This window comes from Thalia democratica, chromosome 1 (assembly GCF_965202585.1).
Source record: "Thalia democratica chromosome 1, ktThaDemo2.hap1.1, whole genome shotgun sequence".
Lineage (NCBI taxonomy): Eukaryota > Metazoa > Chordata > Thaliacea > Salpida > Salpidae > Thalia > Thalia democratica.
The window spans coordinates 54,394,150-54,455,097 of NC_139165.1; the positions used below are offsets into that span (position 1 = coordinate 54,394,150).

General features: G+C 24.9%; 2 protein-coding genes across 2 annotated transcripts; one reads left to right on the forward strand and one right to left on the reverse strand.

Annotated features, from left to right (window-relative positions):
* Positions 1-40,402: 40,402 nt before the first annotated feature.
* Positions 40,403-43,461, forward strand: LOC145846722 (uncharacterized). The gene is made up of 7 exons (XM_082953360.1): positions 40,403-40,520; positions 41,066-41,185; positions 41,287-41,356; positions 41,663-41,746; positions 41,958-42,124; positions 42,823-42,936; positions 43,077-43,461. Exons 1-7 carry the CDS (start codon positions 40,455-40,457, stop codon positions 43,302-43,304), a joined length of 849 nt encoding a protein of 282 aa, XP_082809486.1. The 5' UTR covers positions 40,403-40,454; the 3' UTR covers positions 43,305-43,461.
* Positions 43,462-48,774: 5,313 nt separating this feature from the next.
* Positions 48,775-60,546, reverse strand: LOC145833945 (calsyntenin-1-like). Its single transcript, XM_082941226.1, has 18 exons — positions 60,410-60,546; positions 59,809-59,937; positions 59,332-59,554; positions 58,960-59,162; positions 58,274-58,423; positions 56,707-56,889; positions 56,546-56,592; positions 56,032-56,227; positions 55,581-55,726; positions 53,951-54,122; positions 53,449-53,612; positions 52,791-52,921; positions 52,529-52,731; positions 52,225-52,368; positions 51,728-51,870; positions 50,766-50,952; positions 50,225-50,622; positions 48,775-49,352 (listed from the first exon to the last, which is right to left on the reverse strand). Exons 1-18 carry the CDS (start codon positions 60,465-60,467, stop codon positions 49,101-49,103), a joined length of 3,129 nt encoding a protein of 1,042 aa, XP_082797352.1. The 5' UTR covers positions 60,468-60,546; the 3' UTR covers positions 48,775-49,100.
* Positions 60,547-60,948: the final 402 nt, after the last annotated feature.

The following is a 60,948-nucleotide window of genomic DNA, read 5'->3' on the forward strand; positions in this document are numbered from 1 at the left end:
AGTAGAACAGCTAGCCACAAGGTTTACAAATTTAGGTGTTATATCCATTAAAAATCTGAAATCAAGTTCTTGAACAAAATACACTAGAAAATTACAAAATATTGAAAACTGGATCAGCTCAAACTCATTCAAAATCTAAAAGAAAACTAGCCTGAGTTTTTATAAAAAACTAAACTAGCCTGAGGCAGTCCAAGATTTTCTAAAATTCCCAAAAACTTCCAAACTAGCAGGGTTGCCACTGTTTAAGTCAATAAAACTAGCTAGAGTAAGTATAAACAAGCCTGAGTCAGAATGAGGTTTTTAAAAACTGAAAAAATTACTTTAATTTAATTATCAGTAGAACAGCTAGCAAAGGTTGACAATTTGGTCGTAAAGTTGTGGACTGATTGTGGTACACTTAACTTATTAGTACTACCCATCATAATTAAATCCTAACTTATTTAGTTAATATCTAACAAATACTAAATTCTAACTGAGACTACTTTCTATAATCAGACACGAAAGTTTTGAGTGATGAATCTTTTATATAAAACACAACAAGAAATACTAGCATATACAAAATTATTAATTACTTTGGTAACACTTTAAAAACTGGAAGCTATTTAAATCTATATCAAAAGACTTAAAACAATAAACTAAAAATTAAATAAAACTTTTAGTAAAGAAGAAACTGTAAAATTTTTAATTAACTATTAAACTACAAACCTGGCTTAAATATTTAAACAATTAAACACCAGTTGAATATTCACTTTTAAAACAAAAAACTACTTACAATAAGCATTCACAAAAAAGTTCAAGATATTTTTTTGCTTCAAGCTGCACACCAAACTAACTAACTGCTTACATATAAACTGCCTGTCATGTTCTGATGTTTTGTTGCATCAGTATTTAGTTTGAAAAATTTCGTCATATGATTCTCATTGGCTCGTACATTCAACCGTATTAATTCTAAATTTTCTCTGAGCTCAACTTTAAACAATAAATAATGCAAGTATTCATTCCAAAGTTTTCAATTTTACAACATATGTAAAGAGTTGCATTTCTGAAATGTTTATTTCATAGTTTAAATGTAAACAAATGTAAATTAGTCACGTGTACAAAATGAGCCAATCACGGTAGGTTTCTAATTTTAACTGACGAAAATGACTCTTATTAATTTACACAGGGTTTGTTTTTGAAAAAATACTTTTTAGTATGCTCTTTTTTACTAACTAGATCCGGGTCCGGCCGGATCCTAATAGAGATCCGGCCGGACCTGGATCCGGACTTTTTTTTCAAATTAGAATCCGGCCGGAACCGGACCCGGACTTTTTTTTCAAATTAGAGTCCTGCCGGATTTGGATATCAGACAAAAATGGCAACATCCGGCCTGACCCGGACCCGGATAGTGAGTCCGGTACACCACTAATTGTTATAGCTTTTATTTCTGAGATATTTTTAAGTAGAAAAATGAAAAAAATGTTGGTTTAAAAGCTTTAAAAGTCTTAAAACGTTTAAAAATTATTAAATTTGTGATTACTAGTTATTGCTTTTTAGTCATTTATAATCATTTGCAGCTAATTAAAATTCAAGTAAAAATAACCATTTGAACGGCAAAAAAGCGCTCAAAAAGTTTGGTCTGAGGAACTTTTGTACAAAAAAACCTCTCAGTGTTTGAGTCATAATCCACGATTACAGTTTAATGTCTTGTCTATGATAAGTTTAAGTAGTCGGAGTATAAAACAATTATCTATTAAATATAGGTTATAAGGAAAAATCATGCTTATAAAGTAAAGTTAAAACTACTGTACTTAAAAAAGACATAGAAGTTTTTTATAATCAAGGATTCAATAAATACTTGATATTGATTTATCAGACAGTAAAATAGTTTTAATTAGTTTAGAAAACTATTGGTTAACAAACTTAATTTGTAATGAAACAAAATAATTGAAAAAATTTTCTATATTAAAAAAAAAGTTTTTTATTATTAAAAAAAATTATCCGTTAAATTATAAAGTTTATACTTTAAAAAAAGTAATTTTACATACATTTAAAATTGTAAAGTCATATAACAAATACTTAAAAATTGCAAGAAGTCAGAGTTAAACCTATGTTTTAAAAGCATTTGTTATTATTATCAAAAACTTCTTTTTTTAATGCGGCTTTTTTTTGTCTTACTTTATAATCTGTAAAAAATAATTTACTGAATAATTTATAATTTTTCTGTTTCGTTCGTAGTACTTTTACATATCAGTTATACCAAGAGCAGTCTCACAAAACTTAACAAACACATATATTTATACATTCTAAACTAACTCATTAAAAAACGAAATAAAATTTTACACTTATATTAAAATTAACCTAAGATTAAATAAGGATCTGTATAGTCTAAAAAAGTGTTCATACGTGAAATAAAGGTATTTGAATAGAAAAATATTTAACAAAATAATAAAGTTAAACAAATAAGATATTAGATTAATCCATTAAAGTTTTATGTAAATTTAAAGTATTTTTTATAGCTGTTATAAAATAATTAACGAACTAAAAATTAAGTTTAAAAGACGTTCTAATTGTTCTTCAACTCTAACTTTAGTTCAACCTTGGAGTATTTTAGTTTAAATTTTTACACAGTTGTAAAAAAAAGTTAAGCAAAAACTTGTTAGATTTTTTTTATGACTTTATTTTAGATTAATGTTCATTTTGTTTTGTTTTTAAAGGACGTTAACTTTTTTATCTTAATGTCTTAGGAATGTAAATTGTACATATGAAGAATAAAAAGAAAATAAACTGTAACTTATTCATTTAAAAAAGTACTTATAGACAATTTTATTATTATTTTACTTCTTTTTTGACTCTGGTCATAGTATTTGTATATTTGTTAAATAAAATTTTGCCTGATGTTTAAAATTAAAATTTGAAAGTGAAAATTTAAGGTACAAGGTTAGACCTAAAATGTTTGTGCATTAAAGAGTATTGACTTTATATGACCGGAAAAAACTAAATTACAAAACTTTAATTTCAAATACTTGGAAAAAACTTTAGCACTATTATTAATAAAAAAATAAATTCTCTAAAAATATTTTTTATGATAAAAAGCATATGTTAAAGTAAGTAAAATATACCTACAGTGTATGCAACTTTCTACTTTATTGTTTAAACATTTAGATTATTTATTATTATATATTTATTCTTTCAAGAATTTATTTTACAAACTAAGTTTCGGTCAAAGACCTCGTCTGTGCTTAATAAATGATGTTTATTTAAGCCTAATTGTTCAAAATATACACTTGATCGTTTGCTAACAAAAGATCCCAGTGAAACAAGTTCCCTGGAATATAAACAAAAACAAATTTATTTTATTGTATTTTAGTTTACTTTACTTAGTTTAGACTTATTAATTGATAATATTATATAGTTTTATAACAGTCTGATTTAACTTTAAGTAGTTTACCTATTATTAACTATTAACCTGTAAAAATCTGTAAAAATTATTTTATTTTGATTTTAATGAAAACATGTATACACTACTACTTTATTCTATGCTTCTATTATTACATTAATGTAATTATTTTTTACAGAACCCAGTTAAAGTGTGTTGATTCGTTAAAACACAGAAACATATGTTGGTACAATAAAGGAAGATTACTGTATAATTTTTTTTTTATTGGTTTATTTAAGCCATAATATTATTTTTATATCAAAATATATAGTTTGTTGTTTTAATTAAAACAGAAACTTCTTAGAACAAAACTTTAACTAGTACAATTTTATTTTAAATAGCTTTAAAATTAGTTTAACTCTTTAAAATTACTTTTTAATTTAACTTTTTTTAAACTTAACAAGTGAATTTACTTTTTAAAGTTGATTCTCATTTATTATTCATGTCTGCTTAACTCTCTCGTTTTTATGCGCATTTCTTTAAAATGTCCAGAATTTGTCTCACACATATGGTTAGTTCGTTAGATCAAAAACTTGTATAATAAATTCTTAACTAACTATTTTTTAAATCTACTTCAATGTTATAAAAATTGCAAAAACTATTTTTTACTTTTATAAAAAACTCAAGATAATTTTTATTTATGCAAGTTCAAAAAATCTGTAATTTTTTTCTACAGGTATTTTGAGAACTACTTATAAAAAAAGTTAATATTTTCTACAAATATGTTCTTATTAAAATAAAAAAAGTAATAAAACAACATAATGATTCCTACTAATACGTCAAATAATGATGATGAGTTATTCGGAGTTGATCTATCTCACTTGAGTTCTGAAGAAAAAGCAGTTATACTTCAAGTGGCAGCAAGGGCAAAGCTTCTTGAAAGTAACGTTCCTCTACTAGCTGAAGATAATTATCAAAACATCAAGTAACGTTTTGTTTTTTTTTTGCAGGTTATTTACTCAAATTAATTAAAATATTAAAAGTAGTGTACTTCAATGAAAAAAAGTATTTTTAGACAAAATATACTGCAACTTATTGAGACTATTTACTTAAACTTTATAGCCTCGTATGTTCTACATCAATAAACTTATAGAAAAAGTAGTGTTGCTTTTTTATTAAAAAAGGTCTATCTATTTTTAAACCGCCAAATACAAAAATATCGTCAGTAGCTTTTAGTTTTTAATTAATTTAAAGTTTATACAGCATTAATATAGTTATTAAACAAGATGGTATGTATAAAATGATAGAGTTGTTGTCCTATTATTGTCCGCAGTTTTTGATTAAAGCTGTGATAAAAAAATTAAAATTAGGAACATCTTTTTATATTAAGTTTCTTATAATATATTAAACAAGCTAGAGTTTTTAAAATAGCTTTAAAGTATTAGACGCTCTGAATCTAAAAGATAGAGGTCTGAAAACTTTAAAAATGAAGTTGATGTACACAACTATAAGTATAAAATCAAAGTCACTACTAAAATATTTGTGAATATTACGGGTATCAACTATTAAGTGACAGCGCAAATCATGTTTTGTATTTTTCTTGAATTTTCCAGTTTATAAAACTTTTTTATTGATGTTGTAAGTATAAGTTAACATTTCATTAAAGAATGTACTTTTATCTTAAAACATAATACTATTGTAACATATGGATCATAGTTGCTATTTAAAATTAAAACACACCTAGAATCACAATTACTCTAGCAAGAAAATTTAAATTAATACATAGAAACATCAGTTAAGTTTTTTTTTTTGTCTACCTTTATGTAGATCATTTTTTGAAGTAAAGCTTTTTTATAGTGTAAGAACTTACGAACTTTTTTTTCTAAAGGCGATAAAACACTAATTTTTTATTTTGTATTTAATTAAAACAAAATTTTATGTATAGACAAGAATTTCTTCTTAGGATCAACTCTGTTGTTTAAAAGTCTTCAGAAGTTTTTTTTTATAAACATATTTATTAAGCTTAACATAAAATTATTATTATAACAAACAGCTTTTAGTTTGTAAAACAGCAAGTACAAACTGTTGAAAGTTTAAAAAGTACTATCCAAAAAACAAGTTTGAATAAAAAAAAAGCAACATTAATTGATTTTAATACAAGCTTTTAGTTTACTTAATAATGTTAAAAATTAATGCTCAAAAATTTTGGTGAAAAAACCTAGTGTATAAAAAGAACTTTAGGTCATCGAGCTACATATCGTCCTAACACCTTTATTGATTCTTGAACGACAAAAAAAAAAGCACTTAAATTGTTTGGTTCTAGGATCTAGTGCAGGAAAAAACCTTTCGATTATCGAGTCGCACGCCACTTGGATACCTTTAAAAGTCTTGTCGAGGACAATAAGTAAAGTAAGAACAAATTAATAATAATCAAAAAAACCTATAATTTTTAAGTTTTTAAATGCTTGCATAAGTGGTGCAGTTTTCCACAGTAAATGCAAAAAAAAAGATTTTATACAATTCAAAAAAAAGTAAACATAAAAAAAGTTATAGTCACTAAAGAAAATGATTGAATTATATGTAAACAAAAAAAAGTAGAAATTTTTGTATGAAGATTTAAAAAAAGACAATAACTACTGTTTTTTTTGAGAGATCATAAACCGTATATAGTCAGATATAATTAAGAAAGCTTAACTAGACAATTTAAGAGCAATGTAAAGGTTGTTTCTGCAAAAAATTGATATTTGTATGACAAGTTTTTTGTCTTGTTATCTTTAGTCTTGGAAACCTTAATTATTTAAAACTTTTAAACACCCTTTTAAAACTCTCATCGTTAATTTAAGCTTTAAATTGTTTTAATAATTTTTAGACTATATATAAAGACTTGTTAACCTGTACTGTTATATTAAACTAAAATAAGTTTATAAATTATCAAATAAAAAACTATCTAGAACAAAGAGTTCTAAGTTGTGCAGTTGTGCACAGATTTTTTCTTAATTTATAAAGAAATTTTGTGATCCATTAATTGTCTTCAAAAAAAGTTTTATTGTATTTCATCATATTTGCTTTATAATTTGTATTTAACACAATTTATAACAACAAATGTAGCCAATTCATAACAACAGTCTTATTTTGAAAAAAAAAATCTAAATTATAAACTTCAGATTTTTTTTTACTCGAGTGTTATCAGTTTTAGAAAACTATAGTCACTGCCTAAGACATAAAAAAATAATAAATAATAAACTTTACCACACGACCATCAGCAACAGTACCCGAGACAACCTACGACCGGTCGGGAAGGACGAAACTGATGGCGCGAAATATCTCAACTTTGTTGATGATGGTCGTAATAAATACTGCTTAAAACATATACTAACAGAAAAATTAAATTAATAAAGGTATATTTTATAAAATCTAGATAAATTTGTCCAAAATAAATTCATAGCGCAATTAATTTTTTACATAAAAAAATAAAGAGACTGAAGGTATTGATTGAACGACAAAAAAAAAACGCTCAAAATATTTGGTCCAAAAACCCGATGCACGAAAAAACCTTTCGGTTATCGATTTGTGCACCACTTGAATTCCTTTTAACATCTTATCAAGGACATTATATAACTTAAAACTTGTTAGCTTAAATTTTTACGTTTTATGTAAACAAAAAATATTTAACATCTGATTCTTACTAAGAAAGGTAATTACTGCAATTTTAAAATGTTTGTGTAAAAAAAGTTCAGTATGTTAACGTGATTTTTTAATACAAATAATCATCTTATTTGAAACAAGAAACAAAATCTGATGAAAATAACAGATTAAAAAGATATATTAGCTTTGATTGTACAAAACATAAATGAAGCCTTTGATATAAACTAGTTAATATTGTTAGGTCTATATATTTTTTCCTTTGAGATTATTGATTAAGATAAGTAAATTGACTTAAAGGTCAACTGTATTTACTAGGTGTTAATTAAGTTTTCACTAAGTGTTACTGTTGTACAGATTAACCTAGCATTAACTTGTTACCTGTACAATTAAGACTAATCTATAAATGTTTACTCTAAAATTAAAACTTTAGTTTCGTTGTATTTTTAGAACTACTCTACAAAAATAGTAACAATAACTGTTTGTATAATTAATTGTAAACCTATACACACAATATTATAATAAAAAAAATTAAAATATATAATTATATCTAGGATACTTTTATTAAATTAAATTACAAAAAAAAAACTTTACTACTAATTTTTATCGGAAGATGTCATATAAATTAATTCTCGTTGTTACCTATTTTGTTTCTTTTCTTTGTTTTAATTTAATATTTATTTAAAAAAAAAAGGAAAGTTATTAAAAAACCGTAAAACTTTTCTCATAATAATAAACATACAATTATGTTACATTAAATAAAGTTATTAAACTTTCCTAACCTAGACTCAGTGTCAAAATTTATAAGCATTTTTCAATTAGTGTAAAGAAACAATATTATTATTTGCATAATTGTTTACCTGTTCCAATATACGCAATATTTGGCGAGATAACGCGAGTAATTTAGAAAACAAAATCATTTTAAGTTACAGAATTAATTAAACCAAAACCAACAAAATTGATCGATTTAAAACAAATTTTTAAAGATCTTTTCTCAAGAAAAGTAGTTATATTGATTAAGGAATAATAAAACAAATATTTTGAAGAATAAGTGTATTTAATGAACGTACATTTTTAGATTTAATTTTGTAAAAGTTATCTTTTTTTCTACAGAAAAATAAAAAAAAACATTTTAATAAAAGTAGAAGTAAATGACAGTTTTAAAACTTATTAACTCTAATATGAAAAAATTATGAATAATAGTAAGAAATATAGAAATATACTTAATAAAAAATTGTTTTTATAATTAAAAAATATTTTTAAGTATTATTTTTTATAATTGTATAAGTTAAAATTTTTCAAAACCCTAAACTTGCAGATCGGAAACGTTAAAAACACCAACGAACTATGAAAAAACTGCAGAGTATGGTTCTACTAACATTTCTGAAGGTAAAATATGTTAGTTGTAAAAAAAACTTAAAGTTGATAAAACTGTTAAAACTTCACATATTTTTTTTAGAAATAAATTGTGAACTTAATTCTGTTAAGCTTTGGAACAAAAAAATCAAACTATTTGATATATTATATTTTTTTCTAATTGCAATTTTAAAGCGTTTAATTTTCGTTTCAGCTTATGATAAAGGAGTTAAAATTTAAGCATTTAGAATTTATAATTTTAGTTAAACTGAAAGCTGTTATTCTGAATTACACAACTAGTTTTACCTGCTTAAAAACCGTGTTGTATTTAAAAAAAAATCTTTAGAGTGTGTATAAATGTTCTTGTACTGGCACGTTAGTTAGTTTATAAAACTGCAATTAGACATACTTAAATTTGTTTAGCTTTTGTCGTATTTAAGCAGGGATCTTTGCGGACCACATACGGCCTGCGAATGGTTAAAGTACGGTCATAGAGCATATTTTTATTACAAAGGGGATGCGTCCTGTGAAAGGTAAAACTCAGCCTCAAAAAAAAACCCTTAAATCTTCTCTATATATTCTGGAGTTTGATATGAAAAGTAAAAAAAGGTCTATGGGATAATTGAAAAGAGTTTCTAATTTATACAAGATATTTCGGGGACTGACTTGAATTTTTTAAACCACAAAATACCTTCCGATCTTATTTGAAACAAACACAAATATAGTGAATAAATTACAGTAAAAAACAAAATAGCATTTTAAAGTTTGATTAAGTTCTATTTGATTTAAAAAAATATATATAGTACACACAGTAAAAACTAAGAAAGTTTACAAGTTTAAAGTTTCAATAATGTTTGATTAAATTAAATTACATTATTAATATAATAATAATATAATATAATAGTTTATATAATATAATATAAACTGATAATAAACAGTAATCTTTATTATCAGTGGTTAAAAAAAAATGATTTGAAATGAAATTACCTTAGTTTAACTTAAATTTTGTTTAATATATGATAAAGTTTATACATTTAGTTTATTAGTTTTTTTTTACTTACTCAAACCAAATGATTTTATTATTAATTCAATAATGTTGAATGTTGTTTGAATATAACGAGTGATCTTTGTTATCAGTGCTTAGAATAAAGTTGACACCAGCTAAAATAATCTAAGTTTAACTTGTTTTTTGTACAATGTATGGTAAAGTTTATACTGTTAGTTTATTAGTTTTTCTTACTAATAAAAAACCAAATGGTTTTTCATTAATTTAAGTTTAACTTAAATACTAAACTTAATTTAAGGTGAAACTTTGTTAGCCTTATTTACGTGTTTTTTTAATTTATCACAAATAGGTAACTTTCAAAAGAAATAGATGTAAATGAAATATAACAAAACAATTAATGTTTAATGTTAAATTTATTTTCATAATTTAAGGTAAACTTTATTTTCACAGTTTGTTATAAACAAAACAGTGTTTCACTCTAATATTAAGATATAAGAGATCATCAGTTGTTAAAATAAATCTTATTCAAATCGAGACTTTCAATTGTTTAAAGTAAATATAAAAAACTTTGAGAACTTTCAAATGTTTAATTTAAAGCCAATTACAATAACTCAAGATATTAAGTATATAAAAACTTAAAAACTGTAATATAACGTAGTAAGGATTACAGTAAGTCCTGGACAAGACGTTAAACTGTATCAAAGTGGTGTACGACTCGATAACCGAAAGGTTTTTTCGTAATCCAGGTCCTTAGACCAATTATTTTGAGCGCTCTTTATTGTTGTTCAATAAGAACAATTGTTAAGCAGCAGAATACAAAAATTCCTAACTTGTTCATAAAAATCAAAAAAATTCTCAGAAGCAAAAGTTTTAACATTTAAAACTTTTCCATGAATGAACAATAAACTATGTTTTTTATAATATTAACTAAGAGAACGCGTAAATAAAAAGCTTATTTTATATTAAAGGCATTTAAACCATTTTTTATTTAAAAATGACTCATAACTTGTTAAGGGAGCCTTAAAAAAGGTAACAATTTTTTTTGTTTAGTCCAGAATATTGTTGATTTATTTTTGAATTTTTTGTATTCGATAACGACTAAACTAGCTTCACAAGTCTGTTAATTATTAATTACGATAATATGCAAGGTTTGCTTTGTTTTACTATTATTGGTAAAAATTATTATACCTGTTACTTAGCTATTGAGCAATACTAAATAACTAAACAGTTTTCGCTTCTATTAAATACGCATAAAACACCCCATATTACGTGAAAACGCCACTTTTGTTCTTAAAGTTTTTTTATAATTTTTGTATTAAATCTACTACTTATAATTTAACAACTATATAGTCAAATAAGTTGCACGATTAGTCAAAAAATAGGGTTTTAATAAGATAGCTAAACTTCAGAAATTTAAAGCTATCTAAAGTTACTCAAAAGTTATGAAATGAAAAAAACTTTAATTCCGATGTTCAACTTCCGGAATTTTGAACTAATACATCTAGACATCAGAAACTATAAATGGCGAATACTTAACTTATCGCCAACATTTTATCTTTAATATTAACCTTGGTTGTTATTATTTATTATGATAAAGAAACACTTGGTTTTATTACACGGACTCTAATAGTTAACTTTTTAATTAAAAATGAAAACAAACATTTATTTGTAGCAAAATTTAATGTTTGAACGTTTTATATCTACTTTGTGAAATTTAATTTTTTTTAAACTTTTCAATGGAGGACGGGTTTACATTGCTTCAAATAATAATACTTAGCCCTAAAATTAGTAATTTTATTTAGTGGAGCTTCAGCGTTTTGTTTTATTCAATTATAACAGCTAATCTTGTTACTTTAAAATGTTTTTAAACTGTTAGATAAGTATAGCTTTAAAAATAAAAAAACTAAATCAAATTGCATTAAGTTTTAGTTTACTTCGCGAAGCTTTAGTATGTTTTATGGTGTAAAGCTTTACTTTGTCAATCTAAATGATATTTTTTAGCTTCCTTCTAACCTTAACTATACTAATATCGAAAAATATCAATTCAAGTTTACTTAGTTACATTTTTTTAATAGCTGTAAAATACTATTGAAGTAAATGTAGTTGGAAAAGTGTTCCGTTGTGTTTGTTAAAAATATAGTCTTAACTGCTGTGAGCATAGTCTTAGCATTTTTACTATTTAATGCAGTTTCAGTCTTGGTAGGAATCTACGACACTTACGTATAAATTTTAAATGAATTTCATAACAATAATTTTTTAAAACTACTTTTGATCAAAAACTAAAACTATACTAGTTAATAGTTATCTTAATGCTTTGCAAGTTTAATTTAAAATTTAACTTATAAATAGGTCCGTGAGCATAAAAAATTAAAACTTTAGTTTAGCATTAATTTAAAGATTATATTTTTATAAGCAAAAAAAATCTAACGGTAGTTTAACTTTAATCTAACAAAAAAATTAGAATGTTACAAAACAAAAATTAACAATTAAATGTATACAAAAACAAAAGCTTTAACCTTATAAAATTTAAATCTCATAAATCAATAAACCGTTTTAAAACGAAAGCTTGAAAACTAAATAAGTTAACAACACAACGAGCTAAATATTTAAAGCTTCGGAAGTTGGAATGTCGGGTCTGAACTTTAGAATTGAAAATACTTTAAGTTAAACTACAATAGTTTGTGAAGTATTGTAATGTAAGTAGTAGTAATTGAAAAATATCGCAGTTTGTTGACTTCAGTTTACAAAACTTGTTAAAGTTTTTCTTCTTTTAAAAACTTTACTTTAGTTAATGCTCTAAATAATGGTATTATAATTCAATATCGATTCATTAAAAAGTTTCAAATATAGTGATGTTTACAAAATACAATTTTGAAATCCTATTTAGGTTTTTTTCGATTTAAACACACCGATTTTTTTTTTCAATAACTTTCATTATTTAAAAAGTAGTTTTAATTTTTTTCAATCTTTAAACTCAAAATTTGTCGTCTTTAAATATTTAAAATTTTATACAAACCATTTTAAATGTAATACTTATACTTTTATAAAACTTTATCATGAAATTATACCTAAAAAAGTATCCGCTTACACACGGTACACGTTTAATAATGAAAAAAGCTCATAAAATCTTTGAAAAAATCCAAAAACTTAAAATATACATCTTTAATGCTAACAAACCACAGCTATGTATGTAAACTTAGTATATACCAATAATAATTAAAAGTAAACAAGTTAAAATTTCATGAAATTATAAACTTAAAATTTAAAGGTTTTTATTAGCATTATTAATTTGTTGTTGGAAAATCTGAACGAAAGTGCTTTATACTGATAGTGATTTTACAAATTAGTTTACTTCTTGTGCAAATAAATATTTTGTAGCTATGTTTTATAAATAAGTATTTTTTACATAAAAACCAAATATTTATTTTTAAAAATATCGTTTTGTCAGTAGTTTATCTTTTGTTATAAAAAAACTTTTAATTTTGTCACTTAATGTATTCTATTGATTTAAAATTTGCTAAAGTTTAACGTAAAGAATAAAATAAACATAATCAAAACATTTAAAACAGAATAAAATTATATCTTTTTTTTTATTATTTGTATCGTTTTCAGTCCATAGTTCGGAATACACTGAACTAGCTAAATAGTTAGGCAATGCAACAAAATTGTGCATTGTAATAAATAAGAGCAATTTAATATACTTGGACATTAAAAAAAACAGTATTTAGAATTGCTATAAAATGTTAAACCATTAGTTTAATTAGTTTTCAATTTCCAGATAACTTGGATAATCTTTCAGAGACTTCAACAGAAGAAAACGACGTCATTACAGATTCCTCAATTAATAAAAACGACTATATACCATCAAAAGATCTACTAGATACTAGTAGAAGTTTTAATGTTGGTAAATTGCAAATTTTTAACATTATTTTTCTTACTAAAAATAGTTTTTTATTTACATGCTATAATGTTCCTAAAAGCTCTAGGTTTCTCTTTAATTTTTTAAACATAGCAATAATTATATATCACCTTTTTATATGAATGCAACGATAGTATCAAAAAAAAAGATAAACTATATAAGCTGTAAAGGTATTAAGACTTAATATCAACAGTTTACTTTAATCGACTTCGAGACTTTATGCTGTTAAATTGCATTAGTTTATAAAAATCTAGGTAAGATTTTATTTTAAACAATTTTTCACTCTTTTTATTAGTATAATTATTTATGAGTCATTTAATGCTTAAATTTAAAGTTATCAAAGTTGCTTTTTAACAAAAAAAAAACAAGTTCGCTTGAATATAATAGTCAGAGTATATAATATAGATATATTTTTAACTACAAAAAATATTCTTTGTAATACTTTAATAACACAGTTTTACAAAACTGTTCGTAAACTTAGTAAAACTGTTCTAAAAAATTAAAACCAAGAAACGTTGCTGGTTTTTATAAATCAAGTGCTCTAGTCACCTTAATTTTTATTAAAATGACAACAATTTTAAAACGTCTATAAATAAAAAGTATTCTTTAACTGTAGACCTTAACTTGATGTTGACACTAACCAGCTTAAAATGCTAAATTTTGTAGATATTCAAAGGACATGTTTGCTTATCAACAGAAATATATCTATAGCATAAAAATTTATTAAAGTAATGATAAAAATAGTTGTAGAATAAAAGTTCCCCGTTATTTCTAGTAATATTACTTTAAATTAGAACTCTAAATTAAGATTAAATACAAGCATACTTTAAAGTATTTTAACAATGAGTCATTACAGATTAAGTGAACAAATTAGATTCAGTAGTAAGTATTTATACTCATTTAAATAAGAAACAACATAAATCAATAAAACTCAAAAATGTTCAATAAATTGGTAGATTTTCTTATATAATACAAAAAGAAAGCAAAAAGTATAACAATATTGTTAACAATATTAAATCAATAACATAGTTCTCTCCTAGACAAGACATTAAAAGGTATCCGTGGTGTGCGACTCGATAACCGGGTTTTTTCGTGCACCAGATCTTGAGAAAAAATATTTTGAGCGCTTTTTTTGTCGTCCAATAAACAGTATACTACATTTTTTTATTTAAGAAAATTTTTAGGTTTTGCTTACAATCTCTAACATTTAAGAAGATTTTTAAAATCACTTGTTTAAAAAAAATTATGTTAGTCGAAAACTTTGTAGTTTTTTAGATAAATACTTTTTTATCTTATTAACTTTGTCTACACAGAGTTTAGTAGCACATCAAAGGAATAAAACAAACAAATCTGTCAACGATTTAGAAAAAGAATGCCATAAGGACTTCACTAATAGTTTGAAAAGATCTACTAGCGATTTTGTTATGAAGGTAAGTTTTACAGTTATATAAGAGTAGACGCCTTAATCATCAGCCTGCTAAATTTAAAATAAAAAGCACTTTGCTAAACATAGATGCAAAAGTTATAGAAAAAAACAAAAAACAGAATGAAGTAATATTGTGCATTACAAAATGGTATAATGCACAATATAAAAGTAAAACATAAAAATGAAAGCTGTTGTTTTAAATTAATTAAAAACGTCAGTTTTATTGTTATTTTTTACTCTAGAATTGAAATGTATTCTAATAAGTTTTCTTCAAAAATAAATAATTTTTTGAAAAGCTAGTTAAGCAAATTAATTAAGTTAAAAATAACAATAACTACTTTATTTAGGTATAACAATTTATAATGGTCTTGAAAACAAACCTATAGATTGTGTAATTTTAGTTTAATGGGTAAGACTTGAAAAGCTTAAGTAATTTATACTTATATAAATTTAAGGACGCAAAGTTTCAAGATGAAATCAAAAGAAATTTAATAATGAGAAGAAAAACTTTTCCATCATCTTACGTTTTTGATTTTTATAACAAAAACAGTAGTTCCAAAAAAGGTAAGCTTTCATTAAAAAAATTTAATTAGTCGTTAATTTTTTATTGACTTTTAATATATATATATATATAATAAAGTTATTATTTAAGCTTGAACACCTTCTACTGAGCCCACTTGAAGGGCTTTTAAATAATTTATTAGAAAAAAAAAAGATTTTAAAAATACTGGTACACGTGTTATATAAGAGTAGACGCCTTAATCATCAGCCTGCTAAATTTAAAATAAAAAGCACTTTGCTAAACATAGATGCAAAAGTTATAGAAAAAAACAAAAAACAGAATGAAGTAATATTGTGCATTACAAAATGGTATAATGCACAATATTACTTCATTCTGTTTTTTGTTTTTTTCTATAACTTTTGCATCTATGTTTAGCAAAGTGCTTTTTATTTTAAATTTAGCTAACTGATGATTAAGGCGTCTAGTCTTATGAAACACGTGTACCAGTATTTTTAAAATCTTATTTTTCTAATAAATTATATATATGTATATTTATTTATCTATTTATTTATGCTAATGATGAGCAAAATTTGAATACAAAACAAGAGCTTAATTAAAATAACTACCTTCAAGCAGTAGGAAACCATAATTAAACTGAAGCTAAATTAAATGAAAACTTAAAAGTGTTTACTTGTTTTAAGTAAAACACATAAAAACGTTAAACATCTAGCTACGAGTGTCTTCACTTTTTAAATTTATAATTAAATAATTTTTTTTGTATAAGGATGTAGCAGACAGAAGGAAGAAACCCAGCAAGATAAGTTAAGAAAACTAATGAGTCCCAACAGCTTTACAATGTCAAAGTCGATGACACTTTCTGAAGCACTGGTTAAAAAATTGACAATGGATGAATCAGTGCAAATTGAACTAGAAAAACAAAGAATGCAAAAGAAAGAAATTTTTGAAACTAAGTCAAAAAACGAGTTGCAGTTTGAAAAAAACAACTTAGGCAACGAAGTGCTAAGGGAAAATATGAATAAGGCTATTAATGAAGAAGATCGACTTGAGAATAATTTAGGTTGTACACAAGAAAGTTATGTTATTGAAGAACAACTTAAATCAAATATTTTAAATAGTTTTGATAATCAGAACAATTATTTTGATCATGAAACTAAAAATAAGTCTAAAGATACAAATGATAAATTAAACTTTGAGCCAACTAGTTTGGTAAATTTAGAAAAGATGACAAATAGTTTTGATCAATCATCTAAAATTCTATCGGAAAATTATAAAGAGTGCAATCACGAACAAGAAAATATTAAAAACGAAAAATTGAAGCATCAATACTTAGACAAAGAAGAAATAAATTTAGTGAATTCAAAACTTAATAATGTTAACACAAGTGAAACAAATGACTCAGCATACAAAGTGGCTAACATAAGTGTAAACGAATGTTTGATTCAAAATAATGAACTTGTAAACAAGTCTAAAGAAAGTTTTTCTTCTACACCTGATTTCTTATACAAAAATGATTATCAAAAACAACAAGCAAACGATGTTATTCCTCAGCTTATTGTAACGTCAGAGGATGGTATGACGTCGTCACCTTCATTTAATGACGACAACACTAGTTGGGAAGCTTTAGAAGACGGAGTTGAAGACCGTTGCTTTGACGTGTTAAGTGACAGTTCTTCTTCGGAAAGTTGTCATGACTTCATGAGCGAGGAAGTTTTAGAAGATGACGAGTATGGAAGTAAAATAAAAATTACAAAAACTGACGATGACTGCTATAAGAAGTTTCAAATGGAAAAAATTGAGCTAAACTTAGTTTAGTTTTAATACATTTTTTAAATGACAACAAGCTTTTTTCTAAGAAATTATTAAAAAACAAACACAAGCCTATGCTTAAAATGATTTAAAACAGGACAAATCCTCCGATGATAATCAAATAATACTTAATCACACTTCAGCTTCTTTTTCTAATTTTGAAGAAGACAATTCAGAACTAGAAAAATGTATTAAACTTGGTAACGTTTTTAGTTTTTACAAATACATTTATCCTTAAACTCGTTCTAAAAAAATAAAAGCAAACTGTAACTAACTATCCTACCAAATTATATTGTTTTGTTTTAAATTTAACAAAAGTTACTTAAAATCTAAAACGTTTTTTCTAGACTTATTCTGCTTAACTTTTAGTTGATTTAAACTTTTTTGAAATAAATACCACATGATAATTAGTTTTATAATTAAATTTTATAACTAATAACCTATAAACTTTTTGTTATTTTTTTAAGATGAAAAAAATGATGAAGAAGGTATTAACCTTGTAACTAAGACTGGATTTTCATATGAAAAACAAAATGATTCAGTCAATAACTTTACTGGTAATTTATTTTCGCTTATATGAAACAGCTTTTTTGTTCTACTTTTTTCAAGGTACTAAATCATACTTTCTTAGTTACATATAAAAAAAAAGGTTTTAACCACAAAAAAGTATACTTAAAACTTTAAAACAACAGACTACCAAAGAAATAAAGATGCAAATAAGGCAGTATTCAAAAATTCTAGTTTTGCAAAACAAGAAAGTCAAAATTTACAACAAGACTATGAAAAAGGAACTCATACTTTTTTGAATTCTTTAAAAGATAATCATAATCAAGAGTTTGATTCTCAAACATCTAAGAAAGTTAAAGTCGATGACATAAATTCTACTGCCTCTCAGTACGCATCAGTAACTGATAAAAACTCAAGCGAATCTTCTCAGATTTTCGCATTTCATGGAACGTCCTACTTTCGACACGACGGTGGTGAAGATGATGCAAGTGATAGTGACTTGAGCAGTGAAGAACTAGAAGGTGCTACGTCTTCTCTTCCTGTTTTAGAGGAAGAAATGGAAGACTCTTGGGAAGGTTCTGGGATGCGCAGAGTAGGTGGAAGTGGAAGCTTGTTTTTCAGGAGAACACTTTCGACATCAAACTTTGACGAGCTTTTAAGTTCCACATTTAATTCTGGCACAAAAAACTCAGTAGAAAAAATAGATTCAAAAAACGTAGAAGTATATAGGTCACTTCCAGAAGATCGAAAAACAGAAGTCACGACAGAAAATTGCAGGAAGTCAAAAAGTTTAGAATCAGCGGAAACTCTAAAACCTAAACTAACGCAACCTAAATCAACTGTTGCTTCAACCTTTTCTTTAGGTAAAGTACACACATCTTTAGCAAAGGAAACTCAAGCAAACAACGAAATGTTTAATATTAGAGAAACTACCAGCAGTATGCAAGAGAAACCATCTCAAGATTTAACTGACTGTCAAGAAAATAAAACTGCTTTAGGTGTTGACTTATGTCAATTAAATGCATTAATAGAAGCCTTAAAAGGGGCTAGAGATATGATAGCAGGCGGCTGTTTTTCAGACAAAAAAGAAGAAATAGTTCAAAATGAACAGCCTGTTACTGAGAAAAAACAAGTAAGATAAGTCGTTCTAACAAGTGTTGTACAACTTTAAAGAATTAATTATTGAAAAATTAGTTTTAAAAGTTTTAACTGAGTGTAGAGATACATTGCTTTTCTTTACGTTAAACAATACTTTACAATTTTTATCAAAGTTAATTATATTTTTTTTACTTACGTTTTTGCAAATTAAAAAACCTAGTTATGTTTAAAGTAGTTTTATTCAATCAAAAATTTTTGACATAATTTACATAACTCTTTTCCTATTGTAAACAAGTTTTGAATAAATTGAGAAAACTTTAAAAAAGCATCTTAAAAAATATGGTTTAATAAAATTCTAGTCTGTTAAAAGATTTAAAACAGTTTTTTTTTTGTTTATACAGACAATAGTTTTTTTACATTTACTTGTTTTAGTATGTAAAAATTTTAGAGTCAGTACTAAAAAAATCATAAAAAATTTATATTAAAGCAGGTCGACACGTGTGTACAAACGTCATTTGAAAAACATGAACAATATACTTATCCGTCTGAAGATAAAAAAGAAACTAGAGAAAGCATAGACACCTGTAGATGCAAATGTCCCTCAACGTCTCATTACTATCATCCACAATACTATCCTCCACCGTCTCCATTTTATCATCATGAATACAACACACCTCAAACTCATCATAGGTTTTACGAGCTTGAAGCTAAAAAAAGTCGACAAAACTTAGTAGACTTATCAGAACTGCAGCCATCTATTGAGGAGCTTGTTGCTAAAGAAGCAAGAAAACTAAACATGTTTTCTCTTAATAATGAACCTAAAACCTCACAAACTTATCTTAATAATCAAGAAAACAACTATGAAAAAAGAAAACAGCTCAACCTAGAGATAGGTAAAAATATATGTATACTTAATAGTTTTAGAATTGTATTAACTTTCTATTTTTTATATCTCGTAACTTAATTAGGAATGATGTATTTACAGTTGTACAAGCATTATTTTTTTTATTTTAAACACAGTTGAAAAATAATATTAAAAAAAACTAAAGCAACAAAAGTATAGTACCCACATTTTTCAGATACCAATTCATCTAGAGTTTTGCGTAGATCCATCTCAACACCTAATGTTTACGACCCGACTTCCAGTACAAAGGTTCTGATGACAAAAATCCCAAACAGTTCACTGGAAAATAATCAAAATATATACAATTCTGTCGATCCTTACACTTCTCTTTCACGATTTCAATCTCCGATAAACAACCAGCCCGTAATAAATTCTAAGCACGATCTTTCTAAATTGTTTAAACCAGTGAGATTGAGCGAAAACTTTGTTACATCAGATATTTATAGAAGCGCTGTACCCTCTTTGGAAACCTGCAGTCTTGCAGATTTTTCTTACGCCTCGAACAATACAGGCTGGAAACCAGAATCGATAGTTGTGCGCTCTTCTACAGCCTTACCGGAAAGTTTATCAGGCAGCAGAAAAACATCTGTTGACAGCGCAATTTTAGCAGACACGGCTTCAAAAGGGCATTTATTTTTAAACAAGCAGAAACGGAGAATACCACCTCCTCCTCAAAGTTTTAACGCAGAAGATGTCAGCTTAAACTATGCTGAAAGTTCTACAACAGCCTACTCATCTATGCATGACTTGCCTTCTATGTTTGAAGGTTTGTAGTATTTTTCTTCATAAAACATGTTTTAGTAATTTAAACATCAGACTTTATTTTATAATTTTTAATGAATAAATGAACACTCAATTTTTTTCTTTTCCAAATTCTCTTCAGGGAAATTACAATTGAACAATACAATAAAACACAACAAGTATATATACAAAAATTTTACAAATTAATTAACTAATCGATTAAGTAAACGTAAATGTAATCAACAAAAACTTTAAAAGTCAACACAAAATGGTCTTAACTAAATAAGGCTAAAGTGTAGCTCTTTCTTTTTACATAAATTTGGTTTATTTAAATGTATTAAAATGGCTTCAAGTCTAATTAATTCCAATGTATTTGAACATTGTCGTATTACACTGAAATTAGATAATGCAAACTTTTTTCCACAACTTGGTTTATTCACAAGGTGTTCTGCTATCGCAGATTTTTTTATTGCATTTATTAGAAACATGTTTTATTTATAAATTTACTTGAAATCAATACTCAAAGTTGATATTGGAAATTAATAAAACTATTTTTTTAAATAACAAGTAGTAAGTGTAAATGTTCTTTTTTATGTTTAGCAGATAAAGCTTTTGGTTTACCTGTTAAGTATCAAATTTTAAATTTTATGAAGGCAATACCAGTTTTGATATTACTAAAATAAAATAAAAAAAGAAGTAGTAAAAAAAAAAATATTTTTAACCTTTTTTGACATTTATAAAAAAAACAACAACAAAAAAAAAGATACAAATTTGCCTATTTATGCTATCAAACCATAGTTTAGTAAAAAAAATAACACACATATATTTTCTTTATTGTCTAATCAGTTATAATCTAATAATCACAAAACTGACTGATATTTAGTATATAACAATTATGTATTGAGCTTCTAAATTAAAATATTATTTTTTTTTAATGGTTTAATTATGTAAATAAAACTATGATTTAACTATGTAAATAAAACTATGCAACATTTGTTTTGGTTAAAACATTTTTAACAACTTAAACTAGCAGAAGATTAGTGTTTAAGTTGATAGCTTTATATTATACACAAACTTTGATACACAAACGAGGTTTTGTTTAAATACTGTCAAATATAAATTGCTGGTTTCTGTTAAAAAACATAATATCTGAAAACATAACATAAGACAAAACCTAAAAGTAAATTTTGTTAACTAACTCATTATTGAAGACTTGTTTAAAACTTTTGGTAATATCATTTTTACAGTTAACTTTTGATGTAAATAAGGACAAAAGTAAAGTAAGTTTAGTTAAATAATGTACAAGTTCTAACCTGTAATGGAAAAAGAAAGATCTGAGAAAGATCTTAATGGCGGACTTCTATAGCAGGCTACTTGACGTAACAACCCTATATTAAAAAATTTTGTTATAAATTAGTTTATAAATAGACACTAAGGTTTATAATTGATTTTTAGATAAGCTCCTTCTGTGAAGCACAGAGACTAGAAACATAGTAAACAGTACTTTATGCTAAAACATAGCGATATAAAAAAGATAATTCTTTGCTAACCTGAACATTACCAAAAACATATGCATTTAAAGAATTATTTAAGTCATGAATAAACGGATAAATATGATGTTTAAAGCGGAAGACATCTACAGAGATTTAGGCAAACACAACTGTGCGAAATTGATTGTTCTAAGCCAGGGTTCGGCAAACTGCTGCCCTCAAAGCAAAAAAATGTGCAGCCCGCGATATGCTTTTCAGCTAAAATATAACTTTTTTAAACAATAAAAATGTTTTTTGCGATAAAAAACTTACACTTAGACTTTTAACTTAACAGTTAGCTATTTTGCTATTGCTCAATTATTGCTTATTTTATCATAAAAAAAAGTACTTTTTTAGTGATAAATACAAACACTTTAAGTATATTTTGCCTGCATAAAACTTTAATCTATTAAGTGCAGACAGTGAGCAAACTTATTTTTTAGATTTGGTATTAGAAAATAACCGATAGGAAAGGAAATGCAAAAATTTAAGTCATTCCTGTAATTTAGCTATACTAGTTGTGAGTAGCTGTCAAACTTGCACGAGCGTACAAAATTGCACGAGGGGAAAAAATTCCACGAAGATAAAATTGCACGAAGACAATTTTGCACGATGGATCACTTTTGCACGAAGACACTTTTGCACGAGCTGACAATTTTGCACGGAGACATTTTTGCACGGGTTGAATTTTTATTTATCTTATAATTGTATTTTTAATTTTGATTTATTTAAATCGAGTTTTTTTTTCTTGTTACCACTAACCCTTACCCTCGGTCGGTAATTTTCTATTTTTTTATTTATCATTTATGTATTTAATTTTTTTTCTTACTATCACTGTTACCCCTAACCCTTATCTTCGGTCGGTAACTTTTTCTTTTTTTTTAGTTTTTTTTTTTAATTTCATTAGCTTTTTTTTTGACTATTATTTTTATCTTTAACCCTTACCCTCGGTCAGTAACTTTTTTTTCACTTTGTTTTTTTATTAATTTGTCTCTTTGTTTTTTTTTTTCTGTTTTTAGTTATTCTTATTCTCGTGCAAAAATGACCTTCCGTGCAAAATTGACCCTTGGTGCAAAATTGTCTTCGTGCAATTTTGTGTCCTCGTACAAATTAGTCTTCGTGCAATTTTGTTCTCGTGCAATTTAGTCCTCTCCATGAATTTAGTAACCTCGTGGAATTTTGTCTTCGTGCAATTTTGACCCGTTCCCACTAGTATAATGTATTAGTATAAATTTACTATAAAAACATTTATTTAGTTTTTTGACGCTTTCTCTGAGCAGAGAATACCTAATTCGGCTAAAATTTTATATACAAGGTTTGCTACTTAAAAACAATCAAGTTTTTGATTTTTTTCTTTAATGTAATTAAGTTATAACATAATACAGCGTTAATTCATAGTGATCACAACAAGTAGGGCCCATTGGAAAATCAAAACATGTATTTTTATACGTAAACACTTTACTAGCTTTGACGTTTCGCTAACGATAAAATATTAACATCTTTACATAGTCTTTATACTTAACTTCTAATTTTCATAGTTGAAAATAATTAACTTCTTAGTTGCGCATACTTAGTTAGGGTGGATCTTTAGAATTGTACGTATTTTATGAGTTGCAAAGCGTCATAGTAAGTCAATAAAGTATATATTTACAAAAACAATTACTTTTGAAATAATTAACAAGCTTTTAAAGTTATTTTTATTTTTTGAATAAGATAACTTATGCTATGTAAAATAGTTTTAAGTAACCTATTAGTTTTAGTATAATTTTATAACTTTAAAAACATTCGCTATTTCTTTGTGCACAACTTTTCTAAAAAAAAAGCCCGATACAAGTTTTCAAGAACAGTTTAAGCTAAAAAAGTTTATTTTTTGAATAATATTTATATATCTTAAACTCGGTTTTTAACTTTATTAAACATCCTTTTTTGCAGCTTTATGCTTATTGTTAATTGACATCAAAACAATATGCAGTCTTTTAAAATTCGCATGTTAGTAATTTCTTGAAAAAAACTATTTTTGTACTTAAACAGGGTAACCGTATTTAAAAAATTCTCACATATATATTGTATAACAATCATACTAAGTACTATCTAGCTCCATGTTTCGGCCATTAGGACAACTCTATGCTAATTGTAATACCTATATAAATACTTTTATTGCATAAAAAAAAGTTTTCTTAAAAATATATCTTATTTTAACTTCGAATATAAAAGCATGTGCTGACGCAGTTATTACTAAAAATTATCTAAACATTTATTTTTTATTGTTATAAACTTAATTTGCTTAATTTAATTGTGAAAAACAAATAAATAGCCCAGAATTTTAAAAGCAATGCAACTAAAGAGGTTCGTAAAAACATGAATAAAAGGCCGTTTTGTTTTAGAAATATTTTTCAAGTTTAGAAAAGCATAAATAGAGTTAGAGTGTTTCTAATCAATTTGATTGTAAATACATACATTTCGAGTTTGTATTTATTTTGAAGCAATACAGTTTATGTTAAATCTTTAAGAATTTTCCCAGTAATCAGCAAAAATTTTTTAGAAGTTTGAATATTAACTATCAAACTTAATTGACTGAATTGACAAGAAACTAAGTTTTAAAACATTTAAAACTAATCAAAAGATGTGTTTACCTTTTGTAATGATTTAATCTTAGTAGGGGGGGAATTTACAGCCGGCATACCGGATACGACAACTCAAGCAGAAATTTATAGCCCGGCTTTTTACTTGCTTACCTTGAAAGCAACTTATGCAAAACTATAAAACCACTGTTTAAACTTCTTCATAACAAGTTATTTAAAATGTGCTACTAAATTTCAGAACACTTAAAGTTACAATAATGCTTTTTAAATAACAATATCTTTGAAATTTTCACTTTTATTTTTATTTTCATAGTATACTTTTGCAAAACTATGCGGCCTACAAAGATTTTTTTAAATTCCAGTCTGCGAATAAATGGTTAGTAAATATGGTCCGCCAACTAGAAAAAATGCCCACCTCTAACTGAAACTTTACTTTTTTTATTCATTATGAAACTATAAAAGTTTTTTTCTTGACTTTTTAGTAACCAATGAATTTAAAACTTTACAGACTTTGAACAGACCTTAAAATACTTTTTACCTTTTTAAAGAACAACATTAAAAAGCAAGTTATAAAACAATTGAATAGAACTACAAGAGCAATTGATAAATAATTTAACAGACAACACACCTTTAAAAGTCTCTCGCTTTCCAAAAAGAGAAACTTGTATATCGATTTTTCTACACTTTTTTATGTATTGATTACAAATGTACTTACAAAATTTAACTTTTTTAAACTTTCTAGATTATTGTTACTAGATCTTAATTAGTTTATCAAAGTTAGTGTTTTTTATTTTTTGACTTAAAGTTGAATTTGGTTAAAACAAGAGTACTTAACTTTAGCTCATACATTATTAAAAACTTAACAACAATTTATACAATTTTTCTTATTTCAATTGGAATAACAAAAAGTTAAAACAATGGTTCTTAAATTAAAAAAGAAGCATAGTTGATATTTAGATAAAAAACTCCGCAAGTTTATTTTAATTAAATAGTCGTAAATCGTTGTATCAAATCACCCAATTTTAATTCATAAGTTAATTCAAACAGTTAAACGAAAGATTTGAGTAATTTGATAGATTTGAAAATTTATAACGAATCAAACGAAAATTCAAACATTTTCAACTTTTGTAAGTAACAAAACAATTAGATTCCGAGAATAATTATATTTCGAGAGTATGTTAGTATTTACTTAAATTACAGAATTGTAAGTATCAGTTAAAGCAATCAAACAATAAGTGACAATTTCAAACAAATACTGTTAGTTAAAATCAAATAGCTCGTTTTTAGGTCTGCACCATACTAAAGAAAACATAAATTTTTAAATACGATTGACTACAATAATAAATAAAAATTTACTATAAATAATGCAAAACAGAAACTAGGCATCAAACAAAAAGAAATACAGAAGTTTCAGTAAACTCAAAACTAAGGCAAACTTTAGAGGAGCTTGAACTAGAAGAACAGGAGCTTGACATGAAACTGAGAGTTAGTTTAAACGTGATACTAATATTAAAATAACAGAGTTTAATACTTTTTCTGAGTACTGTTTAAAGCATTAATTAAAAGTATTTTAAATATTTCATAACAATAATTTACAAAACTTGTATTTCACAAAGTTTGGATAAAACTTACTTTCCAGTTAATAAGTACTAGACTGAACAGAACTTAATTTGATAGCAATTCCTAAAGCAGACAGCGACTAAAGTTTTGTTCTTACTTGAAATCGGTAACTAGAATAAAATATAAAACTTATTTTATCAGTATAACTGAACATTATTTTCAAATTTAATCCTAAAGTATCCTTTCATCGGAATTTTTCTAACAAACGGATGTTTCCGAAATAAAGTAGTAAGTACTATACTGCTTGGTATCATGTTATACAATATGATTGTTTGATGAATTTAACAGCCTAATGAAAAGAGCCGACAAATGTTGGGTAGTATTCTGTTGCGGGAATCGCTATTTATTGTTAAGTTTGTGCTACTTGTAAGATGGTGAAAAAATACAGCTTTGCTGATGATTTATTGAATTATATTACTAGTTTTACTTGCTAAATAAAAATATGTTAAGCTAATGTATAACAAACAACAAAAAAAGTCAAAGTTAGGACGTTTAAAGATTAATCTATTGTATAAAAAACTTTTTTTACACATTTTTACAGGGATAAAGAATTATAAAGGGTGCTAGTAGTTTCTGAATAATTGAATACTTTGTATGCAGCAACGTAGCTTAAAAAATGTATACATAATTTAAATTTGAAATATTGTAGAGCTTGTTATTAAAAAATAAACTAAAACTGTGAGTTTTTTATTATCGTAATATTGTAGTAAAAATACACTATTAAAAAAACGTTTAATCATTTTTTGTTTTTCAATTAGCTAAAAAGATTAAAGAGCTAACAAAAAATTATCACTTTACGACAAATTAAAGACTTTTGAAGATTAATGACTTTCGGCGAAGTAATTTCTATTTTTTTAAAGAACAAGCTTAAAAAATGTTGAATAAAGTTATATTCAATATACTGTAATGATAAGTAGTTAGCTTCGGTAGTACTTTTGTGCTTGCACGTATACCCAACAGTAGATTAACAAATTGTCTATCGACAACGTTATTATAAACTTTAACTGCTGGTAATTTAATTGTATGAAAACATTTAAAAAAATTAAATTGTGTTATAAAACAGATAAAATACAACATTTGGTATAAACATAATAGCAGTAGAACATATAGATCAATTCAAATTTCAAATTTTGTTAACAAAACAATGTTTCACTCGTTTGAATTAAATCAAACGAAATCATCGGCTGGAAAAAGCCTGTAATTTTTTCAATATAAATATACAAGAAGAAACTAGGCTAAACTTGAAATAAAACTGGCAATTATGAGAAAAAAAAAATAGAAACTTTAGTTTCAAGCTATCAATTTAGGAGAATCATAATATTACTATTTTAGTTCATGTTAAGGATAGAAAAATGTAAGCTACTTATCAATATTATAAATTTTTAAACTTAAACAAGTGAACATACTTACAATTATCAGGCTTGTAAAATTTGTGAACAAAAAAAAAAGCTCTTGCAACTAAAATATTAGACTGAATAATTGCATTTACTGTTTAAAAAAAGTCAACTTTTATATTTTGATGTAGTTGTAATTTAGGCTTATAAAATCTAATAGTGCTATGAATTTGAAACTTTAAAATTGGTTACTTTTACCGATTTTAATGCTAATTTTAAAGTAGGGATGTATTTATCAAATTTTCTTAAGTTTTAAAATAAAGTTTTTTAACACATGAACATATCAACTCATTCCTTTTATTTAATGAAGTTCCGCTTTTAAAAGCATTTATTAAGTCTAATATTTTAGTTGCAAGAGCTTTTTTTTGTTTACAAACTTTACAAGCCTACTAATTGTAAATATGTTTATTTGTTTAAGTTTTGAAATTTATAATATTATTAAATAGCTTACAATTTTCTCACCTTGACATGAACTAACCTGATAATGTTGTGATTTTCCAAAATTGATAGCTTGAAACTATTGTTTTTATTTTGTTTTTTTTTGCATATAAATGCCAGTTTTATTTCAAGTATAGCCTAGTTTCTTCTTGCATGTTTATATTAGAAAATTACATATTTTTTTGAACTGATGATCTCGTTTGATTTAGCTCAAACGAGTGAAACATTGTTTTGTTAATAAAATTAAAAAAATTAGTCTATCATTCTCCTTATCATTAAATTAAGAACTTTTGTTGTGATCTATAAAGTAAAAAGTTCACATTAGGATTAGAACATATAGATATTAAATCGCTTTTAAGCAGATAATTGAGTTTTGTAAAACAAATATTTTTATTTTATTTTATATTAAAATATAATGTTTAGTACCTTGAGCTGGGACGCAGAGGTTGGAGTAGAAATGATCTAAAAACGTCACAAATGGTTTATAACAATGAGTAGGTACCTTTTGATTTCGAAAAATTTTTATAACAGATTAAAATAAAAGTAGAATGAAAAATAAAACAACTAACTATTTTGTTTATTATGCGAAAACAAAACTAAGTTTTAAATGATTTTAAGCAAACAATTTTATTGTTTTTAGATACCAGTCAAAAAACTACTCAAAAAAAAACTACGTAGCAGTGGAAAATTATGAAGTTAAATCCGACTACAAAAATAGTAAAGACATTAAAGCTAATGATTTTACAAGTAATAACAGCCAGTTAATCAATAACTGTTATGTTTTAGAAAAGGATCCAAACCATTATGACAGTTACGAAACGGTAGATGACGTTGTTAAGCTTTCTTACGACCCAAAAACAAAAGGAAGTAAACATAAAGAAAGCATAGTAAAACGGCAACCAGAACAAAGTTTTATTCATAGTAACTATGAAAGATATAACACACCAAAAGAATGTTCCCGAAATTCAAGAGAAGGCCACCATCATCGTAGGCAAGCAAAGCAAGGAGGAATAAATAAAAATAAGCACAAGAAAAAAATAAAACATTCTTACTCAGGAACTGACGATGTGTTAAATGAGACTAATGGTAGATGTTCTCAATTAATTTTCTTTGCTAGAAAACCAAAATGTAACAAACACTAAAATTTTTGTTCAGAAGATGTTATTTATGATGTATTTGATTTTTGGTATTAAAATACTAAGCTATAAAAACAGGATATTACCGACTAATGACTTTAATAACTGAGATGATCTTTTTAAACAGTACTACAAGTATTTTTAATTTTTATTTATATACTTTATAAAACAGCTGATAGCGGATATTGTAAATGGGACACTGAAATCAAACTAAGAGAACGAAAACAAAGACAACAAGAAGAGCTTCTCAGAAGATCAAAAAACTACTATTCAGAACAAAACCGTCATTACGTTTCAGACACTTCGATGGGTGTCAAAGGAAAAAAGCATCACAACAAAGAATATTCTAGAAGTGAGAACAAAATATTTTATAGCTAGTTTTAAAAGTTTATAAAATAACTCTAAAAAAAGTTTCTTACTGAGTTTATGCTGTATATAAAAACTGTTATACTTCAAAAAATCGACAAAGTTTTTATTTTACCCTCATTATACTGAATGAAATACTTTAAATACTATCGTCAGCAAGCATGTTATAGATATTTAAACTTGCTTGTTATAGATAGTTTTGAGAGTACTGCAAGCAGTATAATGAGTGTAAAATAAAATGTTTGTCAATTTTTTGAAGTAAAAAAGTTTACATATATAGTAGTAATATAAAAATAAAGACAAAAAAAACAAAAAGAATAATTGACATACCTATGGACGATTAGATAACTTTAAATATTATAATATTGTTACTGTTAATGAGCTTATGCACAGTATTGAGAAACCAAATGATATAACATAAAAAATTAATATAAAACAATGATACCCATAGTAAAAGATAAAATCATATACTCATTTAAGTAATTGCTAATTTGAATATATAGATATTTTATCTTAATTGTTATAAAACTTAAAAAAAAACAATTACAATCAAACTTAAAGTAGAAATACAATTATCTTGTATTAAACAAACTATAAAGAAAAATACTTTTTCGGAGATGGAAGAAGAATCTTATTTTTCAATATCTTTAACAGAAAAAATAAAAGAAAAAAATTTCTATAAAACTCACAATACTTCGAGACAGAGAAATCAAGACATTTACGAAAACAGAAACAATTACGAAAGTGAACAGGGCTAGTTGTTTTTGTTGTTGTAAAGTTACTCAAAGGAATCTGTAAAGTAATCATTTTTTTCCAGCTAAGATAAAAACTACAGGTATTTAAGTTACAAAAACTTGAACGCTTTCGAAGAAGTATTATTTTGTAGTATACTTTAATTGTAATTAACTAATAATAAGTAAACTTTTGGTTTATTTTAGTTTGTTTTGCAGAGCTTTTAATAAGTTATTAAAAAAAAACTTAAGTTTAAAATTTGCAATAAAGTGTTAAATAATCATAACAGATCTTTCACAATGGGGAACAAATGGATCTCTTTATGCTGACTTTTCTTATAAATAAACTTGATAAGTATAAACTTTTTGTTTAAAGGCGATCAAATAACGGGTAATGTTATTTATACATATTTTTTTCAACACCTTTGCTTTTTGTTTATAGTTCTTATTTTGTACTAAACAAATGAATTTTAATAAAGTAAAATAAACATGCTACTTTTTTAAGATCGGTGTAAGTGTTTTTTTAAATTGAACTGAACATAATAAATCTGATTTAACTATATGTTTTATAAAGTTCCTTTTTAATGTCAAAAATTAACTTCTCTAAGTATTATAATAATTTAGTTGGTATATTATTTAAAACTCATCAAACATAAAGCGTTACTCTATTTTATAACATTTTTGTTCTGCTACTACTAATATAAAACATGCACTAAAAAAAGTGTATTAGACTATACATGATAAACATTGAAAAATAAAAACTTTAAATAAATGAACAAACTTTTTTTTGTAGTGATTTACAATATGAGTATCTTAAACATTAAAAGTATCTTAATATTTATTTGAACGAAGTTGCTTATTTATGATTCCTGATTTAATTGTTCTCCATCTGTAAGTGTTTTTGATAATTTATTCAATCGTCTTTAACTATAAAATGAACTATTATAAAACATAATATTTACAGTTTATTAAATTTTCTTATTTTTAAAACCTGTAAAAATAATAATAATTCAAACTATCTATTAGCTAAAAGCTTAAGCTTTGTTAAATAACAAGTATACTTTAAAATATTAAATATTCTCAGCTAATAAGAAATGCAGTAACGCTTTTCTTGAATACGTTCTTCTAAGGTACGCATTTCATGTTTAGTGTGCAGCTTTGGTCTGTGTTCAAAGATTATTGTACTTTTAGAGAGTAAAACTGTTTTTTTTTAACATTTCTTAGCCCTAAGTAGTAAAATTTCATTGAGTATTTTTAGTGTTGTCCAGATATATGAACTGAAACTAATTAAACTACAGAGTCTTACCTTAATTAAACATAAAAAAATTAATATAGTAAAAGCAAACAAATAATGCTAGCTTTAAAAATAATGATATCATTTTTTGAGTTCTAAAACAAATATCAAAAGTTCTTAACTTTTGTAACTATAAGAAGACAAGTTAGTGTAGAAATAAAATGAAAAGTAATTGTTAACGTTTAAAGTTTCTTAATAGTTAAAATGGCTTTTTTTGTGTCTTGATGCTGTTGAACTTTGTTTAACTTGTCAGAATTACATGCTCGCGGCAAAATTTTTACCTTCCTCGAACTGATCCCTTATAAATAAAATTATGCTTGCAAGTTGATACTTGCCAACGCCTGAACTAAGCAGGGGACGGTAGCTTTTTATGAAAAATGGCTCAGTTTTCATAAAAAGAGTTGCTATCAAAGTTTAAAAAAATCATGTTGCATTATAAAAATAAGTCTTTTACGTGCCGCAGTTATTTAGAAAAACACGTGACAATCGATAAAAAACTCTACTTTTTACAAAAAATATGATTAAATGAGCAACAATAAAATAGAAGTACTAAAATCTTACAAATAAGAGTCTAACTGCTAGGTTTATCACAAAAAAAAAATTGTTTAGTTTTATTTGTTTTATTTAAAAAGTATTTTTTAGCTGAAAAGTATATTGCAGGCCGCAGACTTTTCTTTTGCGGCCTGCTTTGATCTAAGGCCGCAATTAACGGGAACGGATCAAATATGCACGAAGACATTTTTGCACGAAGGTTCATTTTTGCACGAGAGTCAAAAATAAATAAAATAGAAAACTAATAAAATAAATAAAAAATTAAGAAAAAAAAAATTATATAAATTTATAACAAATAAGAAAAAACAAAAAAAAAAAACAAAAGAAAAGTTACTGACCGAGGGTAAGAGTTATGGGTAACAGTGGTAGTAAAACTAAAATACTAAATAAATAAAGTCTAACAAAAGAAAAACATTAAAATAAAATAAAATAAATTATTGAATTTATTAAAAAAAAAAACTGACCGGAGGTAAGGGTTAGGGGTAACAGCAATAGAAAAAAAAACCTAATAAAAATTAAATTTAAAAAAAAACAAGAAAAAACAAGATTAAAAGAAAAAAAATTATGAAAAAACAAAAACCAAAACAAAAAATGTTAACCGGGTAAGGGTTAGAGTAATAGTGATATTAAAAAAAAAACAATTTAACTTAATAAAATAATAATAGCTTAAAATTTTCAACCTGTGCAAAAGTGTTTTCGTAAAAAATTGACGCCGTGCAAAAGTGCATTTCAGACTCCTACCCGCAATTTACTGACTCTTGTTTTAATATAGGGGCCGACAAGTTGCAGCTCTCAAAGGTTAAAAGTGCAACCCGCGAGAATGTTCTTGTATAACTTTGGAAAAACATAAATGAAAAAACTGTGGACCACGAAGGAAAAATTTTATTTTACATTAAATGTAAAATAATGTAAAGAATAATAAAATGTCTCATGGAAAATTAAAGTGGAATTAGAAAATTACATTACATTTTATGGTGTGTTATAGGATATACTATCATAATCCGGTATACTATCAAAATCCACCCGCGTTCAAAATCCACCCGATCAAAATCCACCCGGGTCAAAATCCATCCGATCAAAATCAACCCGAGTCAAAATCCACCCGATCAAAATCAACACGGTTCAAAATCCATCCGATCAAAATCCACCCGAGTTAAAATCCACCCGATTAAAATCCACCCGGTTCAGAATCCACCCGATCAAAATCAACCTGACTCTAAATCCACCCGATCAAAATCCACCCGGTTCAAAATCCACCCGATCAAAATCAACCTGACTCTAAATCCACCCGGTTCAAAATCCACCCGATCAAAATCCACCCGGTTTAAAATCCACCCGATCAAATCAACCCGAGTCAAAATCCACCCGATCAAAATCCACCCGAGTCAAAATCCACCCGATCAAAATTCATCCGAGTTAAAATCAACCCGAGTCAAAATCCAACCGAATCGAAACAAGCACCTTGTTTATTTATTTCTTTTTAAATCAAGTATCATTTAAACAAATCTCACCACTCTAAAATAACAATCTTAAACAAGTTTTATTTAAAAAACACTTATAAAATCTTGTATTTTTGTCCCTTATAAATTGACCTAAGAATATAAAAACTGTACTACAGATTGAACTTATTTTGTGAGGTTTTTTGAGTTGTTATTTGGTATTTTTGCTTATTATAAGGAATTTTTGACAAAAATATTTTTGTTTTTTTGATTACTGAATATAATTTTGAATAGCTACAGCCGGCAAGCAGCTTTTAAAGGAACTGTTGTTTTTGATATAAGTATAACTATAAGAGCTAATAAAAGTTAAACAACGTCAGGATAAATAAATTAAAGTTTTACTATACAAATATGACTATGTTAAAACTTTTAGAAAACTAAAGGATGTGCCAGAAAAAATAATCTTGTATTATCTCAATCACAATTACACGACAATCAATTATAATTTACTGTTTCTAGGTATAAAATTTGATAATTTAGAACTTTTAAGTAATTTTTAAACAAATAAGTCACACGATATAATTTTTATAAAAACTGAGTATTACAAGTGAAAGCTACCATTTATACTACAAATTAATCCATTAAATTTAGGGGTCAGCAAACTGCGGCCCTCGAAGTGTAAAATTGTGGCCCTCGAGCATGTAAATTTGGTCCGCTAAACAAAACAAAATTTAAATTGAAATTTTCAAAAAAAGAAAAAAAAATTATAATAGTTTGTTTTTAAGTTCCTGAATATCATTTAAAAACCATTTATTATGCTTAAGCCTTAGATGTGAAAAAAGACAGATAGTAAATCTAGAAGTTTTTCTTTAAAGTTTAGACTTTACTTTTCCTTTTAAACAACAAAAGTTTACATACTTGGATAAATTACTTATATAATATTGCAAAGTTTTTTTAATTGGAAATTTTACATGTCTTTAACTTTTAAAAACACGGTGACTGGGTTGAAGTAACTGTTGTACTTTTTTTGTTTCAAAAAGTTGCAACCCGGAAAACTTTAGATAGATTATTAAGGTATTTAAAGGTTTTAAAAGAAAAACTTACACTGTTTAAAATGAAAGTATTAATATTTGTTTATATTTTAACTAGTTTAACAAAATCTTTAAAATTTTAAATACGTGATATGCTGTGCATTAAATAAAAAAAGATTTTTTTTAACTACTAAAAAGAAAATACAAATAAAATATTAGAAATTGATTATAAAAAGTGTACATAATGATCTACACCTGTTTTTTAAACTTAGTTTTTTCAGATGTCACTGAGAGTTGCTTGTAAATGACAACCTGAAATGGCTATCAACAAAATGCAAAAGACTGAAAGAAAGATAAAAAACAACACTTTATGAAAAAGTAATACTACAACCGCAAATATTTTTATTTTCGAAATATGGTCTGCGACCACCAAATGCTTGCCGACCCCAACATTAGTACAACATCCTTGCTTTATTGTAAAAAAAAATTATACTTGGTTTATACATATGACGTAAAAATCAGAAATTAAAACTTAATAAACAAATATTTTTAGTAGAATTTAGTTATCTCATTTAATATAAACTTGACAGCACATAAGTGTTGAAAATAATCGCATCTTGATGTGAATTGTTGATTTTTTTTTTCTAAAAACTAATAGCTAATTTAAAAAAAATTCGAATAGAAAAACATTGGTTATTAAGAAATTAATATAATACAAACTGTAATATTATAAGTAATTGCATTAAAAATGCAACATAAACAATATTATTTTTTGTTAGGAACCTTAAGAGTAAAAGAAAAGCTTGTATATTTTCTTTAATATTTTTATAAAATGATTTTTTTGAAGCCAAATTTTAAGTAAACAAAAACTTACAATATTTCTTTTAAATTAAGTTAAAAAAAGTACTTTGATATTTAAAAAATTGCTTTTGTGAAAACATAACCACATTAATTTCTAAAATTCAAAAAAAAGTATGCATGTTTGTTGATAATTTTGTTTACTTTCATATTTTGCAAAGTTGTAGAAAATAATTGGAAAGTTATTTCAAAATTGTTGTCATAATTAGAAACAAAACCTTGCAACGACAATTAAAATTTTATAAAAATCTAGAACACTAATATACTTTATAAAAATGTTAAACAGAGATATATTAGAGAATGTTTTTTGTTTCGTATTAACCTTCATATATTTAGTTCTAAAACATTTTTTTTGTTTAAAAATTAAGAAAAGGAAAATATCTTTAAAATTCTTAAAATAATTCAATGTTAAAAAATGTTTGAATTATTTTTATCTCACTTTGCTTAAAATGATATTAATTTGGTTTTTAATTTGTGAATTATTAAATATTCAATAAATATTGCCTTAAAATACCAAAAATAAAAATACTTTTTGAATTCAAAAAAATTAAACAGTGTGGTAAAAGACTAAAGAAACTTCAATATTTTAGATGATCAAAATAATAATATTCTAAACAAGAAAGAATTTTCTACACAAGTTGAAAAAAAAATTATTAAACATTTAATATTTCACAGTTTAAAAATTAAATTAGTAACATTGTTAAGCTAAGTAAGATAAAAATAGTTCAAACACTTTTTAAGATTGAATGATTTTAAGAACTTTAAAGATTTTTTTCTTTATTATTTTAAAACATTTATTTTTTTTTAACTTAAATATATGAAGGTTAATACGAAATAAAAACTATGCTCCAATATATCTAGATTAACATTTTTATAAAGTTTATTAGTGTCCTAGATTTTTATAGCATGCATTTAATCAAGATTTTGCATTAATAATATTTTTTTAATTTAAAGTTTTGACTTTCTTTTTAATGTGTTAAAAACTGGAGTAAGAGTAAAAGTTTAGTTTTTAAGTTTTTAAATAAATGGGTTATGTTTAGGGGTTTAAATATTTTTAATTTTATGTTATTACATCTACTTATCTACTTGCATAATATTATAATTAAGAATATTTCCAAAACTTTACTACTTCAACTGATCCTGTATCTTGCGCATTTAGTTTAAAAAGGACATATTGTTTTTGACTCATGCTTAGCTTAGTTACTGTAATGCCAAAATATACAAAACCTTAAAAAATAAGTTTTTAATAAAAAAAATTTAGCACATCTAATACTGTGATTATTTATCTTGATCTTGAAAATTTGAGAATTTTGACTGTAAAGAGTTTATATTTTTATTATTTAATACAAGCTGATCACACTATTTCAACTATTGCAAATACATTGAATATGACATTACTATAGTAATGTTTAAATTTTATTTATTCTTACAATTGTCATTTAAACCTAAAAGTAATAGTTATTCATTTTCGTATACTTTTTTACTCTACACTTGCTAAGATCTTTACTTTTTACTCTAAGGTCACCTAAACCTTAAACCCTGGAAGAACATAGAATTATAAACAAATTTTCATGTTGAGTAGTATAACTTTGATTTGAAACTAAAATTTATCATATAGATAAGAATTTTTTGTCATTATCAATTTTTTCTTAATATAAAACCCATATAAAGTAGCTTTACAGTATATTTTCAATGTTGTTATACTACTTAGCATAGTTTAACCTTAAACTTAAATTTAACAAGACCCAGAAACTTGTACTTTCAAAAACCTGGAACCAATTTCTTAAAAACCAGTAGCCACCCTGTCTAATGTAGTTTCTGCATTTATGTTTAAATGAAATTTCAACTAAAATTGCCATTGTTTCAATGTTTAAAGAATTTTTAAAAATACTAAGGTTAAAGTATTAAAGCTATACTTTATCTAACTGTAGTAATTAATACAAAAATTAATGTTATAAGCCACAAGTTTGATAATATAACCAATAACAAATCACCAGTAGTTGCTAGTTACTAAATTTATATCTTAATTGTAAATTATACAGTAATCTTCCTTTATTCTACCAACATATGTTTCTGTGTGTCAACGAATCAACACACTTCAACTGGCTTCTGTAAAAAAATGATTACTGTAATGAGAGAATAGAAGCATAGAATAAAGTGGGTGTATACATGTTTCAATTCCAATAGTACAAGATTGTCAGATTTTGTTTGGCAGTATTTTGGTAGGTATGGAACCAAACCAGAAATGGAATGGAGCATCCTCCACCATGCCAACAATAACATCAGTAGCGCAAGCAAGATCTGCCAAATGTGCAACCTTGAACAAATGGCAATTTTAGCAGAATATAGTAAACAATTACTTAATAAAAGATGTGATATTTCAAACAACTGTGCACACAATTGACGGTTTTTCTTCAAATAACACCTTGGCGCCTTCTCACCTTTCATACTTTTGATTCACCTTCCACATACACACACACATTCACTTAACATATATTAATATAATTATATATCCTAAGTAACATATAGTTTTATTCATTTATTATTTATATCTATTTCACACAAGTCACTTTCTATTCTCCGAAATTTCATATCCACTTTACCCTCCGACTATAATTCTTCACACCTTTATATGTTAAGTTCCAAGTTTAATTGGAAGCCTGTATTCAAATCACAGATAAACCGTGCTTTTTTACCTACTACGCCCAAGAGAGCTAGTAGGTTTTTTACTGCAGGTTTATACTTAGCATATGACTACCTTGTTGTTTTACATTTTAAATTTCATATATAACACAACTTACTTATTAAATATTTAAAATATCTGTATGGGATATTTAAATTAAACAGCCAACTCCTACTTTACCAATTAGTTATTTTATTAATTATAAAATACAATATATATTTAATTTAGTAAATTATGATTTTATGTATGTCGCTGTAAATTAGTTATCGGTCAGTTCATTGTAAGCCCAATAACAATTTTGTTTTTTTGTGTTTTGGTTTTTCTTAAAGTTTAATTTTTTTCATTTTAGATTTTTACATTTGAACTAAATCTGCTTCATAATTCTATATAACTTTGATTCAATCATTACAAACATTCAATATATAATATACATGTTACATCAAGTTTCTGTGACTTTTATTGCCTTCTCCGTCGTTAAGTTTTATAATGTTTTATTGATTCACTATCTAATGGTTAATGTTTTATTTTTGTTCAAAATAGATTACATAAAAACTAAATTAATGTTCTTTGCAATACAAATTAAATACTTTAAATAACCTCGTTTACATTGTGACATAATTATTAGTTGCAATGAATGTATTTTTCATTAGTTAACAACAATAAATTTTGAATCAGTTATCTTTCCCATTAACGTGAGTTGTTTGTTTATATTGTAATTTGTTGTTTTGTTGTGTAGTTTAGCTTACTTTACTTATTTTAGACTTAATAATCACAAAATTTATATAGTTTTATAACAGTCGGATTTAATATTAAGTATTTTACCTATTAATAACTATTATCTGTAGAAAATATCTTATTTTAATGAAAACATGTATACACCCACTTTATTCTATGCTTCTATTCTCTCATTACAGTAATCATTTTTTTACAGAACCCAGTTGAAGTGTGTTGATTTGTTGACACACAGAAACATATGTTGGTAGAATTAAGGAAGATTACTGTATAATTTGTTTTTATTTATATTCCAGTGAAGTTACTTCACTAGGATTTTTTGTTAGCAAACAATTAAAACTATATTTTGAACAGTTATCTTAATTTATGTTTTTATAATACTTTTTAATATTAAGCAAAACAGTATGTGTTAGTCTAAAAAGTAATTTGCAAGCCACATATTTACTTGCTGATCAAAGTTTGACAATCCTTGGGCTAACATATAGTCAATTTACTTTTGCAATATAACTAGTTTTATAAAAAAGTCTAATACAGCCTACGTAATAAAAATTGACTATATAATTTAAGAGCCTATCTTCTCCTTTAATTTTAAAGATTAATGAACATGTGCCAAAAATCATGAAAAGCTTAAAAATCTAATGGTCTGTACAAAAAATTGCACAAAAATATTTTTTTTGGATTAGACAACACTTAGTTGACAATCATGATTAAGCAAATAATTATAAACAAGAGAACTTTTAGTTTTAATTAGAGCTGAAAACTTTTTTTCAGCTACATATTATGGAAGCCTTATGTGTTCAATCACTAAGGCAAGTTTATGTAAGCAGGAAAAGTTTGTATATCAGACTATACTTTTTAAATCTTTATACTAACTATTTTTTATTACTTTCCTTAAATATTTCAAAAATTGTAGTTGTTTTGTTATAATTTATTTTGTTGGTTCATTGAGTTTGATTTATAATAGTAAACTAAATAGTAAACATTAATATTTTTATTTTATTTTAAGCATACAGTTTGTTTTCAAGCTCTAACTCTATCTACAGTTGATTATTACTTCATATTTATTTTATAAACTTTTAACATTTTGACTACAATATAATTTAATTTCAGTTTCGTTTCAGTTTGAATTACTAAGGTGTTGTTCTTGGAAAGAAAATACTAAACAATAAATAATTATCAGATGTGGTTTTTATTATACTTTTTTGATAGTTTATGCACTGGAAAAAAGCAATTTACTTTTAGGAACTTTTAGTATTTTTGTAAATGTTTTGATAAGAAAAAACTTTTAAAAAAATCTTATGTTCTGTTTTTTAAAAGTTAGTCAAAAGTTCTATTAAACAGAAAAACCTTTAAAACAATTGCTGAAAAACTATATTTTTATTAAATTGTCGTTTTTTCTTATCTGAGTTTGTGCTTTTCATAAAGCCTACTGAGCTTTCTACATTTGTTTCTATCTAAAATTTTATCCGCTTATATATAAAAAGTTAGTTTAAATTTTTAAAAACTTTAAAAGCATTAGTAGTTAAGTATATTTTTTCGTAAAAAAATAAAACTAAATTTAAAGAAAGTAATTAACTACCCCATGGCCTTATTTTAGTTATATTAGTTTGACATTTATGTAATCAAGAGTTAAGCTATTTTCAATACTAGAAGTTAAGTTATTAAAAGTTTTCATTTTTATAATAAGAGTAAAAATAGTGCAACACATTTTAGTTTTAATACAGATGGTTTTGTTTTTTGTATAGAAATAAGCTTAGATTTTGTAAAACATACTTCATTTAATATGGGCTGTGGTTCTTCAAAAACAGCTGTTCAAACTCTTGAAAGCAATCATGTTAATTCTATACAGGTTGGTTTTTGCATAAATTTAAAAGCTTTCAGTAAATTATTTTTGTATAGTTAGTTTATTTAGTTATTTGTCTTAACTAAAAAAGATTGCTCAATTTATTGAAATGTAAAGAGCTTATTTAAATAAAGATGTGAATTTTCGATTATGTAACATTTTAGTTTTTTGTTTAAATTTTCATGCATGAATAAGTTTTTAAATAACATTATAGATAAGCAAAATTGTTATGTGCAGTTTACTATTTTATTTTACTTGAAGAGGTTCCAATTTTGTGTCACCAAAACCTGGTTGTAAATAAAATATTTAATTTGCACATCTTTATTTGAATAGTTAATTTTAAAATACCTTTAAAATAATGAAAATTCTTGAAATTTGTATATAAGTATATTTAAACAAATTTAAACTTTTTGCTAAACTAAAATATATATATTATGATATATGAGTTTTATATTAAAACAATTTTTTTAACAATTTTACCTATTTTTTATTTGTAAAATCAGTACACTTAAAATGAAATAGTTTTAGTTCTATTTTCATAATGTTTTTAGGCTTCATCAAGTTTGTATAATTCAAAAAGTACACCAAAAATTAACAATACCCAAGAAGTAACTAGAGAGACAATAAAGTCTTCAAGTGCAAAGAGTAGAGATAGCGGGATTCAAGAAATGGTAATTTTACTTTATAATCGTTTATATGTATTTTTATATGGGAATTTCATTATTGAATCTCATTAATCATTTTTTTTTGTCATTGACTTTCTTTAATTTAGGACAATTTATCAATCTCTGTCTTCCCTAACTCAATTCCTGATACAAGTAAACAAATATCCTCATTACCAGGTGAGACTTTTTTATATGAAGTTACTGTTTTAGAACTGACATACATTGTATGTATTTATAATATCAATATAATTAATTTACGTGTGCATTTTAGAAAGTTTACTGTGCTATCTTTATATTGTTTTACTTTTGTTATTTTTCAGACTTTTACATTTAAGCCTGTGGTTTATGTTTAAGTAGAAATTTATTCAAGCTGCCAATCATGATTTAAATATTTTTCTAAAAAAAAACATAACTTAATTTTTCTGAAATTAAATAGGTGTACAAAAGCTTTCTGTATTATAATATATATATATATATATATAGCTTCAAAACTAGACACGGTTGTTCATCAGAGATTAGAATCAAAAACTATACTACAAGAACTAGAAGCTCAAGGTTTTATAAAAGGTTTGAATGTTGTCTAAGTGTGTTGTCTAAATATGTTTATACATTTTTTAAAAATATTTATCAATATAATTAGGTTTTAAGTAAGTCTGAATTAATAAGTGTTTAAAAAAGTAGTTTTAATCTTTAACTGATTCTGTATAATTACAACGTTTAGTTTATTTATAAGCCTTAGAACCCTCAAAGTTTTGTTTCAGTTCAAAAATATTTTTAGGCAGTAGGATTAAACGAGACGGAACAGCTTTTGAAGTCAGTTTAGATCCAATAACAACTCCTATTAAGAATGCACCAGCAAGACTAGAAAGACTGAAAAGTAAGAAAAAACGAACTCTGACCAAAGAGAAGCTAGAAATAAAAATGAAAAAAGCCCAAGCTAGAAGAGTAAGTTTAGTTGTAAATGATGGGCATAATGGTCGTTCATTTTGTTTTTTACAAGTTGATTTTTTATTGTAAATTTTTCTCTTAGCTATCAGCTTAGCAAAATTTTAAGTAGTTTTTGATATATAAGAGATCATAGTAGTTGTGCTCAATAGGCTCAAAACAAAAACGCAAAAAATACTTTTTTTTAGATATATCTTCTTCATTTTTTAACTAATCTACTTCAAGTTTTTAAGTCCATTACTAATAATTTTCTTTTTCAATGCAGGATTTTTGTCAGTGTTATAAAATAAAAACTTTATTAAAAAACGTTTTTTTTATAGTTCATGTATTTTTTTTATTTTTCTTTATCAAAAAAATTATAGCATTTAAAGTCTGTTTATATATACAAGGAATATTTCCTGAAAATTTGATGTATTTAGCTCAAAAAATATGGGATAAGATAAATTTAAGTTAGTTTTTAGACTTACTAAATTAGCAATAAAAGCTGTGGTCCATACGTTTGTATTAGAAACTTTTTACTAAAATGTCTATATCTCAAAATTTTTTTTTTTAATCTTGACTTATAGTTTACACTTTTAGCTTTAAAAAAGAATTAATGTTAAATTGCTAAAAATAATGTTCTTAATCCCTATAACCTTAATAGTTGTGTTTAGATTTATAGATTTAAGTTGACTTTAACTAGCACGACGATTTATCAGATGGAACATGAAAGATCGAAATCGCGCATGGGTTCTAAGATGGTGGAACAACGATCAAAGACATCACAAAATTTGAATGATAATCTACAATCTGCAATGGGTGACGTTTTGAAGGTAAGAAAAGTAAAATTTTAATATCAGAGTTATTATTTATTAAGAGATATTAGCATATAATTTTTTTTAACTGCTTTCTATTTATTTGTTCAAAACTTTTGTTATACTAATATAGTTTAATTTTATTGACAAAATTGTAGGGTTTAAATAATGAGGTAAGAAAATCTGCTAACACTCCACCTTTATCGGTTAAAAGCAATTTACACCCTGCTCTAGACGAAATGGGTTCTGACCCAGGAATCTTTACAAAAGATACTATTTCTAGAAAAGCTTCTAGTGGTACATCTTTATTTAACAGTGACGATTTAGAAAGTTTGGATGAGGTCATTATTGGCAACCATGATGATAATGATTCGATTGTCATATAAAGGCTTAAAATACGAAATTAACGCATAACATTTAGCTATACATTTTCATTAAAAATTTTAGTTATTTTTTCACATAATTGATACTTTAAACTTAGTTTTAGACACATTTAATTATTATATTTAAAAAAATATACTTTACTCCTCTGTTTTTTATATTTTAGCCAATTTATATAATTTTTAAACCTATAATAAAAACTTTCTGAAGTTTTCTATTGTCTTTTAGTTAATTATTTACGGTATAACAAGGTTTTGAATTTGTTAAGTTTAACTTTACCTGATAAGAGAAAAAATAAGATTTTTATATTTTATTGTTTAATTTGTATATAGAGTATCAACAAAACTGCCGTTTTATTTCTAATGTATTTAAAATGTTCCTCACTTTTTTAAACATCTTTTATTTTATCAATCTGCTTTTCCCACAATTGCTTATTGAATTTAGATTTTTATACAGCTCCCATTTTTGTAATTTATATAGTTTTCCAGGTTGTGTTTACATAGTTTTTGTTTTAAATAAGTTTAAAAATATTTAATTAACTAAAAACATATATTCTTAGCAATTTGTTTTTCTTGAAATAATTAAAAATACCATTATGTACACTTTTTTTTTCTATAAGATAAATATGTTGTTTTTGTTTTGAGCTTTCCTTAAGTTTGGTTAAAGGAAAAAACTGTTAACTATTTTTTATACTTGTATTGAGATTACTTATTTTTGATCTTAAAGAAATTGATAATAAATCACATAACTTTACACATACAAGTAAGGTTCTAATTTTAAACCAGTATTATTATATTTTAAGCCTAATCTGTTTGCTACATTAACTTGGTGAACAGAAAAATAGTTATAACTTAAGATTTTTTGTGACAATATATGTAATAAATAATTTGTATTTTTATACTAAAAGTTTTCAAGTAACATAACTAATTTAGGGTTTTAATATCGACTTTGACTCCCAAAGTTCTTACTTGATATTTTGTTTAACAGGACCAAAAGAATTTCGATCCAATTAAGATTATTACAGCAGATAAGGAAAGTTAGTTGAATGTATAGCTTTTAATAAAAAACGAAACTAAACATTTTTTTTTTTCAGTAACTGAGATAGAATAGTTTAGAAGAAGATTTCGAATAACAGTTTAGTTCATTAAAAGTTTGATAAAGCAGCTTAATTTGCCCAATATAATGCAGAAATGTAAATTCAGCAGATGTATTAATAAGTAATTGCCAAAAGATTATTTTAGTATTTTTTCTGACCATTTTTTTAAGTTTATGCTTTTATGTCTAGAAAGTTGAAATAAAAACTTTGTTTTTACGAAAATATTTTTGCATTGTTGTAATATTTTAGTTTTCTACTGGACTGCTAGTTTAAATATTTTTTATCAATTTGTTACTAAGCCTTTCAACATGCAGTTAGAATTTTGTTTATCTACGTCTTTTATTTGTTATTTGCTGTCTATTAAATTAAATTTGTCAAAAAATAAATTTAAATCAAAAAAGACAAATTCGTTAAAAAAGTCAATACTTAAATGAAATAAATTTATTACAAGTAGCTAAAGTAGTCATAAAATTAACTAAAACTTAATATTGATTTAGTTTAGATGTTTTAATTTTTTAGTTGGTTATGATGTAAACTGTTGAAAAATGTTTAATAGTCGTTTTCTTTCACCTAAGTAATTACAAAATTTATATCTAGTAGTTAAATTATTTACTAACAAGAAATTATTTTTAAAAGACTGTATCTAGTTTTTGTTTAATTCTATGTTTTAGTTGTATTTTTTTAACCATTGAAAACATTTCGCTACGTTTTTAATATAAAGCTGTTTTTACATGTCGTAAAGTTTAATAGTTAACATGTTTAAATGACATACTTGAGCGTAGTTTATAATCATTCAAAAATTTAGTCAGAATAGCATATTATATGCTGCAAATAATTTACAAATAAGAATAAAAATACTTTCTACCTGAAAATAGTAAAAAAAGACTGTAATGTCTATTGCAGAGTATAATATATTTTCCCAAAACAAATTTTCGTTATTGCCTTCTTTTGTCAAAGACTTTAAAAAAATCGCCGCCTTTATTTCATACGCTCTTTGCTAGTTTTTTTTAACCCTTTACATTTTTGTTTATTTACTATTTATTTCTCCTTGGCAGCCAAAATTTTCCCAAGGGGTCGATATCGCCCATTTTGGGAGAACCTAGTTTAATAGATTAATTGAAAAAGTTATTAATTAAAATAGCTCTATTATATCTGGCAAATTTTATTCTAATAAAACATAATGATTTCTTTAATGTAATGTTTATTATAATGTGTTTAAAAAGATAGATGATAAACATAAGCTTAAACATTTAAAATAAATATAAAGTTTACTATAACAAACTTTTATTTATATGCAAATTTTGGTCTAATATATCATAGGTGAAAGCCTTACTTTAAAAATTCGTGTATTATTTTGATACTTTTATTAGTGTAACGGCTAAAAGAGTTGAGAAAATTTATAAAGGTGAAAAAAATATTATTAAAATGAAACAGTATGGCATTTTAAGTCAAATACGAAGTATAGAAATTTTATGTTAGTTTACTAAGCTAATGTTTTTCTTACACTTAATAAAAAAAACGTAAAAGAAGACTGTGTATTAAGATAAACCACTTTCGAGATATACCTTATTGAATTGAAACTATTTTTCGCTATTTAGAGCTGCTAAAAAAAAAATTGACATTAAATATTTTTATTTATCACTTTTGAATTCAAATTTATTAGTTAATTTATAAAAAACTTTAAAACTTTGTTGATAAATGCAAAGCTTTTCAATAAGTTATTTAAAAAATTTGTAGCTATATGTTCTTAAAGTTTTAGTTAAGGTTTATTCAGTCTGTTAGGGCAATCATGTATTTTTTTGGTATACTTTTTGTAGCAGTATTACATTTAAATAATCTTTCAAAAATAAAATTGTTGGAAATTCATGTAAGTGAATCAGAATTAGATTTTTTACGTATGTGTAACTTAAAACCTTGATATACTAAAAGTTATTATCTTTAGATATGTTACTACTTAAACTATTGTTTTAATAAGAATAATGTAAAAAATCTGTAAAAAGTCTTTAAAATATTTAAAAGTCTTTTAGTTTGGTACTATAAACGTAAAAAGTTAATAAACTTTTTTTAACATCTTCTAAAAACTATATATTAGTTTATTTTATTAAAAATATCTCAGTATAATTTTATTCGTCATTCCTCAAACTTAAAATAAAAATGAGAAACAAAAGTTTTTGATATGTGTAAGTTTTTGTATAACTAATAATCTTCGTAATTTTTATTACTGTGAAATTATGCATGCTTCAAACAATGGAAAGTTCTGCTGATCAATTCGCTCTGCTGATCAATTCGCTCTGCTAATCTCAAGTTGTTTTTAAAATCGTATATGACCTTGTTGCAAATAACACACTAAAAACTTCACATAAACTGTCTTTAAAAATTTATGATTAAGTTTTTATTTGTCAAATTCATTTAGCATAATAGACCTTCAACAAGAAAAAAGAAATAAAAGCCTTTTATCTGGTAGCAATGTTTCGGATATCATCAACAAAAATTATTTTTTCATCGTGTGCAGTCAAGTGCATACTTTTTCTTTCCTTGAAAACTTGTAGCCAAAAATTCAAGATTCTAGCGTTAATAGAGTTTTAAAACAAATATAAATTCAGACTAAAATAAACTTGTGTCAGTTAGCGCGAAGAAATTTGAAGGGTAATTGCTTAGATTAAATTTTGATATACTCAAAAATATAAAACCAACCGTCAAAATAAAAACTATTAAAAACGTGAAAGACCATTCATTATTTTTTCGTAGTTTAAAGAATTTGTTTCGAAGTTTTGTTTTGAGTTTAATTAGTAGTTTTTTTACTTTTCTAAAGTTTTTTTTTGCTATAATAAAAAGTAAACTAGGTTTAGATATACATGTACATTTTGTCGTTAACCAAGCAAACCTACAAAGTTTAAGGGGGTTTGAGCACAAGCAAGAATAAATACAAGTATATATTTAAAATTAATTTGATTTAATAGGTTTCTAAATGAAAACATAGTCTTTAGTTACTCGATAAAATGTTTTTTTAAATTATCTTTAACAGTCCTAGCTGACGTATTCTTCGAAACACCTAGACATGTATTGAACTTTTTTTTTAGATTTTTACTGAATAATGTTAGTAGAACGTGTTCTTTTAATTTATCGAGAGTTTGTCTTAAAATCTAATAAACATTCACGCAATTTTAAAAAACGAAACTGATAAGTTTGAGTTTAACTTATATCAGTTATAACTTGAAATAAAACTGTTTTGTAATACTAAAAGAAGATAGAACGAAAATTTTCAAAAATATGCTGCTTTTTAAGTCTGACAATGTTTGTTTTTTAAAGAAATTTTATACTTAGTTTGAAAAAACGATGTGATATAATCTCACAACAATTTTTTTTATTTAAGTTCGTAAAAATCAAGTCTTTAAAGTTTTTTTAAATACTGAGAACAAAAAAAAAATATAACTTATATTTGCGAGCTACTTTTAATTAGATTATTAAAAAACATTTTAGGTTTTTTTTTTAATACAACCCAATAAATATAGTTTTAAAGTTTAACTTAAGCCTAAATGTTTTTTTTATGTTTTATTTTATTAGAAATATTATAACTGACGATGCCGCTGGAAAGAAACGCTGTATTGTAACGAATTTTTAAAACGTTACAGTTGTATTTTGTTCAAGATTAAGATCCAAGTTGAGAACCTTAACTGTTTTTCTTGATATTTAAAATATATAGTACACTTGTATATGTTTAATAAATACTAAAAAACATTAATTTTAAACTTTTCCTAAAATATCTTAGTAAACATTCTGTCCAAAAGTATAGAAAAACTACATTTTTGTGATAAAAACAAATTATACAGTAATCTTCCTTTATTATACCTTTATTCTTCCTTTATTCTATATTCATTTTTGTGATATCAATTATTTAAATTTTTAGCAATGAAAGAAATTAAAAATTTACCTCAACAAAAGATGTATCAAATTCGCTGAAATTTTACGGAATGCAACTTTAAGATACTTTATGTGTAACATTTTTATTATAAATTATCAATTAGTTGTTACAAAAAAAGTATTTTAATATATTTTTGTACTACAATAACTATTAGAAATAATATCAGATTCTATAACATAACATCACCTTAATTATAAAAAACTTTCTGTTATCTATAAAATTTTACCTTTAATATACTTACAGAGATATCAATATAATACTGACTTTTCTGTCAAAAGTTTTCTTTCTTGATCTAAATAGTTTAAAGAAATTAAAGTTATAACTATTTAAAATATTTTTAAATGTAGTCCATTTCGTTGAAAGTATAAGTTATAAAATTTAATTATTTTAATTAAGTTCTTATAAAGACAAAAAACATTGAAAATATACTTCAATTGATAACTTTTAAATACCTATATGCAACTAAAAAATAAAGAATATATAATAAAATACAGCAAAAACATATAGTCCCTTATAGCAACATATCTATTTGCTTAAAACATTTTTTTTTATAAACTTATCTTGAAACCTTATAACAAACGAAAACTTACGTTTTTTTTTCTCTGAAAGCAAGACTCGTACAATTATATTTTACTGTCGATTATAATGTTCATGCAATTTTAAAATCATGCATAAATCTATTATGAAGTTTTCAAAAAAAACACCGCCAAAAATGATATAATAAAAATAGGGTGCTTGATTGAAAACTGTTAGTGTGAACTTATCATTTAAAATAACTATATTTTACGGATCCCACTCATAATAGTCGTCAGATAGACATTTTTCTCCGTTAGAAGAAATTTTTGAGGTTACTGCATCTGATACAATACTGTTTCCAGATTTATTTTCAATTTTGGAAGGTCTATTAGTTATGGGTCTCGATGAAGAAGGTTTGCAACTGGTAAGGTTTTTTTCAGCGGTTTTGTTGTTGTTGTTTTGAAAGCATACAACAGAGTCTTCTTCAAAGTCTGAAAAGTCTGATGATTCCGGATCTTCCTACAATAAATACATTTGTTTGAAACAACAAAGTTTTATTAAACTATTCTTTAAAGTTTATAGTGGAAAAAATCTCAGTCAGGTAAATTTTAATCTTCAATTTAAAAATAACTAAAATTTAAAAAAAGACAGTTCATCATGCCTGTGATTTTTAATCTTTTTTTTTTTTGGAATTCTATATAATACAATAACAATACACAAGTACTTTTTCATTTAAATAAATTTACTAAAACAGTTATATCTGCCCAAACTTACGAACTGAACGTATTTTAACAGAATAAGTAAGTATTTTTCTCCTAATAAAACAATGAAACACTAGGAGCTTTATTTTTTTAAATAATTATTTATTAAAAAAAAGTATTTACTTTAACAAAAATAGAAAAACTTTAGTCTGTTTCCAGTTAAAAAAAAGTTTATTAAAATAATTTTCTTATGAACAAAGAATTGTAAAGTATTTTATAAAATATAAATATATATTTTTTTTTTTCATTTTAATGTGTTGAAAATATGAACCTTTTTATATTTGTTTGATTTTAATAAAACTAAACTTTTTGATAACAAGTTTTATTTTTCAAATGTTTTAAGTTCATAAAAACTTCAAACTTAAAATTTAAAGGAATTATTTACAAAAGAATGTTTCTTCCTGTAGGAATTTTCAATTTTAATTTAAATCCAAAGGTTTTTTGTACACTAGGTCATGGGAACAAGTATTTTAAAGTCTTTTTTTCTCGTTCAACAAAAAATCTAAAACTTTTTTTAAAACCATACATAAAATCTTAAATTTATTATTAAACCTGTAGCTACTCCTTGAACTCAAGCTGAGAAAAAATATTTGCTCTCTTATAATAAGTTTTCATAAAAATCTGACTTACAATGAGGGGATTCACAGTGATGGTCATTGCAGAGTCATCCCAGTCCATGTCATCGTCGCTTTTTGCTGCCACCTCGTCGGTTAGTTGGTGAGTGCTGTCTTCAGAAACTTCGCGGTTGTGAAGCTTACTGTGGATGAGCGCGGCTATTGCCAAAACAACTAATAGGACAACGCAGATTCCTGTAACAACAAAAGGTACAGCATTTTGTTGATCTTTTTTGTGAACTGCTGCAGAACTGTATCTTTTAATTGGATTATTTTGATGGTTAACGTCGTTGTTTTTTATTTCAACTGATGGTTTTTTATCGTTGTTGGAAACTAGTAGACCCTGAGGCTTGTTTAGGTCGTTATCAATATATAGAACTTTTTTCTTATTAGGCTCTGTCTTTGTTTGATATTCTAGAAAGTGGTATTGAAGTAGTAAAAAACCTTCTTTTTACTTACCTTTACAAGTTTACTAGAACTTACTAAAGATAAAAATATTAATCAAATAGTACGTTTTTTAAGTGGTTCTCGAAAACTGAACTATTTACTTGTGCTACCTTTGTTTGTAAGAAGTTCTTTTGACACTTTGATGTGATCTTGAACTTTTGAAGGAGTTGGTTTAACATCATACATTTTTTTTGTAGAAGTTATCAATTTGTTTTCGACTGTAGTGTAATGATCTACTGTACTTTCGTCTAAAACACTAGATTCTGTACTTCCTTCATTATTCGATTTAAAATCAACCTTTATGAACAAACATATACTCTAAGTAAACTTTAATTATCTAAATAATATAACAACATGATAATATAGTAAATAATAATACAATATAAATATAAATAAAATTAAACAATAAATTTTATAGAACAATATAATAAATATAATACATCATAGATATGGGGTGCACGACTATTCAAATTCTGATATTTAAAGTTCCGAAAACTTAAACTCTGATAATTTTGAATTAGTTTGATTTATCGTATTAAAAATCTACTTATATCAAAATATTTTTAACCACCATTGTTTTATTTTTTAATTAGATATACATTAACCACTTTTTTTTTTCAAAATATAACTTCTTTTTTGTAAAATAGCTGAATCAGTTGTAAAACTTAACAAAACATGGCTACTTTTAGTTTTTTATAAATATTTACTTCATTTTATTCTATTAATTACAATTATAACAATAAGACCTACATTAGCATTTCTTATTTGTATATCAAGTTTAAGTATTTTTTGAGATGTGGTCGTTGTAAAATTTTTATAAGAGTTTAAATGGTCAGAATTTGAGTTGTCGGATTTGAATTGTTATGTAACCACAGATATGTACATTACATCCTCAATGATTTTGATCTTATTGAGTTCATTATGTATTATTATGGTTAAGTGTAAATTAGTGATGTAAAAATTTGATTTAAAAAAAAAAAAATTTAGTTGATACTTTTTTTAATTTGTTAAATACTAGATTATAGGTAAATTTTACAATCAAAAAATACTCTATAAGTTACTTTAGGCTTACTTTAAGTGGAAAACTTTTACTAAAAGAATTCGCTTTTCCTTTACATTCTATGTCAAAAACTAAAGACTTTTTTTTAATGGAGGTAGACCTTTTAATTAAAATGCTTCTTAGTCCTTCCTGGTATGTTTCCAAAGTTGAATCTCCTTAAACATTATTGATAACAATTTTTTTCAATTTCTAAGGTTTTTATTAAAACTCAACAACAAAGCAATATTAACATTTAACAAATGAGGCTAATCCCTTAGTTGTTTTTATTTAAAGATTATTTAGAACAAAATTATTATAAATTTTTTTTTATTTTTAAAACTATTGTACTTTGAAATATTTTATTGCTAATGCTTTAAAAATCCGGACTGAATTACGAGCTGATATATTTTATGCAGAAAAAATACTGTATTACATAGACTATATTTTTCAAACAGTCTGTGCCGTACTGTTTTTTATAATATTAATTTAAATAAAAAATTTACAAATTCTAATAAACAAATTTTTCTTACTTCCTGAAAGAATATAAATATTTTTTTGTTTTTTAAAATTCATGCTTTTTTTCTTTAACCATTTTTTGTTCAAATGTAACAAAGAGCTGTTAGAGTTTTCTCCTTTTACAGTTACTTCGCAACGTCTTATTTTTTCTTTTGAATCTGTCGAATAAATTAAAATCCAGCTACTTAAAGTTAAAAGTTAAGCAAACCACATAAACTTAAAGACCTATAAAATCTTGTTTTAACTAAATAACATTTTCAAAATCAAACAAAGTAAGCTTTTATATTTCCATAAGTTTCTTTAATACCAAAAACAAACCTAATGCAAGCTCATTCTCTTCGGAACTTTTAAGTCTTATTAGTACATCTTGAAACGGACTAACATCTTCTTTAAGTGGTAACACGAAGTTTTTATAGTTTAAACCTATTACATATAAATAATTAGGAACATCTAGTTGTAGTTGAAGTTTAATCGAAACGGGCTTTATTTTAGGACAGTCTTCTGAAAATTGTGCTGGACAACTAAAAGTATTAATTAGTAAATTTAAAATATTATTCTTTCCATTCAATTTAAAACTCACTTGAGCTTAGTAGATAAAATAATAGTTCGATTTATAACTTCAAGATTCTTTAAACTGTTTTTATACTTTAAAAATCCCATTTTGAGAGGTAGTTCAGACAGACTTTCTAAAATTTTTGTTTCTTGGTAGCCCTGTCGAAAAATTAAAAATTAATAATCTTTAATTTATTTAAATAGTGTCTTATACCATATCATATAATGGTTATGCCATAGCTGCACAAAATACTAGTCAAGTTTTTTTTATTTTTAAAAACTTTCAGTATAAACAAAAGTTTATAAAAATATATTAAATACAGATTTCATTGAAATACAAACATTTATCACTTACTGTATAAAAAAATAAGTAATTGTTTTTATTATTTTTCATCATTTTTACTTGTTTTAAATTACTGCATTAAACTTTTTTTTTCGATAGTACTAAATAAGCATTTACATTAAAAAAAATCATTTTATATAGTAAACAACTTAGAACATACTAATATTAGTTAATATAGTCATTAACAAAATCTGAATTGATAAAATACTAGTATTTAGACACAAAAGTTAAATACATATTTTTTTTTTAATCTCGGCTAAGTTCTGATTTTGCTGCTTATCTTGTTTTAAAACATTGATCGTTTTATAAATATCAAGAGAAAATGGTTTCAACGTATACAAACCTTTGAAACGATAACATTTTTTGATTTTTCTAACCCCAAAAACTTGATACCTTCTTGGCAAAATGTTAAACATTGTCTTTCATTTTTTGACATTAACTTACCATGACTTACTAGTAATTTAGTTATTTTACCATAAAAGTGTTGATTATAAATGGATTCTTTACCTGAAAAATAACTAAAATATTGTTTTAATAGAATACTTTCAAGATATTTTACTAGTTAGTTATTGTCAAAAAGATGAATACTTGATTTAATTTTATACACAAAAGAGTACTTTCAAAAAACTGAATAAAACTAATACTATTTCTATGCTATAGTTTAAACTTTTGTTATACGAGATAGCTTAAAATATACTTAATAAACTTATGTAAAAACACGTTTTAGTTATTAAGTGTTTTTGATGTAAATAATACATAATTCACTTACAAAAAGCTCAACTTTATTTTATAACAATAATAGTCTTTCTTAAGATAGGTAAATTAAGTAACTTTAACTTTTAGACCTTCCCAAGCAGCTCCAACGCTCCAAACAGTAGAAGAAACTTTACTTAAGTGCAAAGGATAATCGTCAGCTATAAGAAAAGGCTTTTTACTCACATTGTTTATGTACAAACTGATATTTGGGTAATCAATGTTGAGTAAAACTTCGTATTTTATGTTGTTACAGTTTCCATCCTTCAAAAATTAAACAGTTATGAGTCATGTTTGAAAAAAATGAATTATACTTTTTTGTAAAGCTTTTCAGCTTTGTATTCAAACAGTTATTCTTTAACAGCCTAATCTAGATATTTAAGCAACACCAATTCAAAACGTTTCAATTCTTTAGATGCAAGTTAATAATTTTTACTATCAGTTTATCATGCTTTTTTTTCATATCAATTCTTTATTAAACTATTTCATAAATAGACAATTTAAAAAAAATTTAATTAAAACGTCTTTATTTTTATTATTTTAAATATTTTAAAAAGTATCAACTAGTTTAAAGTTTTTTAACTTGTTTTAATTTCTTAAAACTCAAACAACTTATTTAACACCAACAGTAAACTGCATACACTAATAAAAAAACTATTTTACTTATCCAAGTACTTTTCTAAAAAGTTAAGTTTCATAATTTGAAGTGTGAACGATTATGTAAAAATTTCAAACGTTTAAAGGTAAAGCGTTTAAAGGTTTTTCAAAAAACTTATGCATTGTTTTGTTTTATAGACATTAAAAAATTTCAAGCGTTTAAAGGTTTTTCAAAAAAAAAACACACTGTTTTCTGTTATAAATAATAAAAAATTCCCTAAAGAAGTATAGCGCGATATATTATTTAATACTTACTATACCAAAGAACTTTTTAAATTAGACTGAAATCTATAAGAAAGTAATAATTAATTTTCTATTAAAAGCTTACACAAAACAAGTCAACATAGATTTGAAGTTATTTAAGATTTTTATCGGTAACAAAGGTAAAAAATGTCTGAGCTTCACTTGAAAATACTAAATTATGCATAAGTATGAAGAACGTCATCTTAAAATAAACTTCAGCGTTTTCAATTTATAATTCAAGCTTCGAATTTTAAAGTTTGTTTTGAGTGTTTATTTTTTACGAATATATAATAATAAAAATTTGAATAAAATTTAATTATTATGTAAAACTTGTCCAAACTTTGGTTTTCACTTAATTACCAAAAGTATTAAGTAATCCTGGGCATGACGTTAAGCTGTTCTGGTGTATGACTCGATAACCGAAAGGTTTTTTGTAGACAAGGTCCTTGGACCAAACCTTTTGAGCGTATTTTTTGTCGTTCAATAACCAATAAACAATAATCCAAGTTAAAATAATTTTGTTGTATAAGATTTCTAAGTACTTCGAAATTAATAGATTCAATTTTTCTTAGAAATGTAGTTTAAAAAACTTAAAAATACGTTTAATATTACAAAAAATAAACTATACATGTTGTACAAACAAAAATAAGTAGTGAGTGTTTGCTACTATACTTAGTTTTTTTCAAAACAATATCTACCTTTATTTACTATGGAAATAATAACTGATAAACATATCAGTTTTAAAAGTTAAAGTACATACTACAGTACAGCTTGTATAAAAGACCCGTTAAATCTAAACTTTAAAATACTTATAACTCTAACACTCTCGTCGTTTAACTTCCAATGCCACTCAGCTGGATTTTGTTGCTTTATATCTAGTCGATTTTTGTATCCATTTGGCTTTTTCCTAATCAATAACATAAGATGACAATTTTGCACGTAAATCGCTATATGGTGTCGATTATGACCTTAAAAATATTTCTATTTTTTTAAGTTGTAGCTATTATATTATTAGTTTTTATAATGTTTATTAGAGAAATATAGCAATTAAATTTATAAAAGCTTATTTTTTTAAATGTTAGTGAACAAAAACTTTGAAGTGTATTTATCAAAAAAAAGTTAACAAAATTGGATGAAAACTTAGAGTAAACATACTTTTTTAATTAGCTTCAAGAACTTTTTTCTACCCAATATATAACTTTGCAAAAAAAATACAAAATATATGTCTATAATCTATTCATGTTTTACAAGAACTTTAGTCATTTAGAAATACCTGATTCATCTGATTTGCACAAAATGGTTCGTTTCTCTCCTAGTTTAGATAAACTAGAATCAAAAAGTTCCATTGTAAACGAAATTTGTGTGGTACCATCCCAATCAATACTATTGAGAAAGGTAGACTTTCTGTCACTTAGTTTAGTAATAAAGTCTTTTTCAGTAAGCTGATAAGACTGACTTGAAGACGAATTCTATAAAGAAAATTTTTTAATGACTACACTGCTTAGAGATGTGTTTTATTTACTAAAAAAAACTATATAACTAAAAAAAGTACAAAACATAAATGTATCACTTTAAGTATTCATATGTATATGAATCTATTGTTTAAGTGAAAATAGTTTTTAGTAAGTACCAATACTCTAAATATTTATCAAACACTGCTCGTATTTTCGATTCTAAAATCACTTTGCAAGGTAAAAAACTACTAAACGTTTATTTATATAAAAACAACAACTTAATTAAAGCTCAGTTATTTCGCTATTAAATATATAAGAAAAAATAAAACTTACATTTGTCTTGTGAACGGATAAAATTTCACTTACATTTTTTCTTCTTGCTAAAATTTATTTGTTGATTACAATTAAAGCTTATTTAAAATTTTATAAACTTATAATTCAAGTTACAGCAATGACTAGTTTACGAAAAAGAATATTTTGAATGAATAATTTACCACAAGTTTGTTTAAGCAGCTGCGGGGAGCATTCAAAATTTTCTTTATGGTCAAACTGCAACCCTGCAGTAACTTCAACTTCTACCGACTCGTTAAAATTTGTGCAAGTCTCTAATTTCGGTAAATGCTTGATAATTTGAAAAATTTTTTCGTTGGAATTTACTGGAATCACGGGCTCTAAATCTGAAATAAACGTTTTTTTCTGATTACTCTTTGCAAATACTAAATAATAGTAATACACTATTTAATACTAAGACCAAAAATGTGTAAACTACATTTAGTAGTTTATAACTTCTTATTACTTTTTAAAACTTAAACAATATTTTTCGATTTAAATGTAAAACTAATATTATTGTTGTTTCAGTATGTCGTGTAAGAAAACTCCCTTGAGAAAAAAAATTAACTGGCGATAGATTCAACGCTAAATTCAAGTTTATTTGAAAAAGCTACACAACAAACACATAATTTTAACTGTATTAAAGTTTAAGTACTTACAATATATTTTTCAGTTAGATATTTATTAAAAAAGCATTAAAGATATTTTTAGAATAAAAAATTCTAAAAGAATAGTCTTAAAACTTAGATCTGCTGCGCTGTAAAGTTTTTCCTTGACATGGCACTAAGATAAATAATATATGAGTTTTAAATTGCACAGTTATACTTGCTTACAATGTATAGTCGTCTCAAACCGTTTTTAGTAAATTTTTAATGCTTTTTAACGAGTAATAACGTATCACAATCCAAAACAAAAAATCATTATTTAGAATTTTGAATAGTCTTTAAACTTTTATGTTTACTATAAATTCTTTAAGCTAAGTATAAGTGTAACAAATACTTAAACTTTACAGTCTTTAAAAAACATGATTTATCACTATATTTAATAATCCAGTCTAATTTATGATTTATTATAACATATATTTTTCATACTTTAGAAAGTTGTTGAGAAAGGTATTCTCAAACATTTTAACCAATATACAAATAATTATTAAGACCTAAATTTTTACGATAAAAGTTGACTTATGTAAAATAATTTGTCAAATTCTAGTAATTTCCGTTTAAATAAAGAGTATTTTTGTTACGTTATAGTTTTATATTAAGATTAACTAAAAAATTAAATTTTTAAAGATAACAGTTACTTAAGCAGTTAAAAATTTGTTTTTATAAACGTATTAGTCCTGGACATGACGTTAAACTGATCTGGTGTATGACTCGATAACCGAAAGGTTTTTTTGTGCACCAGGTCCTTTGACCAAACTTTTTGAGCGTTTTTTGTCGTTCAAGATACAATATATACTACAAAACATGTTTTATTCAGTAAGTTTGTGTTAGTTTTCAAAAAAATATACTTTATTTTTATATTACTATGCTTTTTTGTTATTTACTCCTTAAACCTTAAAAAAACTTTTATGAAACTAAAAAATACTTAAACTAACATTTTGTATTTGTAGAAGACTTAAATTAAATAAAAGTTAAACAGTAACTTAAATATATCTAAGTATACAGTGCTAATTTTCTGAAATATTTTTTATTTTAACGAGATAAATACTATTAACAAAAATTAACTTACTTTTCCATCCAGGAATACATGGCTTTTTTATATATACTTCAATATTGTGAATTAATGAATTTTTACCCCTACAGTCTCTGGCCATCACTTCAATGTCAAACTTTTGATCAACATCAGAAACTTTTAAATACTGTAGTGAATATATTTCCCCTGTTTAAATATCTAACTTAGTAAAAAAAATAAACATTTTAAACTAAGTAATAGTATTTTAAAATGCTTCAAACTTAAAATATAAATACTTAAAAATTAGTTTTACATGTACAACTTATAACTATACAAGTCAAATACTGATATTTTAATTTCTCTTAACAAATGTTAGTATAATATCTTTAAACAATTAAAAGTGCGTATGTCAGCTGTTTTTTAATGCGGCAACTCGATTTAAAATTAGCTGAAAGACTCGCATACTTTTTATATTATAAACTAGCCTACAATTTTATATAGTAATGACTTTTCAGTAAACAAGCTAGAATAATAAAAAAAAATGCTTAGATTTTTTTTTTTTAAGTTTACAATTTTGTTTAATAAACTTGTTTATACTTTAGTTTTAATTTTGTGTATAATTATAGTAAACTGTTATTGTTTTATAAATGTATAAACTACTAAAAGTAATAAATGCATTTCCTTTAAGCTTGTTACAAAACAGTTTTAAAATTATTTTTAGTAATTTTCAAAACGAAAATTACCTGTGTCAGAAATATTAAAATACTTTTGGTTGTTTATAATATGAAAACCACAAATTTTTTCACCACAGTCATCATCACGTGCTACAAGCCTTAGTAAAGAATCATTAACATTAATATTATCGTGAACAGTAATTGAAGATGGTGAATTAACAATAATTGGGTCGTGTTCATTGCTATCTATCACCTTCACTTGCACTTTTGATCTGAATTAAAGTAATTCACTCATATTTAACTTATCATTTCATACTAATTTTTTATGTATATAAAAATTAGTTACACAATAGTTTGCAGTAAAAGTAATTAACGAACATTCTACAATATTTTCAATTTTATATAATCACTTTTCCAACAGTTATAAAACACAGTTCGTACTTTTTTGATTTTTTTCTTCCTTTAGTTATTCCACTAGAGACTTTCCATCCACAATCGACAGCGGCAACGTAAAACTCGTAAGTTGATTGGTTTTTGCAACTCAGTAATCCAACATCATCCTTTAATTGGATGCTTGCCTGTCCCAAGCTGACATCTAAAACAAAAGCTCCGAACGGTAGCCATTTTCCATCCTTATTCGTCAGCTCAAAATCACAAATTTTACCTTTGCAGAAGGTTTATTTGATGAAATGGAATTTTACTTGGAGGTTATTAGTTGTTATATCTTGATAAGTTTAATTTTTTTTAGTTTAAAATTAAATGATATCACAATTCTATCAAATTTTACAATACTTTATTGATTCTATTTAAGTTTAATAGTTTGAAACAAACGTCAAAACTGTTTACAAACACATTCTTTTTAATTTTTTTTTGTTCCGGCTTAGAACTTTAAAGAGAACTCAATTTTATTCTTAATACCTGAGTAGTTTGGTGAGTCTTTATCCTGGGCGAACAAAGGAGGGTTAAGGATAACATTCACAGTGTTTCCATCAATTACACCATGGTATTCCTTAGAAGATAACTGCGGTCGATGCCTATTTCTGTGACCTACAAGGATTTTTTAATATTTTTCATTTTTTAAATATTCTTTTGTAAAAAAAAGAAGTAAGTCAAAATAGTAAGCTATAATTATTTATTATTTTTAGACAAGGTTTAAAGATACTTTTACTAAGTTTTTATTATAAATAATATATTTTTTAGATCCAATCTTAAATATTATTAAATAATAAAAAGTAAACTTCTTATTATTAATATAAGTTTAACTTAGTTTTCATTACCTTTACGCTTTGTTAGCTTAGTAAAACCATAAAAAAAAATTCAATATGCGTTTTTTAATATCTATTCGCACAAAAAAAAGCTTTTTAAATAATAATTACTGCACAGTCACCTACTCTGCTTGATAAAACAGAAAGATAAAACAGAAAACTAAAGTTAACAAAGTTAGTTATAACCTCATAAAAAAAGTCATGTAAAATTAAAACAATCAGCTTTCTTTGAAATATTTATAATTATTATTTACCAGAGCAACTTAATATTCCTATGAGAAGCAAAACTGTTTTAAAAATCCTAGAATTCATTATAATTTGTTCAGAGTTACTTGTCCATTAAATAGTTTCTTCTAACTATTTATATCGAAAACTGAAGCTAATATAACTCTATGAAAAATAGTTATACGCACAATTGATTTTCCCTCATGAATTATTTGGATTTTTTCATAGATTTTGTGGAATGCTTTAAACTAATGACCACAAGCGGTGATAATTTCTCTAAAACTGATATTATGAAAAACTTAAGTTTAAGTTTTAACAAGCTAAATAGAAAACACAAAAATTTCAAGAGGTATACCGAGATTTCTATATTTTTGATAGTATTATAGCTTGTACTAACTTTAAACTACAGAGAAACTATATTTTAATAATTAAAAAAAAAAATTATATGAAAAATTGTCTTCCATATCTTTTGAAAAATTTTAAATAAACAAGTAATTTGAATATAAATTAAAAGGTTCAAAAACTAGTAGTTTTACAAAATTTTTGTGTCGAAAAAGGTCTTTAAAAT

Excerpts from the sequence above, each read along its gene's own strand:
- LOC145846722 (XM_082953360.1), top strand. The coding sequence starts at position 40,455 with ATGGGCTGTGGTTCTTCAAAAACAGCTGTTCAAACTCTTGAAAGCAAT. Across the intron at positions 41,357-41,662 it reads ACAAATATCCTCATTACCAG|CTTCAAAACTAGACACGGTT; the intron begins GTGAGACTTTTT and ends ATATATATATAG. Across the intron at positions 42,125-42,822 it reads AAAAAGCCCAAGCTAGAAGA|ATGGAACATGAAAGATCGAA; the intron begins GTAAGTTTAGTT and ends ACGATTTATCAG.
- LOC145833945 (XM_082941226.1), bottom strand. The coding sequence starts at position 60,467 with ATGAATTCTAGGATTTTTAAAACAGTTTTGCTTCTCATAGGAATATTA. Across the intron at positions 59,163-59,331 it reads GGAAGAAAAAAATCAAAAAA|ATCAAAAGTGCAAGTGAAGG; the intron begins GTACGAACTGTG and ends ACTTTAATTCAG. Across the intron at positions 53,613-53,950 it reads CGTTGGAGCTGCTTGGGAAG|GTAAAGAATCCATTTATAAT; the intron begins GTCTAAAAGTTA and ends GTTATTTTTCAG.